Here is a 72089-nt window from a genome sequence, read left to right as displayed (position 1 = left end):
CACTCTTCCTGGTTAAGACTTTAGCTGAGAAACACGTGTGTGCAAACCATATGGCCTCAGGTGTTGTGCTGTGAAAACACAGCACATGCTGTATGTGTTTGTTTAAAGCATGGAAATCGAGTTAGTCCCTCTCCCAGCTGTTCTAGAGGACGTTATTAACATCGCGTCAGTGCAAGGCGTCTGACTCTCTCCGTGCTCTTAGCAGAGGGCTTCTCAATATTCCATGCCTGTTCTTTTAAAATACATGTGCACAGTGCAAGATTAATTACCCCGTGGGAAAGCGTTGCTTTGAATTTTGAAATCTGCTTTAAGGCGTTTCAGCAAAACAGGCCCCCTTCATACTCCTTAACCTAACAAGTGCTTTCCAGGGCCAAAAGTAGAAATACTGCCTATTGAGTGTGTGCACTGTGTCCAGCTATAAATGTACAGAACACAAAACCATGGTGCCTTGTTTGGTTCAGAATGGACTTGAATTTGTCTACGTTTAATTGGATTCCACTTAAATGAAACCAAAGAGCAAGATTTATGTGCAATCAAAATAAAACAAATTAAAGACATCTGTTCAGCTGTGGCAAAACAGATCTTGACTGACTGACGGAGCTAACTTTGTTACCAGTGCATACTTACATCAATCAGATGACTATGAAGCTCCCTTTGCCCAACGTCTTTGTATTGCATGTCTCTCAGTTAATGTCATTCATTAACTGTCGTAATTATTCCCGGTGTCAGTTCTATGTTGTTTCTTGTCATCTCAGGGAGATGATTTTGTGAACTTTGCTCCACTTGTATACACCTCAGCTTTAATAAAACAATTAACCAGAACAACAAAGGGAACCCTTGATTTTTTACACAGCTGGTGGCTGAGGAATGAATCCTTACCTCAGGTGGAAGAGCTGAAGAGGAACTCCGTGATTGAGCCTGGAAACATTTTTGGACTTCCGTCTGGGCCTGTGTTCTGGATTAGGATCTCTCTTTTAGAGGGAGCAGGCCGCATGGACACACTAACTCGGAACGGCATGACTGGGAATCACATTAATGGTTTAATCCTCTCTGTCTCGTTATAGTCTCACCTGATGGAACAGGTGGGGTAAAATGCCATCACCACTAGGCAGAGCCGGAGTGGCTAATCAGGAGATTCGGGAGGATTCCTGTTGGGCCGGCTCATGTCAATCTCTAGTTTGGGCCGATTTGGAGGGAAAAATTATTTTGGGCAAGATTTGGGCATGAAACTCCCAGGCTGAAAAAGGGGCCCACTCCGGCCCTGCCACTAGGGTTCGATTCCCAAGTGTACTTACTGTTTTACTGGTCATTATGGAAATTACCTGGATAAAGGTGTCTGACAAAAGTACATGCGGACAGGTTTGCCAACTACATTTTCATAGATGATCAGAATCTCCATCACCTCATCTTTAAAAATGTTAACCCGCATTTGGACTTGAGACATTTGAATGCCTTTTGTAATGAAACATATATTTTATTACATTTAACCAAGGGTAAACTTTTAGAAACATCTTTGAAAATCACTTCCTGTCCTACGCAATTTTTGGTTCGGCTGGAAAGTGTCAGTTTAGATGTGAAGCTCTGGAAGTTGCTCAAGTAATCTAAAACAAAGTTTTTTTTTCTTCTCAGGTTGACAGGTTAAATGGAGTTGCTGTGACATCCAGATAATCAATTTTCACTTTTAAGGTACAAACCATTTGTGTTGATACTTCATTTATCTTGCTGCATTTCTTTCTTGTGACAGTAAAACCTGTTCTTGACCCACCTCCATCCCCCCAAAAAAGAAAATATATATAAAAAATCAACCTATGAAATCGAGTGAGCACTTCAAAAAGTGCCCACAAAATGGTATTGATGGCCCAGCCATTGCAGCATATGAATTTTTAAAGACGCTACTAAAGTACTGAAGTGCTAACTGTAGGCGAGAGAACTGATGGCTTCGTGCTTACCGCAGTCCCACAGGCTAGGTAGCTGCACAGAGAGTCCTCGCGGTCGTCATTACCAGCTCGGCTGCTCACTTTACTGGATCTTTACCGGATCTTTACTGGATCCTCTGCCGCTGGGAGCTCGGTTCTCGAGCATGACCGCTCGAAAAAGCAACATTTTCTCCATCTCGCTGCTGAGTCTGACTTGTGACTTTACAGCAACAGAAAATCCCCCTTGAGCGGAACCATAAAAGGCCACGTTCACTTCTAAACTCTCCTAATTAAAAAACAAATATCTTGGATCATGAGATGCCCGAACGCTCCCTCAGCTTATTCAAGTAGTTCATTATGAACGCAGTTGTTTTGTTATTGTTTAATTTGAAAGCGCATCAGAAATCTTAAGAGGGATTCGTGCGAGATGGATTAAATGAAATGAGAACGGAACTAAGTGATGGAGTCCTGTGGTGTTTCACACACTGAGGGCCAAACTGCAACCATCTTCATAAAATGGATGAACACTGAGATTCGTTCAAATATTATTTTAGAGCAAAGGCTGACTCGGTATTTGATCTATTTAATTTAGTCAAACTAAACATATATATGCTCAGACATTATAAATAAGCCACAAAACCTGTCTAGGTTGTTCCTTCTAAATGGAATATCTCTGTGACCTTGACAGCTGATCACTCAAAAGACAGCCGTGACCTCACGTGACGCTTAAGATTGGTTGAGCTTGGCAAAGCCTGAAGCCTGAAGTGCATGGGTGGTGTATGAGTGGTGTATGAGTGGTCTATGGGTGGTGTATGAGTGGTGAGTGGTCTACGGGTGGTGTATGAGTGGTCTACGGGTGGTGTATGAGTGGTGCATGGGTGGTGTATGAGTGGTGCATGGGTGGTGTATGCGTGCTGTAGGAGTCTTCTGACTGGGCCTCAGGATCTCAGGTAATGGCATCCTCGGCAGAAAGCTGGGGGAGAATTCCTGCCAGGCCTTCCCATCCTCAGACAGGGTGCCTGCTGTGTTCCTGGCCTTGTACCCATCAGAGGACGATCATGCGGGATTCACCCCCCCCCTCCCCCCCACACCCCACCCCAGCTGCCTCGGCCGCCTGAGAAGAGAGAGGAAGGCTGATTAAAACAGAAAAGCTAAGTGAGGCATGTAGCAGCAGGCTCGCCTCTCTCCGCTATAAACAATGTACAAGTGACGTAGGAGCCTGACTTGTTCCAGGCTTGGGTGGGGTGGGGAAGGGGTAATGTAGTTTCTCCTTGGGTGGGGTAGGGTAGGGGTAATGTAGTTTCTCCTTGGGTGGGGTAGGGTAGGGTAGGGGTAGGGTAGTTTCTCCTTGGGTTGGGTAGGGTAGGAGGAGGGTAGTTTCTCCTTGGGTGGGGTAGGGTAGGGGTAGGGTAGTTTCTCCTTGGGTGGGGTGGGGTAGGGGTAATGTAGTTTCTCCTTGGGTGGGGTAGGGTAGGGTAGGGGTAGGGTAGTTTCTCCTTGGGTTGGGTAGGGTAGGAGGAGGGTAGTTTCTCCTTGGGTGGGGTAGGGGTAGGGTAGTTTCTCTTTGGGTTGGGTAGGATAGGAGGAGGGTAGTTTCTCCTTGGGTTGGGTACGGTAGGGGTAATGTAGTTTCTCCTTGGGCGGGGTAGGGTAGGAGGAGGGTAGTTTCTCCTACACACATGATGCGTCATGCAGCCCGCATGCATGTGCCTCTATTCTTGGAGAGACACCCCCCCCAACACACACACATACACACACACACACACACACACCCAGGCTCGTTAGAGCCACAGCGGTTGGCCGCTTTTTGACCTGTGCCTCATCCTGAGCTTTCAGGCATGTGTGTGTGAGACATGGCAAACAAAATAAAATGTAAATTCGTGAAGTCTGTTGTATGCCGAGGTGAATTCTCACAATCCTGTTTATGGGGGCATGGTCTCTTTTCCCAAAAGATCTAGATAGTACCAGGTCATTCCTGTAGTGTACTTTAGTACTTTAAGACCATTTAAGAAAATCCATCAATAAGCATACTTATTAAGTATTCTGAAGTATAGTGGTACTTTATTACAAACACCTACACACCTGCTATCACTGGCAATTTTAGTAGGTGCACCTTTCTCAGGGAGTCATTTTACAGGTGTGAAATTGCACAGGGGACTCTAACCACCCTCTCCCTCTACAGTTCAGTTTTAGACCACAGTGCCAGAGCTGACTGGATATTATTTAGGTAGGGGGCACTTGCACAGCTCATTGTTAGCAATGACATAGTAGAGGCACGACTGTGGGTGTTCAGCCGCTATGTGTTTATCGGGCACAGCAGTGTTGCCGGCTTCTCTCTTCCAGACGCAAGAGCAGTGGCTTGCTAGGAAGAATCCCGCTAACCAAAAACAGCAGCAGGACCCCCAGAGAAAGGCTGCGAGACGGCTAACCTGACGAGCGCCGAGCTGTGGGCTAGACCGAACCTCCAGTGTTAGGACTGCTCCTTCCCAAATGCACCAGCCCCACTCCGCTCTGAATGTGGGTGTTTACACACACAAAAAAAATGCACCCCCCCCCCCCCCCCAGCGCACAGCATTAAGTGCAAAATGAATATTAATATGTGCTCTGTAGTCTTCAACATCACATAGGAGAATTGTTAAGCATGCAAATCACAATTTGTTTTATTACAAAATGTCATTCAGCGTATGAGGTAATACTTGAGTGCACATAATTAGCCTATTCCGAAGCGTTTTATTTAAAGTTAATGTTTCACTTGAAGCTCCATTCTTCTCTTGGCCCTAAGAACTGTGCTCACTTTCTGCCATTCACCTCACAGCCGTGTTGCTTCTCTCTGCATTGAAATTAATTAATGAAACACGACATCTTTCACTTGAATTCAGTTACTAACCATGGTAATGCCCGTATGCAAATCTGAGCTCAAGTCTGTCCTAGCCCTTTAACGCTCGTTCTTTCCCTATTGTTGGAAGCTTAATTAGAAAATTGCCTTTAGGGAGATTTTATTTGCAAAGCAGGTTTGAGGCCCTTTGTTCTAAAATGTGTGTAACATTCCTTTCAGTAGTGCTCCTTTTGTCCACTGTAGCAGAGAAATGAGGAACCACTATTTGAAATGAAGACATATAACCCTTCAGTGTTGAATTTATTGTACTATTAATATTCTGTTGCACTTTTGAATAAAAGAACCAAAGAAGTTTTGAGTCTGTCAGAAAAGAACTTGTTCGGCATCGAGCTTGCTTTGGTGTAACTGGATGTGTTGACAGACAAACGCTTCACTTCACAAAACGTAACGGCCTGCTCCATATGCATAAAGGAGCTTGCTGAAACTAGGTCCAAAACCTCACCGCATATCACAAGCTGCAACTGTACCATCTTGCCATTTTACGGCTGCGTTCCGCGCGCGTGAAAATACCTCGTGGCGCATTACTTGCGCCGCACCCGTTGAAAGTTGCGGGCGAGGTGTAACCTTTGAACTCGCACCTAATCCTGAAGCTTCACCCTCAGAGCAGACGGCACTCCTTTAATTCAATCACCCGTAACTCAAAATCACACGTCCTGTTTCCTCGTAAAATGCCATCCGTCTTCATCACCTCCTGGAGCTTCCGGAGACGTCCCGTCGATAGGATGACTGCGACCATGCTGACGAACATGAACTTCGTCTTCCCTCGGCCTTCCTGCAAGGAATTTATAGCGATAGGTCATCTCCCGGTGATCAATTAGAACCCGCCAGGGGCCAGCAATGAATTATTAATGGTGGGTAGTGTGCGTGGGGAGGGGGGGGGTTGGTGTGTAGGGTGGGGGGCTTGGTGGTGAAGGGGTGATAAGCAGTGCCATCATTGATTTTTGTCACTTCCTCTAGATGGATGGTGTAGATGGACTTTTCCACTGCTGTTGTCCGGAAGCTGTGAGCGTGCTCTCTCGCGGTCACAAAGGGCAGGTATGTCGGCACTTCCTGTATATGGAAGCCGAGTGAACGGCCAATCAGAAAGAGGCACTTGCACAGTGTCCCCCCAGGCCTGTTTTGTTGGACAGGCAGCAGTGCAGCCATGACTAACATGTAATGTGTGTTCAGTTGAGTCTAAGAGAGGTGCTATCTAAATGAAAACACTAGTGTCATTAAAGAATTTTCACATAAAGCTAATTTTCAACGCAAATCAAAGCAGTATATTCAAAAGAACAACAGATAATATGAGAAGTCTCTACAAGGTAATGTGAGACAGGGATGTCTAAACACAAGCACATCACAAAAACGATAGGTAGAAAATAATATAACCTAAACAAAGTAAACACGTACTCCTATTTTATTAGCCAACACAACAACCGCAGTTATGCCAGTTTACATATTAATCCTAACTAAAGTACAGACTGCAGGGATGCATCATGGGAGTTCTGGCTGTGCCCTCCCTGCCTCTTGCATTCTTTCAGGAGTGGCCCTCTGCCACAGTAATGTTGAATTATTATTGATCTATTTATTTATCATCATTAGTCTGAGTGAGAACCAGTACTAGATGCCTGCTATTGTGGAAGCACACCATGTTACCCGAAGAACAAATTAATAGGATGTACTGAGGGTACTTATTTCATGGCAGAAAGATTTACAGTGTCAGGTATGTGTTTGCACTTTTACTGGTCTTCACTGCAATCTGAAAAAATAGTAAAAAAAAGAAAAATAATCTAGTGTGTAGTATCCGAGATCATGACAATCCTACACATTACGCCCATAAAAACACAGACGAGGTTGAACCTGTCAGAAATGTAACCTTGAAGCTGCCTCCGTGTAGAAAGCCACAGTAATAATAATAGACACACTGCTCCTTTTTTGCGGGTTGTGTTTTTATAATGACGTTGGTAGAAAAATGCCGTTCTGTGCGAACGAAGGAGACACTGTTCTTGCTGAGCTAGAAGAGAAAAGTCCTTGTCATCCCTGGAAAACACCGTCATCGCGTGATGAATGAATCACCCTTGAAGAAATCAATTTCATGAGCCAAAAGCTTTTGTGAGTGAAGCCGTTCTCTGAGCACAGTGGGCGTTTGATGACTTTATTCGATGGGAGGGGAGACATGGAGAAGCTGCCACATGATATCAGGCAAAAGTCTTTTTGCTTTAAGCTCCTGCAGCCTCGTGGCAACGGCGAGCAGGCGGAGTCAGAATCTGCTGGGGGCGGAGCACTGGCGGGCGGTTTGAAGATGATTTCATGTCGCTGTCAGATTCAGTGCCGGATAGGGTGGCTGTCTCTGGCAGTCTGGTTCGCCTTTTCTTCATCCTCGGGCAAGTGTGAGGAGATTAAAGTTCCAGCAAGGGAAAATTAAAGTTCACAAGCGTCACAGTGAGATTTCAGCGAGGACACTAGAGGTCATCATCTTTTGCTCAAGAGCACGGTCTTGATTATGTTTAAAAATCAGTTGTAACATTTTAACATGTTAAGGTTTTGACGCAAGTCCACAGAGACACTGAAGGATGCAGCCAATATTGCAATACAAGTTGTGTAGTGTTGTGCAGTGTATTCTAATGCAAAGTATGCAGTGTACTTCATTTATCTGGGTCTTAAGTATTAAGTGCAATTGGCCATACTATAATTCTAATACATGTGATAAATGTTAGGATTTTTCCATTTCTTCTTAGTGCTTGAACACTTGCTGATAGATAGTGCACTTGTTTCGTTTGGAAGGGTTTAAATAGGGGTTTATAAATATGGGTTTGTTTGGAAGGGTTTAAATAGGGGTTTATAAATAAGGGTGTGTTTGGAAGCTTTTAAATTGGGGTTTATAAATATGGGTTTATAAATATGGTTATACAGTCAAATATTTTTTGTAAGTAAACATTCAAATGAGTGATCTGGAAACCATTACATTCTTGGGCATTTTAACGATGCTGCAACTTGTCTCGGTAATCTAGCTGAGGACACGATACTTCTACCTCAAACAATGTGTGTGGTTAAGTGGCTGATGAAGGCCGTGGTGGGACAGGCACCCATGGGCCAACCAGGTCATTTATGGATGTGGTGAAATAACAGGGTGCTGCAGCCAGAGCCATAATGAATTTGTAATGAAGCAAGTTTACATAGAAGGGAGGCAAAATTTGAATTTTTTTTATTATCCCCGCTAACAGTGAAATATCCCTTCTCTTCATTAAAGCGTTTCACTGGGTGGGGGGCGGTGGGCCGGGAGTGGTTAGTAGCTGGAAGACACCATTTGGAATAAAACATATAATTAAGATTACAAAGACTTTCTTTGTTTCTATTCTGAGGTTGAAGTTGCCTGTGTTTTTAATTGTTTTGACAGGTATTCTAACTAATGCATGCATGTCTACAGTGAATAAGTCCAGAAACCAGGACAGCTTTTGTTTCTGACTAATTAGAGGACAATGACTTTGAGGCAAAAAATAGAAGTTTGTCAATCTGCTCTTTCATCATGAGCACCGAACATTAGTATGCAGAACTGGAAAAAATATATTACAGAATCAAAAACAATGAGTTCTAAAACAAAAAATTATGACACTTAGTTTCAGCCTCATTAATGCAGTCCAGTGTATCTGTTTCCCAGTGCCACGTACAAGTGGTGTTTAATTAGAGAATAGTTCAGTAAATCCTACTTTAAATTCTGTGGAAAAATCTTACAGAGGTCTTTAAACTGCTTGACCTCAGAGTTTTCTAGCCCTTAAATATTCTGAACTCCTTTCAGTGAAATTAAATCTCAGATTGAGATTTATCCGACACACATATATTAAAATGTTGTTTAATACACCGGCCTGTGTTTACTAAATGCATTGCTGTGGAGAGTGCTCAGGATGACACTGTTACAATAAAGTGGTACTTGCAAAAACATTGAGCCTCATCTAAGAGTTGAGATGCTTTGGAACCATGACAAGAGGCTGGTTTCCCCAAAGTGCCATAGCACAAAGGTCACCATAGAACAAGTGGCCCTTAAACACTCTCTTTAACCTTCAATCTAACATTTCAAATGTTTTGTGGAGCTCATCTGTGTAAACATACAGGATTTGGGCATCCTTCATGTTCACATGACGACAAATGAAACGAATGCAAGCAAGTCCAATTAAGATTTTCCGAGCTCAATATTAGATTTTTCCCCAAAGTGTGAAAAGGTCAGTTCATTGAATTACTTCTTTGATTATGAGGGTTCTCATAAAGCGAACTGCGTGCCTTCGGGGGTTACATCTCATCAGGGTCATTTAATGTTCTTTTTTTTCTGGTCCACACAGATGCCTTGGAGGGTTTGTGGTTTGCAGTCGCAATGCTTTGGGTTCTGCTGAATTTAATGGTTACTCATGGGAGGAGACCCAAGTGTGATTATCACAAGAAACAGACAAGGTCGTCCAAACGTAGGACAGACACAGAGCAAGATCTAGAGACTCGGTCCATGTGAGGTGGCTTAACCCAACTGGAGACTCATCTTTCATGACACTGGATCCCAACTAGATACAACACCCACGTGAGACAACACTCACGTGAGACAACACCCATGTGAGACAACACCCACGCATGACACCGTAGCCCAACTAGAGATCCTGTCCATGTGAGACAGCATAGAGCAACCAGAGATTTATCCCATTTGAGGTCGCACAGCCTTGCTAGAAACCCACATGAGATTTTTATGTTTCTATATATTGTTTGACACAAATCCAACCACATCTTGATAGCTGCTGGCTGTTTTCCCTGTTTTGAGACATGCTCTGACTCTCATTGAATGTCACACCCATGTGTCAACATTAAGGCAGTAATAGCATGTGATCTGATGTCCATCTTCAACAAAGTATTTCTCATTAATCCTGACTATTAGAGGTGGACATTTTCTCCCACAAGGCCACCCAAAATAAAGACTAATTCAGTGTAGTCTTTCCCCACAAATGTATCTGTGTCACTTAATGCTATGTCATTGAGATTGAGATTGAACTTCTAATTTCAGGAATTCCCCAATGACAATCTGATGCAGGTGAAGTGAAAATAACAGGGAGACACCTCCCTGGAACAATCTAGAGAGCATCTCCACAGACGTGTTCACATAGGCCGTGAAGTGCACTTAGAAGACATCCCCTTTGGCAGCCAACGTGAACCTGCGGGACTGTAAGCTCTCAGTTCAAGTTCCGACGCAAAATATTCTATATTATTTTTTATGCCGTTATACGTTATAACGTCAGGCTGTGCTAGATTCCTTATTTATTTCAGTTTGTAAGCCAGATAAAGATGTATGTGGCAGGTTAGGAATTGCTTAACTCTGAACTAATGAGGCTTGTCCTAGCTCCACCCCAAGTGGCTCGAGCTGAAAAACGAAGACCCAGGTGAGCAGAATATGGATAGAGCAGAATGGATAAAGCATAAGGAGAGGGACTCGTGAACGTGGCGCAAGGTCAAGTGTCACGACTCAGCTTTGAGGAAGGTCTGTGCAGGTAAAACTAACGCTGAACTCAGACCTGTTGCATCAACAAACTTGCCATTTGTTTTAGCGCGTTACCAAAACCTGTGCCTGTGTTACTCCGAAAAGCCCCGGTTTGACTATGAGTTTCACAAGTAGGGTGATTTGCTCATTATCCTTTTAGCCAACAAAGTCTTTCTGAAGGCACTTTGCTGTGTGTGTGAAGTACTTTTAATTTTTATTAAAAACCAAGCCTCTCTGCTAGCTGAGGGCTTCAAAAGAAGGCTTGCAGCTAACATGATCAAAACAACAGAGTTTCGTAGCACAACAGAACAGAGGCAGAACTCCACATCTGCACTTTGGAAAGTGAGACTGAATTGAAAACTCGTCGAACAAAACGGGCCTGGTGCCTGGCGGTGGCGTTACCTGCTGTTCAGCCACGCGCTCGCGCTCCCCTCAGCCTTGCTTTTTGACATTTTCTGTTTTATACAGCCTCATGCATTATAAACGAGCTTATTAAAGATAACAAATGTCTGACAGGTATTTAAAATGGATCTTTTCTGTCGAGTCATGAATCAGTGTGTGTGTGTGTGTGTGTGTGCGTGTGTGTGTGTGTGTGTGTGTGTGTCTCAGCAGTAACGTGGTCTCAGACCCAGAAATCAGAGCACCAGAGAAGGGTTGTTGAGCTCAGCGAAGAGAAAAACAGAGTCATTCTTCATGTTATCAAAGAAGTGACTGTGTGTGTGTGTGTGTGTGTGTGTGTGTGTGTGTGTGTGTGTGTGTGTGTGTGTGTGTGTGTGTGTGTGTGTGTGTGTGTTAGTGTGCATGTGATGGCGAAAAGGAGTGAAAGAGACAAAGTAGTGTGTATAGGAGAGAGAGGGGCTAAAAGCTTTGTAAAATGTGTTAAATATTCCTAAAGGTGCTGGTGCTGTCAGTTCCATGCCACATGGACCTGTGAGAACAGAGGAAAGGAAGCCCTCAAGAACAAATTAGGGAGAACACGGCGGTTATCACAAATTAACAGAATGTCTGAAGTATGTTCTGTGACGTCGGGAGATTTAGAAGTCTTGTTCAAGGCTCATGCTAATCTCAAAAGAGACTAGGGCTGATATGTAGTGTCTGTTTTGTGACAAAAAAAAAAAAACCTAATTGGGGGAGTTCATGTACATTAACACCATTTCTCGGCCTTCACAGGCACATGAATGTGAACATGCTGGTCTTTCTTTCCCACTTCACTGATCAGAGAAGCATTATTGTATCATTCTCCTTCAGGCACTAGGTAATCTGTCATGATACAGTAACTACATAGCTCAATGGCATCATCGTGTGCATCATATGCAGGTGGGTGTGTGTGTGTGTGTGTGCTGTAATTTAACATGACATTATAAGATGTGCCAGCGCTTCAAGGCACACTCACACTTGAAAGTGCCGACTGGTACGTTTTCTCACAACTCTGCAGCACTCCTCTCCCTAAATCACTGGGCGGTGCACTGATGCAGTGCTGGCCAGAGCAGCGGGTCCGTGTGTGCCGGCCCTCCAGGCCCGTTTCTCATCCAGTTTGTCCACAGAGCTGACCTGGCGCTGGATTCCACACGTATAGGAGAGAAAGCCGCAGCATTTGGATACGCCGAGCCACATCGCTGCCGTTAGTAGGGTCAGATAAGTGAGCGTTTATGGCGGGAGCTCTTGGTTGTTGTGTGACCAGATGTCCCCACTGGCTCAAGAACCTTCCAGATTGGGAGGGGGGTGGGGAGTTTGTAAGCCTCTAGGCAAGCTTGTCAAGCAGGAAATTGTCCAAACCTAAACCTGATTTTTTTTTTTCCCCTCTTATGTTGTTTTATGTCTATGTTCATCAGTATCACATTTAGAAATAACTATCATATTTATCAGTATGCAGCAGCTGAACAGAGGAAATACGTTTACGCTGTGTATATCTTGATTTAATTTTAAATCTTATTCAGTTACATTATTGTCTTTATCATGGAACAGATGTTGTCTCTATGGGTACAGCCCTAATGGCAGAGCTGTTTGCAGTCCTAGGAAATTCTGCTGTAATCTCTTTGCATTTTCCTCTTTGCTGTCCGCTCCAGGGCAGCTTAGCCAAAGAATAAAAAACTTTGTAACATCATTTGCCAGCCGTATCTCAAGCACATCAAGGCCACAGTCACTACTTTTGGTTCTCAGAACCCTGCAAAGCTGCCCGGCCCCTTTGGAGGATTAAGAATCTGCTGAAATTCTGATGCTGCACCTGAATGAGGTGAGTGTACTACACTGAGATTAGCCGTTAGGGCCTGGGCCCTCAGGGACCCCCAGGAGCCCGGGTCCTTTAAGGCAGAGGTTCCGATCTGGTTTCTGAGAACTGAAGCCACATAGGCCAGATTCACGTTTCTGTTCTGTTTTAGTTGTGAGTTGGGTGGAGATACATCAGGTGTGTTAGAAGCTGTAATACAACCAAAACGTGGACTGGTTGGTCCCTGAGGTCTGAATTGGGAGCCACTCCTATAGGGCCAGACTCTAATTAACTGATGTGCTCCCGAATGTTGGAATTTTATGCACTGGATATTTGCGCTTGCTCAAGCTAGACGGCGGTTTATGGGTTTTGCATGGCTCGCAGACCTGGCAATGCAAAATGAGATGGGGTTCATGATCATGGTCTGGTTCATGAATTTGCCTAGTCACTGTAGAAAATCATTGAGTGATGTTCCACCAGCACATGGTGCCCTAATTATTCTACACAGCCTGCTGAAGACGTTGCTTCTATACGCGCTTGACACACAAGATGACAACTGTGAGAAAGTGTGAAACTCATGTCTGTGTTTAATTCAGCAAGCCATCTTTTTTTGTTTGTTTTATTCTTGTTCAAATGTTATTGTTGTGGGATATTTTCTGAAATATTGTTAGATATTATTGCTAGTTCAAGGTGTGCTGAAAAGACAAGAAAAATCTACTCAAGGCTAAACAAGTCACGGCCAGAATGCAGCCCGCATGATCAACAGTAATCATACAGTTATCTTCACAGTATCATCAAAATATATTAGATTAGAATGTAATAAGTCAGAGCGTAATAACATTTGTTCTTTCGGGGCAAGAGACCTTATTCATTTGATATCGCATCACTGGTGTCTAGTAGCAATCTTGAAATAGCGAAATGTTAAAGCGGTGTTATTAAAATAACTGTCTGTTCAACTAAGTCACTTCTTTGTCACATTATACTGTGATTATCAGCCTAGCAGTGCTTGAACGGTAGAAAAAACAGCAACGACCTCCTCCTGACCTAACTTCCTCCATCAATTACACTCACACACACCCCACACACCCAACCCACTCACGAACATGTGCGCACACATTCGCAGGCACACACAGATATGCATATGTCTCATTAAACATCGGATTATTCCGGAAGCTCACACTTATTAGCGCCTAACGCTAAATTACACTGACAGCAGAAAACAAACAAGCATATGTTGTTGGTTTCACCGCGCCTGCAGAAGTGTGAGGACGACCGCCGTCAACAACTTGAATCCCATATCCATCTGTGACCACATGTTCTCATGACACTTTAATAGTGGGTGGAGGAGTAGCTTGAGGGTGTAGCACACACTGACGAGCCCGTATATAATAATCCCACACAGCACAGTGCAGATGGCCTATGGGAAGTACACGCGGCGATTTGGCCAGTTGCAGCGCTACCTCAGCGCTATCGTAAACTCACGGTTGTCTCACGTGTCCGGTGAGCTCCACCTCTTCGGCGGTGGCGAGTCAGATCGCCATCATAAACTGTCACGTTCGGAAAGCGGTTGACGCTTCGAGGGACGTTAATTTGTGACATATCGAGGCCTGTCTGGGTGAGAGTATGATCGTGCCGGAGCAGAGCAGCTGGTGGGAGAGAAAAGCGTGAGAGCCCAGACTACGTGAGAACCCCATGCCACACCCTTGTTGCAAAGCGTCTGCCATTGTCTGCTGTCAATCTGAACGCTTGCACAATTCCTTCACAATATATCGCTTATGTAAATAAAGAGTTGTCCCCATGCTTTGATTTTTGGACCACTAAATAGCTGAGGGGCCTTGATGCTGTTCAGTTTCAAAAATGTTTATTGAATGGTATTAGACTTTTAATTTGTTTTTCTTCTATTCTTTGAAAAGCCATTTATGCAGGAGAGCCCGACTGAGACCGTAGATTCACTGCCAGTCAGTCTAGGTTTACATCACATTAGCATAAAGCACTAAACACAAGCATAACAAAAAATAAAAGCATACTGATGAAAGAGAAATGGCGCTTCTTCACTTCATGAGCTGGACACGCAAAGCTCTGAAGGGACTCTATGGCAAAAAGTGGTGGTGCCTCCGAGTTTCGAAATTAACTCCCTATCGAAAGTGTCTTGAAGATTGTATTTGTTTAACTGACTCGTATAGTGAGCAAAGGTGAGGATTAGATGGAATTAGCGCATGCTAGAAATATTAGATATTCAATAAAGCCTGAGATCAATTTCATTTCAATTTTAATTAACTATGATTTACACTGGACAAACAACAACATCGATGAAGATGAATTAGGTGTGAAAATACTCACTCCTAATCATATGTCCACATTTTCTCTACCCGGACTCCACGCTCCACACAGCACAGTCACATTCACCCAGGATAGGCTCATAGTTAAGGTGCACTCTCCTCACACACCCAACCTGGCAACACTCTCCATGGCAACACATCAAAGCTCCCCTGTGCATTACTACCACTTGGGGTCGAAGGCTGTTCCTCTCTTTCCCGTCCGCACGTCCAGAATCGAGTTAGGAAATGTGTTTCCATGAGAATGAAAAGCCTTGACATTCTGAACACCGTAGTCCCTCATGCACAGATATCTGATGTGATCCATTACATGAATGTTTTATGTGAAGGAAATGGACAATTCCTTCCCTGAATGACATTCCTTCCCGTCGGGTTATTATTTCACATTATTTTCCTTATAATAACGACACTCTAAAATCCAAGTATATTCTGCATCAGAGGTATTCAAATCACAGTTTGCAAGGCACAGCTAGGACAGGGAGGATAGAAGTGCTACGCACAGGAGAAATTCAGGAGAGAGAGAGAGAGAGAGGGATGGCAAGTTCAAAACCACGAACCAGTAACGAGGAAGCAGGCACCAGTCAAAAACCAGGTAGGGCATAGGTACAAAAATGAGATCCAAAGGCAGGTTTGAGACATAAACAGTCAAACATCAAAAAATGTTGGAAACTAGGAGAACATCCAGATAACACTCTGCACACTGGCCAAAGGGAAACAGTACATCACGAAGACAAACGGGAGCATGTGGAATATTAAGAGGGAGGCAGAAATAGGTGACAGGTGTACAGAATTGGTGTCCAGGTGAAGGTGGCCGGGATGGCCGTGGTCTGGCGATGTCTGTTCTACTTTGTTTTTCTTGGTCTTATATATTTGTCTTTTGTACATAATTGGACTATACGTTGTAGACTTGGCATATTAAACCACTAAGCTTTTTTTCTGCCTACAAAACTCAACTTATTTATTTCTTGTGTACAAAATAATGCTTGCACAGTGCATCCTACAACAATTAAACCATTTAGCATTTGTTTTCCTCTCTAAATAAATCAAGCAGATATACGTTTTCACGCTGTAAATTGCTCCACATAAATTGCTTAAACTACTGCATATAGTTGAATACCAACCCGGAGTAGAGAAGCATTCAGCATTATGTGCTGGCTTGTAGCTTCCCTGCGCTGAATCCTGCTTAGCCAGCAGTGTGTATCCCATTGTAGCACCTCCCAGCAAGATGGAGTGTTTCGAGGTCGATTAAGTTAGTGTCGACCTGATTTCCACTGCTGCTTGTACCTGAAGTGCACCTGCCTTTCCAGGTTGTGTCTACACAGCGAAAACCTCGGTTGTTGAATACCCTCTTACATTCTATCATTTGTGTACAGCTGCACAAAGCCTGCTGTAGGCTGTAATTCAACAGGGTTTCTTTTTTTTCGTTCTTGATTGTATGAATGCAACCGGTGGCCACGGTTTTGTTCAGGGGGCCGATACGGCCTATGACACTTTGCCTTTGTATTGAATCGGCCCACGGCAAGCTCCAGGAAGAAGGGTCAGAGGATTGCCACCAGCACATTTCAGCCTCTGCTTACAGGATGGTTCCTGTACATTTCTGCATATGAACTCTGGTGATCTCTGTCAACGTCTGAAAGAGCAATGAGCTGTGTACTATAAGCCAGGGGTTCTCAACTGGTCTCAGCCCGGGACCCACTTTTGGGTCGCGACCCACCAGTTGAGAATCACTGCTATAAGCCATGATGGTGATTCTGCTTTTAACAACTTCATAATAAAAAAAAATGACAGACATGCTGTATTTTTTCAAAGGTTTTAAAAGCAATTTTGGAACAAACGTTTCATGAAGCTGAACCAAAAGGGCTGGTTTCTACCTTCCGAGTTTCAGAAACAACAGCAGATGAGATGGTAGCATGAACACAAATGGACAGGAAGAAACCCCTCTTGAGTTCTCGTTTAAACTTGACATGTGAAAAACTGTGTGACGAGGCTGTGACAAGAGAAACTGTGACAACTAAGCCCAACACTAGCCCCGAGCTTGACCATTCAGAGCCACCGGAGTGTATTGTTTGTGTGAATTATTCATGCGAACATTTGTGAGGTGGTTTGTATAAATTTTGCCATCGTGCCAAAAGACCTTATTCATTGGTTCATGGGGTGACAAGAAAATAGCTAAGAGTGACATCTTAACATATCTGCATTTAAGTAGTATTTTAATATAGATTTGGTAAAGTTAATGTAATAGCATACTGATGTAATATTTCAGCAGTGTGAATTTAAATAAACTGAGTGAAAAAGGCCCTTAAACTATCCCCACTTAACTTATTTTTGCAACTTAAACCCACTCCATGGTAAGTGCACCACAAATAATTTAAGTCTGTGATCAAATGACTCAGGCAATTAGCATCCTTGAAATATTTCAGCAATCCCAGCTTTGCACCTTTTGCCAAGTGAGTAAATGTCACAGTTATTTCTGCCTTTCTGTGTTTCAGTACAAAGTGTGAATACTGCGGCTCTTAGATCCTGATGAAAATAATGAAGGAAATGTTTTGGTTACTCCTTGCGTTTTCATCTCACCCAGAGGTCACATTGACATTTGGTTTGTCAAATTCTTCTTCTGAGCTTGACAAGTGGTCAGAATGGCATTCTCTCTCTCTCTCTCTCTGTGTGTGTGTGTGTGTGTGTGTGTGTGTGTGTGTGTGTGTGTGTGTGTGTGTGTGTGTGTGTGTATGTTCGCGCGGGCTGGCGCCATTTTGTCGTGACCCAAGTGTTTCTCACAGACATGCTGATAACAGGCGTACGCAGGAGAAGCTGTAAATCTGACTTGCTGAACGGTTTTGACTGTTAGCTGCTCTTTTCCCAGCCTGTCACAAACAATGAAAAATAAAAACCCAGTACTGGTCAGTTTCCCATATGCAGACGCCTTGTGAAAAATATGTATCTAGTCATATCCGCACACCCTCACTCCCATCTCCGCTCGCGCGCCCCAAGCTCGTTTTCGATGCTTGACTCATTACTTCAATTCATTCAAGCCAGACAACTGGATTTGCTATCGAAGTTATTTTTACAGGAATAGTCCATCCAACAGGTGAGGCTGGAACATCTGCCAACTTGAGTGTCAGGATGTGCGGGAAGGCGAAGGGTGCGGCGTTTTGAAGCGAGAGACAAGGTGAAGGAAAAACAACGCCTACCTGTTACGAGGCATGCGCGATGGGCAGGGAGGAGGACGCCCTCGCTTTTGGCCACTTCGAATAGACAACGCGACTGAGAATTTTTTTTACTTTAGCAATTATTAGTTAGACATAAGAAGTTTGCATTAGTAACCCCAGAAGTGAAAGAGTTGAATTATGCCTGTGATATATTACCATGTAGCCTATGTGCAACGTGTAATGCTAGCTAAGCTAAGCTACCTGTATATCCTCGAGACATTTTCTTGGTCTTTATTCTGATTTGTTGGTTTGTGCATTTTTTGTTACGTTTGTAAGCACTCACTTGTGGAAACAAAATGATTTTAAAATAGCCATTCATTTAACCCTTAATTTACCTTCAAAACATCAAAATTCTGAATATTACTTCAACCCACATGCACAACTGGCGATAAACATGCTGATGATTCTGAGTGCATTACTGTTTAATGTTTATTCCAATATTAGCAAAGTACTACTAATAATTCTGTATTAATAATTAATTTATTGTAACTATAGCCTATATTTTATATATTAATATTTTATTAGGAGTTAGAAGTACCACTTGAAAAATGCTTAAAAAATGGTAGCCAACTTATACAGCCATACAGATACAGGTGCCTTTTTCTGATGTGTCTGAGAGAAGGGAGCAATCGTTCTTATAACACTCTGTGGGAGAACCCGTACACCCTTTCATTTTTTTCAAGAAAACTAGCACACCAACTTGTATCATCCCGTTAAAGCAGACACAAGTCCCAATTATCACTACATTTGTACCGGCACGGTGATTCGTGTCTGCGTGTGTTTCGAGCATGCCCTGCACAACAGTTTCTTTTTTCTTGAATACTGTTGCTATGATGTGCGATGTCATGGGAGCATCTTCCATTCTCATTGTCTTAAATGACTCTTCCGCACTGCAGAGTTCCATTTATTACCACAAATGGCGTCTCTCTGCACTTACAGAGCCGCACTCGCTGCACGGTGCGTACCTAATCTTCCATTACCGAATGCCTGGCTTCCTGCTGTATTGATTATGAACGTGGAATACGGCATTCTGTGGAGTTACCAGGAACAAAAGGAAAAGTCTTCAGAGTGTGGACCGGTAAAATGTCTGACCTTTCAGTCTTTCTGTAAGAAATTTCTGCTTACTTTCAACATATTCCATAATTAAAAGCAGTACGAACAACTGAAAATGTCCACTGTGTATATCTGTACCACTGTGCGGGTGATTACTAGATTCTGAGTGGCTAACAGGTGTGCATTTAAAACTGTATAATGTAGTTTTAAAACAAGAGTTTAATCTCTGTGCTAAATTGCTGTGCTAGGAACACCTAGCATCAATAAAACGTTAAAAGCAATATCAGTAGGCCGTTGGTAGAAACAAGCTATCAAACCTTGATGTCTACATCCATAGCCAGGCCACAGAGTAGCATTAAATAAGAAACCTATTCAGTAAGCAGTGGTGTTGCTAACGTGTGTGTGTGTGTGTGTACATACAGAGAGAGAGATTAAAAATTGTAGTGAAAGTGAATTAACAAAGTTTATTGAGAAACAGAAAGAGGTATATATAGATATCAATGTATTCAGTTTGACTGCAACACAAGCACAAAGAATTGCTGCCCTTCTTAATGACTAATTTCAGGAAATCCGGAAGTGTTTGTGAAATGTTAATGTCAGCTTTGTCAATTACACTCCCAAAGACTAAAGCATGCTGCTCAAAGAAACCTATACTGTACAGCAGCTGGATTTCACAGCAGGTTTGATCCTGTTTCATGTAATCTCACACCTGTCTCCTTATCTCCCCCAACAATCAGAAAATGTGAATTAGTTTCACTTGTTGGGGCGGTGCTCTTTCTACTAGTTAACCAACGGCACTGGTCCATTTCATCTGATGCTTAGTTTGCTTTGCTGACACATTGTGTCATATTATTTTTCAGATGCAGAGCCCTGTTGCTCAGATGAAGTATCTGGTTATGCTTACTAAACTCTCAATCAGATATCAGTATAATGGGCCCTTTTGTTTTTCTTTTCCTTCAGTAGCTCCAGAACCAGGATCAGGGGAAAACTGTTCTAACAGCTTTATACTTTTAGTAGACTCAAAGCAAGCATGTCACTTTCAGGTGTTGTTTCGCTAATTCCCAGTCGTCCTTTCTCCGACGCGTCACCGCTGGTGATAAACAGTGAGGAACGAGCACAGCTCAGTGTTTTTGTGCAGAGGTAGGAAGAAGCAGGAGATGGTGGCGCCTCACGCTCGCTACAATCTGCTCTTGTTTGCTTGCTTTTAGTCCCAAAATGGCTGCCACTTGAAATAATGCCCCATCTGTTGGAATTTGCAGATTGGAAGTTAAACACAGTTATGGTGCCGACGGGGAGCAAGGATTGGCGTCCACTGAAAGTGCTTGTGGTTCATTCTTGATTGTCGATTGATTCTTTTGATGTGCCGAATTTAACTTTCTTGTGACAGTTGAGTACTTGATGCTCTTGTCTCAGCATCAGGCATTGTGCACACTGGACAGTGATGAAGAAGGCAAATGAATTTGATTTTTTTTTGTCTTGAAGACTCTATCAGTGCTTGTGCAGACAGACAGATGTGTTACAATAATATTGCAATGACAAGACATCCCTACACCCCCTGCAGGCTGTCAAGGAATCTGTACAAAATAACCATGCCAGGTTCTGGAGAGCTTAGCTTCACTGCACAAGATTACTTCTGAAACTATCAGCAGCTCCAAACCATACCCTCAGGGCTTGAATCCAAACAGTGAAAAGTGAAGTAACTGTAAAAATAGTGGGAGTAAGCAAATACCAGCCTGTCCTCGACATTCCCACCGTAGAACGTCTTAAAGGGGCAAACCTCAAATTTCAGACCGTAATTAATCCAGCAGCCAAATTCACCAGGCTTTGCTGCTCAAAGTGAACCGACCGCAACAAGCCATTCTACTCGGGATATATTGTCTGGTAACACTGTTAACAAGGTAAATGAACAGAATAATTATTCATCTGTGAACAACGGAAACCTCTGATGATTCCGGAATTGTTCCGGAATTTGCCACCTGTTGCCCTCTAGTTAGTTCAATTCCACTTATAACCAGCATGAGGTTCTGACAGATTCTTCAGAGACATTCTGCATTCAGCTAAGTAAATTCCCACTTTAGGTTTGTCCCAAGTGACCATAGACACACTGAGCCCAGTATCTTTGAGGAGAAGTCAGGCTGGCTGACCAGACCTAGAAATAACCCGTGGTTGGTGGCATGGCAGTAGAAACAGTAGGCCTACTGGCTTGGAAGATTGCTTAGTAACTGTGGGGATTTCCCTGTGGAGTCAGCTCTATGGTAAAATTGTGGGAAGAGCACACCAGACACGAGGTTGAATGTCTGCATTAGAAAATACATAAACAGGATGCGCTGTGGTATTTGGGGAACCAAAAAGTTAAAAGAACTTGTAAAGGAACACAGAGGAGGGTAATGCTTTGATATTAAGAATATCAAATGATATTAAGAATAACACCTGACAAGCAGTGCTTTTAGCAATATTTGAGGTGACAGGCTTAAGGACAGTGTGTGAGGCTTGTTTTAGTTAGATATGATGCCAGGTAGTTCGGATCTGCCACTCAGTGTCTTAAGAACGACGATGGTGACATTTCTACTTTTTACTTGACAACGTCTACACTCTGAAATGAAGTAAGTGTTCTTTAAAAAGCTTGACTGGACCAGCGGGCTAATTGACAGCCTTCAAACCTCCAGCAATCTTGTTCTCAGCTAAGAATCATATTTGTGTAAGCCAGGCCTTAAATGATTACAGAGATACCGTTACTAGGTCTGTACTCTCATGTCTTTCCAGACCTTGCACATGTGTACACATTCAGTATTTAATCTTAGATGTGTTCTATTACGCGTCTATTATAAAAGATCCAACCTGTATTTATTTATTTTTATTCTCAATTCTGTGTATTCTGTGTATATCAATCAAAAGCCCAGTCATGTTTATCATGTTATAAGTGCACTCACCATGCAAAATAAAAGTCATAATAATTGGCTGGCCTTATAATGCTAATAATGCCAGAATCAGAATGTGTCACAGATTAGGCCTTCAGTATTTGTTAGGGTGCAAAACAAAACACAATAAAATAAAAGTCCCATTACAAACTTTGTTGCTGAAATACAGCCTAGAACTTAGGGCTGTCACCCTTCCCAATCATGATAACAGGTGCCATTTGTAAAGTATGAAGTACAAAGTGTACATTTATGGAACACCGTTACTATTGGTGGTCATAATCATCATCTTCATCATCATCGTCATGAAATCCCAACCTGCTTTTAACATCAACCTATTTGTATTTGTTGGATTATGTGAAAGCAGAGACCCCAGCTGGGACACAGCAGACTATGAATCCTCATCTGACTACTCGCACACGGTAAATAAATGGACAGGTATGGGCGCATTTGCATATAAAAAGGTACACAGATAAAAGAAGCACTTAACTTGGATTCCATCCATCTATTCTGGCATTTTCAGCAGGGGTGAAACGGAGGCACTTTTACCATCGCGGACGATGTCATAATATAAATGTGCTCATTTCCGGCATCGCCGGAGAAAAGACGTGGGAGCCTGCTGTTCGTTAGACGTAGGTGAGCACAGGCCTGTGAACTCTTCTGTGCCTTCGCACGGGACGCAGGTTCTCAGTTCGTCACCTTAACGAGATCTGCATAACAGCAAATGTGAGCAACAGACCTTCCGCATACGTAGCGGTTTGGAGGTTGCAGAAGTTCAATGACTCTACACAAAGCATATTGTTCTAGTGTCGTAATATTATTGATACAGTACTGTACACAAGACTGCAGCAAATCAATCGAGAAAAAAAAACTAAACAAATGCATGAACAATTAACTTTTGTGTTGATGTTTAAAACACATTGATGCCATTCACTGTTACATTAGGTCTCTCAGGAAATGTTACCTTCACTTCATTCTGACTTCGCACCGGAACTTGCATTCAGATGGCTACTTCCCCCAGGCAAATTTTCCGGAGATGATAATCTCTTAGGAATTAACAGCAACATTAGAGATGATAATCTCAATATCAGAAATTCTAATTAAGGTGGAGAATAAATATGAAATCCAGGTAGCTTAGAACAGCAAATCAATTCAATGTCAAGCATATGGATGCAGTCGAAACAATGAAAGAATAAAAATTGGCTCTGGAAAAGCATGAATACCTGTTACTTTGACCTCCTAATCATTTTAAGGAACACACAATTTAATGTCAGTGAATCCCAAATGACCTCTGCCTAGGCGTCTGTGACCAATACTATTTCAGAGTATTAGCAGTATTAGCTTCTAAATTGGTGTCAGCGTCAAACGACGCTTTGTCTTTCCATGGACAGAAGTGTCTCAAGAGACAGCAGTGTCCCCTGAAGCAGAGGGAGATTGCTCAATAGCAGAGGCCCTGTATGTAATAAAATGAATCCTTAAATTATTCATCTGTCACAATGAACACAATGTGACAAATGACGGATGATTACAGTGCTAATTAGCATAGAAATAATGTCCTTTAATGGAAAGTAGGCAGCCCGTAAGCTGAGATGGAGATGTTCAGTCCTGAAAGATGCAAATTGTGTGTTAGATCTGTTACTAGTAGAAGACTGGTAGTTTTGCTTTTCAAAGAGTGGTAGCAATGATTTATTTGTCCATTGTTAGTTTTAGAAAGCATTGTATGAATGACAGTGTAAAGTAAGTGGATGGACATTGGTAACAATGCCGTGTTGCAGTACACTGTTCTTTAGTTTTGTGGTATATATTTTAATGGCTATTTCACTGTTATCAGGTATTTGCATAAAGCAATAACAGATAACAGATACTTAAGGCAATCTGATGGAACAAGTGGAACAAATTTAGTCAGATGTTCAGTGTACACTGACTAGACAATTGGGGGTTGGCCTTTAATATTTGCAAGCAATGTCACTTAGGTGATGACCTTGTCCCCAAGGTCATGTGCATCTTCTGTCTCTCCATCTGACAGCGGAGGTGCAGGGCGGGCCTGTCTCCAGAGTGCCGTTCGTTTGAACGGAGGACCAATCAGTCAAGCCGGCCATTGATCCAAAGGTTTGATTTCCTCCCTGTAATATTCTGCTCACATTGGGCACGCCGCTGCTCAGAGGCCAAGGGTGTGTGGAGGACCGAGGTGCAGAAACTGGAGAGATCTTTAAAGGTCTGAAAGAACAGGAATGCAGACAGTCAGATCAAGGGGTGTTTGAAAAACCAAAGTGATCCTCTATTAAATGGACACCTCTAAGAGAAGCCTCCTTGTGTGCCTTTTCAGTGCTGAGTAGGGCACGGAGTGAATAACTACACTGAAATGGCAGTGTTTTTACTCTTCCATTAGATTACAGTTGTTTTTCACCTATCTGTTCTATTACAGACGTTAATTGTATTATATACCCATTGCTCCGCTCTTCCACAATCAATTACATTGCAGACTCGGTCTTGCTTGTTAAAATAGAAACCCACTCAAGGTGGAGAAAATGAATTTCAAAAGGCTGTCGGAGAAACATAAGAAAATCCTTCCTGCAAATGTATGAATAGTCTTATACACTTGTTGCCTCTTAATTACCCTAGTCAACATCTGGCCCCATCCCAGTTCCTATTATAAATAAAGACACAAGCTTACTGACACGAATGAATCTTGAAGTACAAGACAATCATCGTAAGTGTCCTGAACGACCTGGATTGCCCTCATGATGCTTTGTTGCAGGACAACCTTAATCTCTACCACAGCTTTCTTACTAACAATGAGACAGTCATCTAAAAAAAAAAAGAATCGCAAGGCAGATTGGAATCATTAAATAATAACATCATCAATCAAGATACCCAGTTGACCTACCATATCGGACAATTATAGCACTTGTGGTCTGCAGAGAGTAATTGATGGCCAAATTGTTTGCAACCCATTGTTAAGCTTCATTTATGATTAATGATTAATTTATGATTTCTGATTGTTCATCTGTCTGAACACATTTGGTCCCCTGAAAAGAGGGCACTGTAATAATATTAAAGAACCATGTTTTCACTTTGATCCATTACCATGATTGGTATTACATCATAATCCCTAATAATAAATAATACAACTTCATGGTAGAGACTCTGCCCTTTGCGAACTTTTTAATATCCACACTACTACGCAAAGTGCGTTCAGTCAGACGTATTTTAGAAGAAGAGAAAAGCAAAGAGGGAAAAGGTTGCTGAGCTAAATGTCACACTGCAGCAGTTCTCCTGCTTTGCCACCTGAAAAGCACTTGGAAATAATCACCAGCAATTTTCCTCCATTGGTGTGGCTTGCTCACAGAGAGCGAGCAGACAGCGGCAATATATTTTGTGACTTGGAACAGCCTAAATCCATTAAAAAAAATAAGAGGGCCAGACCATTATCTAAATAGTGGTTTACCCTTGCGAGAGAAGCTTACACTTGATGGTCCATTTTAAAAGCCGAAGATATGAAAGAATGGGGGAAGGTGTTGTGTGCTCTTCTTAAGTGGCCCGGCCGTACAGTGCATAGTTCTGCTCATTTTGATCTTTTTGGTATGATGCAAGCTGAAGGTACTTCTTGTTTAGTTTTCGATCTCCTTAAACATGCGCAGTGTTGCTGAAACAGTGGTTAAAGTTCCAGCCCTGTGATGATGCCACTGGACTGCCTGGATTTCAGGTGTTTCAGGTTTTAAACATGTTTAACCTCAGCAGGTTTGAGGTCTTGTTGTGACAGTTGTGATGTTTTACTTTTTATTTGGGTGTTATTTGGTTTTTTCAGGCCTCAGAGATTTCACTGATTAATTTTGTGTGTAAAGGCCCTCAATACATCTGTGCAGTAGCTAGCTGCCTAGGAATCTTAGTAGAAACAACATGGCTAACTATGAATTCAATAAAAATCAATAAACACGTTGTTGCCTATGAAAAGTGATCATCGCTCCTCCATGAATCACATGTTTAGATAAGTAGCTCTACAACATATAACTACAGTCATTATTAAGTTATGTTTTCTTTTCTGAAAGTATTTTGTGGTTTTGTGAAAGAAGTAAACCTTTTAGTTAGTTATGGCTTGCTGGTTTGTAATGTGGCATGTTGCTGAAGAAACTGATGATGATGATGATATTAGTAATAATTTGAGTATAATTGTAACGCCTGCTCATTGGTTATGATGCTCCCAATACTTCTGCAGCTGATCTCTGTGACCAATGATCTCTCAAATGCAGCAACAATCAGCTGGTCAGTTCACCATGATTATGGAAATTGGTTCCAATTATGTTTATTTATTCCTGAAAAACTGACATTTGGATCATCTGCAGTCCCTACTCCACTATTGCAGCTGATAGAAAGCTCTCTACAGGGGGCGCCGGCCTGGATGGCCACAGCAGAAACGGAGGAAGCAGACACAGGGGGAGCTGGGGGAGCTGGCAGCCCTGCAAGAGGCGGCACCCATGTGGACACGCCAGGTAATTAGCAGGCGGCAGGGGGCTGGCTCTCATCTCCGGGCCCCAGAAAAGAGGTCCAATCCTGGGGTGATTTATGCCCTTTATTACCGCATGGAGGAAAAGACCGGCCGGCGTCTTGAAGAGGGACGGTCCCGCAGACCTCTTGGGTGGCGTCATCTGACAGCATGCACAATCACATCCGTGATGAGGATGTTTCAATCTTTTTGCCTTACGGTCTTCGGCGGCTGTTGCCAGCACGCTGTGGCGATCCCCGTAAGATTGATGGCTACTAGGAAAACCCGCGCTAGAATAAACACGACAGTTCGTCGCTAGCCAGCAACCTCTCCAGTTCGAGAGTCGGGATAACACGGGCACTTCCGGTGGATGACACGGCTGGTTGCATTTGGACGCGAAGTGGGCGCCTCGGAAACAGCCAGTGAGTGGCATATGGTAATCATTTCACCCAGAATGCATCTGGGAAGGCCACGGGGAGCTGGAGGAATAATGTTGATTTTCTTTTTCGATTGTAGGTTGTGCAGTGCGGAATGGGAGTTTTGGCCTCTCTCCCTGACCTTCTCTCTTTCTTTTGTCTGCCTCTTGGACAGCGTCTGCGGTGATTTCTCTATCCCTGGCCTGACGGGCCAACACAATGAATCAGGCCCATTACAAAAGGGACTTTTCCACTTCATTAAGCCGAGGTCCCACAAGCTTGGAGGACACAGAGTAAGCAATTTATCTGCATTTACAGCTGTTTAGCATGGCGGCTGTGGCATAGAATGCAAAAGCTTTTGTGCTGCCTCACTTTCAGATCCGTGCGTTCAAGGGGCGGATGAGCTGGATTGGCATTACTCGCTTCCTCAATTCCGAAACGTCCCCCGCTGCATCGTGGGGGAAAATATCTGACATGTACAGCTATTCTGATGAGATGGGGAAAAGAGAGGATCAGTTAGGTTTTGTGTGAATGTGAGGATTTCCTGTGTTGGTGAGCTTTGCCTAGGGAAAAACATAGTTACTCCAGTAGCATTGGACAGTGTCTGTCTAATGATGTCTCTCAGAGCGGATGTGGTGATTGTCATGTCAGTGCATTGCAGAAAGTCCTACTTCAACAGACACAGCAGGCCAGCCCATCAATGGTCAGATCCAGTGTAGGAAGTAGGACTATCCAATGATGAATGCTTAGAGTTCACAGATCAAATTATAGGGGACTGAACGCAGACATTCAAATGCAATTACTCTTAGATATTGCATAGTACGTTCATAATGGCTTCAGTAAAATGAAGACAGTTTCATTAGGGGTAATAGCTTCTCTAGACTTGCTGGCTGATTATCTGATGACCAAGCATCTCATGTGAACCTAGTCAAATAGCCACGACAGAATGGCTTTCACATTCCTTCCTTTATATTATGTGAAGCATGAATCGAACATAAAATCCATGTCATTATGCTTGGACGTCTTATATCTGTCAAATAATGAGCAGAACGTGCCAACTGTATCTTCTTGAGGTCAAAACTGTCCAGTGAAGAGTGAATTCTGATTCGGTGGTTTTGGTAATGTAGTCATTAATATCCTCTTGATATCTCAAAGTTGTTTTTAGAATTGATCTCTTAGCTTTCGGCTCGGCTGAACGACATGACGGCTGTCGGTGTTCGCTATGAGCTGCCGAAGAAATGGAAGCATGGTTCACACTTTGAGACCTTTCCAGACCTTTCCAGACCTTCCCTTATCATCAGCACATTCCCAAGAATTCCTCCTGCTTGCTTTGGCGTGTCTTCCCGGTGGTACGGCGAAAGTTCCCACACTTACCCAGAACCTCATGACAAAAATAGACAAGCTGCGCATTTCATTTCAGGCAACCATTTCATTAAAACAAAAAACATGGAAATTTAAGAAGCCTCTGGAGTTTGTATGCTAATAAAGTTCAGCGTGCTCAGAAGTGGTTGGAGATCGATGGGTTTGGAGGAGGAACGCCCTCGTGGTTTGGGGGGTTTCCTCTGAGGCCCGGTTTATGCCTACAAGAAAACACAAGCATTCGGTTAACAATTTAGGGCGTGGGTCAGAAAAGGGACTACTGCAATTTTGTGATTTTTAATTAGCAGTGTAGACTAAGTAATAGAGTTTAACATCTTAATGAAAAGAAACTCAGTCAGTTCGTATTTATATCTCGTAAACAGTGAACCTGAGGAAATGGTATCAAAGGTTGGACATTTAAGTTTCGCTTCAGATCCTTTCTTTGTCAGACTGAACCTATTATATATGAAGAAAGCTAGTCCACCATATTGTTTTGGTGGACATATTTGGGTTTGTTCATTATGAGAGCAGCCTGCTTATCCCAGGTCAGCAATTCCTTGATATTTCATGCTCTTTGATTCATTTATAATTAAGTGGATTTGCTGCCTCAAATACCAAAACATTTGGAATACAATCACATTCAAGTTATTATTTCAAACTGTATTTCACTGACAAAAGGGTTTATGACAAGGTGAGGTTCAAGTTTGTTTATTTCTATAGCACTTTTAAAACAACCAGCTTAACCAAAGTTCCAAATAGCTAATATAAAAGAGCTAATAGTAAAGCAGAGCAAAACGAATTAATATGTAATTAAAAGAAATAAATCCTTTCTGTCTCATCAGAAATGTTCATATGGAGAGAGAAGAAAGAAAACGTGATTGAATGAATTAATAAATGTGTTGTATAGGATTGTATAAATAGCATAGAGCTCTGAATATACTGGTTGCAGTCACTTTCATTTGTACAATATGTCACCATATGCAGGCCGCCTCTAGACTTCACCAGCACAATAGTGCTGATTGGCTAGATTGCTTAATGGCGTGAAATGAAACACACTACAACACTTTGTATTGCTTGTGTTTCTATAGTGCAATTTTCATCAATATCAAACCAGGCTCTCTGTGCTAAAAGAATGATCCATTTACTTCATTAGAAACTTTTATTAATTAGAAACGCCTAGCAGGCATACAGTTCTACCTGTTGCCATGCATAGTTTGTGTTAGCCGTTTTCCATCCTCTTCATGATTGGTCTGTTCCTGACCCCAGGACTGCTATTGGCTGGAGACTCTTGAGTGGCTGACCACTCACAAGTTCCTAGTTCCTAATAAAGTAGCCAGTGAGCATAGGTCCCAGACGGGTGTTTCTAATAAAGTGGCCGGGGAGTGTGCTCAAACGGAGGGCAGCTGTGTGAGCTTCCTCTCACAAGGTCAGAATGAATTGGGTTCACACTCTCTGGGTTTAAACCAGAATCTGGAGAGCTTGGAATCTCAATGAGCAATAAGCCCTTTGAGGGGTCAGTTAATTTTTCGAACTTGAGATTTACATTGTGAAGATGGGCAAGAGGGGGTTTTAAGACTAAGAAGGGCAGAGAAGTTGTACAGATATGCCTCTGGGCACATATGGTCACCTAAGTACTCTGCTGTCCAGGCCCAAGCTGCTGTCCTTGGCTAAAAGTTCTGAAGTAACAGCCATTTCTTTCTTTTTATTAGACAAGAACACAGTCATTAACGCAGAGCAACCCTACATAGCGCCCCCTTGTGAAAAGTTGTAAACAGAGCGAGTGAATTCATTAATTGCAGATGTGCTTTGCATCTACAAAATTAACACTCTTCTCACAAGCATCCTCTGTAAAGTCTACATTTGGCAACACCAGATGGAAATCTCTGCTGAATGCATTAGAAACGTTTCATTAACACAGATGCACAGCTGGTGATGCACTAGGTACAGAAGAAGAAGCTAAAATAATGCGTGTGGTGCAATTTGTGCTACTTGTGATGTTTATAACATTAAAAGATGTGCAGGAGTCATCTGTTATATCAGTCAAGTACAATGTGATGAAAACCCCCAGATGCAGAATGCAAATAAATTGCAACCTTGAGGTCATGGCAGATCCAGAAGAAGGCTCTTGGCAATTCTGCCCTCTGTGGATTTCTGCTACATGGTTCCTGATTAGCAACCAGACAGTCATGCTGTAATCTATCGGCCAGCCTTATTTAACAGGAACCCTAGCGATCAGGAGCTCTGCTGAGCAAAGATGTGGAATGCAATAAGATGATTTCTGCACAGAAGATGAGAATAAATGCCAGGCCCATAGTGGAACAGGGCCGTCTCTATTGATTCCTCCCCCCTCCTCTACTCGGACACATAGTAAAAGACATTTGTCTTGTAATAAGAGTGAAAAAAATACCCACAGAAGTATGTACCAAAAAGGAAAAAAGAAATAGTGTTTTTGTCTAGTACTATCATATTTTCCATCATATCTCTTAAATGACATTAATTATGAGGATAATTGTATAATTATGCTTATTTAAATGTATTCATATTTATAACTATCTGGTTGGCACTAAAATTATCTCCCAATTATTTCTAATCAAGACATATTTGCATGTTATCTGTGAATTTCCATTTTAATTTTGCTTGCACTTGGATTTTGCTTACACCGGGACAGAGACATTTTTCACGTGTTTACCAAAAGCTGGAAAACAATTTAGGTGGCCGATTTCATCGAAGTTTTGGCAGAATGAAAACAGGAGGGCTATTGGCACATGTTATTTAGAGACAACAGCCATTCAGACACTCTTAACTCTTGCAGGCGCCGTCCAGGCGGCCGCAGGGTCCTAAATGCCCGGCAGATTAAGCTCACCGGCAGTGTTTCCACTGACAGATGCTGAGACGTCAGCTGATAAGGACTCGTTCTTTTTCCACTTCGGAATCAAAGAGGAGACAGATGTTTGCATATGAACTGAAATGGAAAATAAGCTCACTGCTTGCACAGGGTGTGTGAACACTGCAGCTCATGCACTCACGTTGTTATGTGACATTTCTTGCTCTATTTAGGAAGCCTGACTCTAACCCAGGTTGTCACATTCCTTATACTGTTTACTAGTGAAACAAGTTGAGAAGTTAAAGCACATTAGAGATCAGAGTCCATCACTCATCGTGTGTATCTCTGAGTAGGAGGCAATTAGCAACCTAGCAGACCGTCAGGAAATCAACCAATGGCATTATTCTCTGCTCCATCAACTGTGTGTGTATATGACTCCACACTTTACCAAAAAAGCACAAAAATGTTTATTGTTAGGGAGAGAACACATTCTTATGGGCTTAGATCCACACATGCATATTAATATATTTTATTTTGTAGGATTACTCGAGATTATACTTCTACGAGAGTGCTACGTTCTTCACGGAGCCCTTAATAACAGTGGTTTAATTTCATTTGTTTAAAATTAACATCTGGATTAAGGAAACATATTTGCTGTAGTTACTGGGCATTAGTGAACATCAAAGTGCGCAATCACAACACTACGTCAAAAAAAGTCTCAATTTTTTATTTGCACTGCGCACTAAACCAGAGCCTAAGCCACTATGCTGGGTCACGATGCGCTTATAATGCACTAATGAACAGTAGGGTGAAAGGATCTAAGGTAAACATCTTGTTGAAGTTCTACTGTACCATCTATGCATTAGGGTTACGTTAGGGTTAGGTCTCTCCTGACCCTCTATGACCCCTCCTGCATCACCACCAATTCTCACCAAGTCGTCAAGCATCCACAGCGCTTTCGTTCACGTACCTCTGCAGCACCTGCAAGCCCACGTGACCCGCCCGTGACCTACACTGTGTCCTTAAGCATGGCGAGATGGCTGACGTGTGCCGGCATCGGCTGCTTTGCATGCGGTCACGTTTGCGGTCACGTTCTGTCTGAAGTCACCTTATTGCTTTGCAATAATGTAAGACATAAAAAGACTATAAAACCATTGTGCCTTTATACTAATTGGCAAGCTTATTGTTATTATTAATATGTTTCATTATATTGTATTATACTATATTATATTATATTGCTAAGCTGCATATCTGTGTCCTCTGTTGGATAAGGCGATCTGCTTAGTGAGCACAATTGTGCACTACTGTGCCTTTAGTGTTGAGCATCCAGAGTGTTTGGCTGGACACAAGTGAAGACAGACCAGTGGTGCAAACTGGGAAATGTGCTGTGAAGAGAACAGAGAAGCTATTTGCGAGTTTTAGGTTTTACGTAACTAATCGACTTCGGAATTGTTGTGCTTAGCTAGCTCGCATTTTAAACCCTGAATGAGGGGGACTGTGCGGTAACGTCGGTAGCTACTCCACCTTGTTCATGGAGACTTTGTGCAGGTGCTACCTTAAATAAAATAAAAAAAACAGTCACATTGCCAGAGTTTCAAGCTCGTGGAATGACTGCTGCCTGGGATTTAGCAATGCCTAGTCTTGCAACAATAAATCAATAAAACAAACGAATTATGACGTGACATACCTGCAACCCCTCCGCCTGTCGCAGGGCTCTGAATATCGGGAAGCATTACACGTCCTGAATGTAGCACTCTCCACAGCTCCGTAGCAGGACTACATGTTTAACTGCTTGCAATGACTGCTGAATGACGAGCCATTTGTCACGACCAACACACATCCGCCACACTGTTTGGCACTGACCACAGCAACAGTGCATACAGCAAAAAGGGGGACACGCAGTATTTCAAGTAATGAGCAAGGGATTCCGTGCCAACCAGCCAATCACAGGCTATCACCCCACCTCCACCACCACAAGCATAGACGTGGCAGCACAAACATACTGATTAACCATACAGGCACAAGGGGGCCTCCTTCACCCCAATACACCCCACCCCCAACTGCGGGTTCGTTTCAGGTCACACGCAGTGGGCGCTGCAGGCTGTGGGAATGACCCGCCATGAGAGAGGAGAGGTTACTGTACTGAAGTGGCCTTGCCCAGGGAAGGCCATGCCTGCAAAAAGAGCTTTTCAAGGGGGGGTAAAACATAGCGTGAGAGACGGGCCCCCCCAGGGTGGGAGGAGCACCGTCTCTGTGGAGATGAAAAGGTGCATGGGAGAATGACTCTCCGCCTTTGCAAGCAGCTTGGAGCACGGGAGAAGAGGTGGAGGGGTGGGGGGGATGGAGAGGGTGGGGGTGGAGAGGGTGGGGGTGGGGGGGGGGGGGGGGTTTAAGTCTGTGTCTGAGTGAGCTCACTGCAAGATCACAAGCAACTTTGTAGATTTGTTTCAATAGCTGCTTCTGAAGCCTTTTTTGTCCTGCCTTCTCATTGCTGTAGTACCATAGATGTTAACACTATCTTTTTCACTTAAGGGGAGGGGTGAAAAAAAGCGCATAGCATGTAGACAGTTTCCAAATCACAGTCTGTCTCTGTTGTTTTTGCGCTATGAATGCAAATGTGACGAGACCGCTCTCGAGTGGGCCTCCTCGAGAGAGAGTGAAAGAGTGTGTACGGAGGCTAATCTTGGTCAGCGACTTTCACCAAAGTCTTCTTGGGCCCCTTTAGCCGGCTCATCCGGTCCCGTGGCGTACATTCGCACCTTCGACGGACGAATGCCATCAACAGGACCGGCGTGATAACGAATACATCCACTGTGTAATCATTCTAATAGGAGTCAAGAAGGCAGCGGGCCACTCAAAGCGAGTCGGATCGTCAACACACAGTTGAAATGGTGGCTCAGAGATGAACAGTAAGGGCCCTACTGCGACCCACTCAACTCTGAGCTCAGGAACATCCTGGCCCCTCTGGTCTATGCGCCATCATAACCCTTAGTTAATTCAGCCACGATGCCGCGCTGTCGAACGAAAGTAAAGGGAGAAAACGGGCCGTTCCAATTTCCACCACGCCCTGCTGAGAGTCCGACATCTTCCCTGAATGCAAGCAGTGCCAGCGTCTCCCATCTTTACCTGGTCCGGGATCACATGGCAAAGGCTGTGATGTACAGAGATAGACAAAGAACCACTGTAGAAAGGAACAGCCAACATGCCCCCTTCAGAGCCGAGCAGACACAAAGCAATCCCTCTCGTTTGAAAATGCACCAGAGATTTTCTTTTCTCTCCAAAAAAGAGTAAGTTTCTCTTAGTTGCAGCTGCTAGCCTTGAGTCAGTACAGAACCTTAATCTGTGGAGAACACATTTCAAAAGTAAACTCCCCAATTTTGGAACGGATGGCTTTTGAAGAGGCCTGACAGGTTGGGTGTTATTTACGTGAATGGTTGTCACCAGTTAGCTATCAAAGGCGTAATTCGCAGGCACTTAGTTGGCAAACTGTCCTTTGTCAAGAGCATGATAGCTGACACGTGGAAAACGTGAGCTGACTGGATGACTCATTTCATTAGCAGCAGCTAAATAAAACCTAATTGGCATTTAAAAAGTTCTTGGGCCTTTCAGACATAAAGTTTATCACATAAATTTTCATATGTGCTTCCACGAATATTTAAAAAGAGAAGATCACGACATCAACAGGAGCAGAATATTTATAGCTGCTTTACTGCTCTTTTGTACATCTATGTGAATTTGAGAACTCTAGCTTGATATGGATACCAGCAGGTCATTCGAAGAGTCACCAGCATACTAGAATAACTTAAAAGTGTTCGTGAGAGAGCCAACCCAGTGTCCTTTACCGAGAGAACCCAGAGAAGAGTCAGTGTGAAGAAGAAGTGATCGCAGGTACTGAAACAAGTTACTCAGATGGCATGCATAAGATATTCATGTAGCGGTTATTGAAATGGGTTACAGCAGAAATATCTTGAAACTTGTATGCAAACAACAAAGTAAAAAAGTTTGCCACAGACTAGGTGTTGAGAATTTCTACTAGGAATGTTTTAATGGAATCTTACAAAAAGTCAATATTACCCAGCAGCAGCAGGTGTGACAGCTGAAAAAAAGATAATGAAGAAAAGAGAAACCTCAGACAGATCAGGAATGGGGCAAGGCTTTCACGCCATAGTGTACCACTTCTTTTGATTTTGGGATATTGCCTGTTTTTATGATTATGCATTTGTTCTCCGTATATATATTCGCACATTTAAAAAAATAATAAAAAGACTTAACCACACAGGACAGACACAGTAGCGCGTTTGCAGAAGGAGATGCTGATGCCAACAACACCATGATTCTTCAGTAATCTGTCTCTAAGCTGCAGCCTCACAGCGAATGGTTTGAGGGGATAAGGTAACGCAGTGGGAGGGGAAGCTGGATAAGACACAGTGAGTGTTTAATCAGCGAGAAAAGGCCAGTGATAATACCCAAAGCTGTTGTTTCGGTGTAAACTGCAGTGCATAAGTAATTGGACGGTTTGGGGCGTTTTGGCTTTGCGCTCCATTACACTGGATCTTACAACGAAGCAATAAACATAAACTACAGCAGGACATTTCATTGAAATGGTTAAAGGACAAAGGTTTAATTCAAGGTTTTTATGTCTGTATTAGATGAATCGCTTAGGAGGCACAACCATTTTTATACATAATCCCCTACTTCAGGGCAGTACATGAGCAAGTGAATGTTTGTGGAGTACAGAGCCAGTATGGTAAAAACTGTGGCACTGTCCAATTACTTATGACTTGAGCTGTGTCTGATAGATTTTCCATATTCATTCAAGCCAATTGGTTCAGTCAATTTAACTCTCGTTCACGACGTTTAGGTGGTCTCAACCTCATATCGCCCCAACATCAGTTCAGTATCTGTCCGGGGGCTCACAGACCAAAATAAATATGATCAACATCGATTCATATCTTAAAAACATGGCTTTAGGAATAGGCTGAATATGTCTCAAAGTTGGCCCCTAAGTGGTCTAGTTATTATTATTAAAATCCTGCCTTAAAATAGAAGGACTTGAGGTTCCTCATCATGACACATACGCACTGCTGTGTGTTTGGTCTGCTGTAAGCTAACGTCTCATCACATTTTCTTTTCTGCATACAGGAGAATCATTTGTGACTTCACGCTGTGCACAGAAACTGTACAAAATAGAGCTTATTCTCCCTGCCCTCATGAGGAAACAGTAATTTATTATGCCACTCCTACACCACTACTACCCCTCTACTACGCTTCTACTGCGCCACTACTATACCACTACTACGCCTCTACTACGCCACTATTACGCCTCTACTACACCACTATTACACCTCTACTACACCTCTACTATGCCTCTACTACCCCTCTACTATGCCTCTACTACACCACTACTACACCACTACTATGCACCTCTACTACACCACTATTGCACCTCTACTATGCCACTACGCACCTCTACTACGCACCTCCTACGCCTCTACTACGCACCTCTCCTACACCACTACTACACCACTACTATGCACCTCTACTATGCCACTACGCACCTCTACTACGCACCTCCTACGCCTCTACTACGCACCTCTCCTACGCCACTACTACACCTCTACAATGCCACTACATCTCTACTACACCTCTACTTCGCCTCTACTACGCCTCTACTACGCATCCTTACTATGCTTCTACTACACCTCTACAACGTCACTACTATGTCTCTACTCCGCCACTACTACACCTCTACTATGCCACTACTACGCCTCTACTACGCATCTACTATGCCAGTGTCACATTGGCGACCATTCGTGTATGGCAAGAGACGGACTGTGCACCTGCACACGCATATCTAAGGCAGATGGACTTCATAAGTTCCAGTGGATTCCAGCATGAATTCCTAATGAAGTGTTTGCTGAATGCTAGGATGACAGTGTAAACAGACGGGAATGTAGTGTACATGCAAATAACATTGTCCAACCACTTTCGTATTGCATTATCCACAAATTCCAAAATAACTTGTCCACCTTTCTTTAAACATTTATGAATAACTTGAAGTCCCTTGGCAGCCCTTCATTGGGGTTGTTCTAATACATCATATAGATGTGTAGAATATAGATGTCGACTGTTATCTCTTTCCTGCCAGTGTCTCCTGAATCACACGGAATAAAAGGATGAAGGTTGAAGCTTTTGCAAATGGGGCTGGCTGTTGAGACTCGGTACTGGGTAGATTAAGGATGTTCAAAGTACAGAGCAGCTCCTGCCTTACGTGTACGAAAACACACCGTTCAGTATAAACAACCAATCTGGACCCGTCCCAGATATAATAATAAAATAAACTATTAATATGCATTCACACCCTTTAGCAGTAAAGATCTGACATAATTTCCAGAGCTGTACTACAGACTGCTGTCTAGACTGCTGAGTAAAACATAAACAAGCTCTCCATAAGTCGAAGTATGGCCTTTTTTTTTTTTACTGTATACTCAGTGTCATGGAGTCTCAACCATAGGAAGCTCCACTCTGGCTCCTCTGTTCCTGATTGGTCATCTGTTCTTCTAGCCTGTGCCTTATTAAGATTTCCTTTGTTTGTTTATATTTCCCCCCAGTTTGTTACATTATCTTGTTAGTTTATTTACATTAACTGAGCTGTGTTCCTAGCGTTCTGCAGTTATGGCTGTCGCTGTGTGTTTTATGATTGTGGCTTTTAATTTAAATACCCGGGGCCCTATTTTGTGGAGGCACAAGAATAGTTTCGAGGCGTAATGTCTGCGCTTCGCCAAGTGGTTTGGGCCCAGGCCCACTGTTGAGACCGTTGCCCATTTTTGTCCCGTTACAGTTTTTATAGTCAAAAAGAAAGGTGCCTCCATTGATGTGGCTGCAGTGCCATGGTTGGAGGTGTGGCCTTCGAAAGCTACTGACGCTGTGGTATTTTCAAACACACTTCCTTCACAAACTGCTCAGCACAGATGCCGGTCCAGACCGGACTTCTGACAGACGGCAGCTATATCAGTGCATCAGAATTTCCTCTTAATCCTATTTGTGGGTGCTTACTTCAAATAAACAACTTTTAACTAAATACCAATGACAGTTTTATCCATATCAAATTCATATAAAATGTTACCTATATCAAATCTGTTTTGGTTAATGAATCAGACATTATTACCAGACACACAGAACATTGCATAATGAACAGAATTTATAGACAATTTAATAAGCCAAACCATTATTCATTAAATGTATTAATATTACTGACACATGGCAATAATGTCATGTGCTATTGTTTATATACATGTGAATGAGCAAACAGAACAATCCACAATAGCACATGACTGAAAGCTCATGTATTAGTTATGTCCGTCAGTGCCATAGTTGGAGGTGTGGCATTCAAAAGCCACTGACGCAGTGGTATTTTCAAACACACTTTCTTCACAAACTGCTCAGCACAGATGTCAGTCCAGACTGGACTTCTGACTGCTGACAGATGACAGCTATATCAGTGCATCAAAATTTTCTTTTACCCCTCTTTGTGGATGTTTACTTCAAATGTTAGTTTACAAAAAGTTAGTTCACACAACTACTAACTAAATACTAAAGTTTTGTCCATATCAAATCCACATTAAACAAGTATGTGCAACCAAGAAGATGATGGATTTTCTAATTTATTTATTTATTTATTATATATATATATATATATATATATATATATATATATATATATATATATATATATATATATATATAGAAGTAATGGAATACATTTATTTTCAGCAAAGGTGCATACTGGCACTGTAGTGGTCTCTTTAATCCATCGACTCTGCGGACACAAAGCTATAAATGCGCTAAGCTATCGGCACACAGGTTTCAAAGGGAATGAGAGGAGCTGATTTAATTGGTGTGTGGGTCTTTCTGCAGCTGTGGTTTCAAGTGCGCTGTAGAAAACGGGCTGCTGTGATTTTGACCATTCTGTCCCGTTCATCTCCGCATGCTGCCGCCCCCGATGCCCTGAAGCTGAAGAAGACTTTGTCATGCGTAGACGAGCCTGGGGCGTCAGATGTTCCACCGGCTTTCATGGCTCGAAGGACAGAATGCTGGGAGAAACACCAGGAGCAGATGGCTTCTCCGGGGAACGTGGTGGAGAACATAACCCACCAGTTACAACAACTGACCACTGCACGGGACATGCCAACCACTATTTGCTGTTATTTTCCGGATTCGCCTTTCCGTGTGAACCTGTTCCGTGTTCCAACTTCTGAATGGCATTCCCAGAATTTAATGATTCTGTGGAGAATCATGAAGGTTTTTCCCACCAGTGTCCACTGGATGGAAATGGCTAGTCACTACAGCTGGATCAGCTGAGACCAGCTCAATAGACTGGATGATAAGGGAGACACACCAGTGTTCCACTCATAAACACACACACACACAAACACAACCTTCCAAAAGGCTAAACCATACTCTAGCAATTACAAAATTACAATATCACTTTCAACTTTTTAAAACAATTACTTTGAACTACATTCTTAGTAGAGTTCTTACTTTGTGAATGTCGTTTAACCTCTGTGCATTTAAACTCTCCTTATACATTTTCAGCCTTGATAGCTTGAACCTGACCTCATCCAGTCAATCTTGGCCAAGATACAGATCTCTAATTCAGATATTTTCTGACCATAGGCTTTAAGAGCCTTTAATGTTTTATGTTTAATCTGTTTTGCATAATGCGCTTTGATATTCTGGAACTAAGTCCTATAAAATTACTATTACTACAACTACTACTACTTCTACTAAAATAAATAAATAACTGCTATACTATAGCCTGTATCACACAAGCATCAGTATCATAGCTCTTGATATCAATCTTTTACCCCCTAGAGAGCTGGCATTCATAGTATTAGCAGTCCGAGGCAGTGTGTATGCAGCCTCATCTCTTGTCAGAACTGCCCTAGATTAATTTGCCCCTTGTTCAGAATTGCTCTGGATTCATTTACCCTTCATCTGCATCTCACAACGTTTCCAGCACCTTGGAACTTCAGCTTCACACATCCAGAGGTGCCTGATCTTTATGTGTGGGTCTCAATCATGGAAGAATGAGGTCAATGTATTTCAAAATACCTTTTGACCTTTGTTGACTTTTTATGTCTTATTGCTTTTTTTGAATAGCAGCATTTTCTATGTCCAGTACCCCCCATTTGAAGTACTGTGTACAATCACAATTATGTCCGTCTGCGTTCATCAATAGTGCATGTGGACAGGTCAAGATGGCAATTAGTGTGAACGAAAATCATTCTAACTCATCATGATATATTTGTTAAATTAATACAGTTAACACATTAATCAAATGCCAGTCAGATAGCTGCCATGTGAACTCACAATGATTAATCTGGCCTCATTGGAAGGGGTTCCAAAATTGCTTTTCAAGATGCAATTCACCAAATTGCCATGTCAAAGTCTTCATAATAATGCTCTCTGCTCATGTCGTGGTTGTTGGTCTTGTTCGGCTTGCCTGGCACATCGCTAGATAAGACTCTCACAGTGATTAATGGAACTATTCATATTGGTTCTGTCTGGAGGGATCGGGTTTGTGCGACCGTACCTGGTCTCACTGGAACGCTTGCTGTTGCGGTGGCTCCGAATTTCATGCACAACAAAGTTCACATGTGGGTGAAATAGCGCTACAGCTGCTGCCTTCGCGTTTTTTGTAAAAAAAATAATAATAAAATAAAGAAATAAATAAACAGAAAGGGAAAAAAGAAAAAATAGAGAGAACAGGTTATTATATAGTATGGGTTATGGCACCGAAGGCAGCACAACTAAATCTTCCTCAGATGTATTCAAACAGCAGCCGTCCCTCCTCCCTGACAATATCATTATGTGCAGCCATTGTGTTTTATGATTGGAATAACAACTCTCCAGATAGGGAAAGTGTAGCAATGAGCAGCAAAGCCAATTACCATAGCCTGGCAGCTAGTTTTGTCCCTCTAATTTATTGTCAGAGTGTTCTGTGCCTTTGTGCATGTGTGAAAACCATATAGAGGCGATATTTGATTTATTAGAGCATCGCAGTAGTCAAATTATAAAGCTTGCCGCTTTCATTTATGTTTACTCCTCTGGCTTCCCCCCTCCTCTACTCTCTATTCTGTCCGAGCTTTGGCCGCGTGTTTATCTCGCGGTATACAGCAAGAATGGAATAAAGAGATGACTCAATCATGCCCTGATGTACTGCACTTTAAGCCTACTTACAGCTAAGTGCCTAATTATGTCCTGCTTCTGAATGACATGAACTACACCTGGCCCCATCGTTTGTTTGCTCGAGCCCGGTACTGAAAGTGCAGAGCAGACATTTCCAGCACAGCAGCCCTGGGTGTGTGTGTGTATGAGTGAGCGAGTGCGGGGGGCGTGTCTTCAATGCAACCAATAGCGAAGAAGAAGGGATTAAAGGGAGGCGTGAGCGTGTCCGGTGGAATGCATGCCCTCCGACTTCTTCATGCAATTATATGCTGGCCCTGCGTTAAGCTGCTGTTAATGCCTGTGGGATGGCTGTCTGAACCAGGGTCCTGCAGCATCGGGGATCTCCTCGAGGAATGTCACGTTCTCCACTCTCCCATCAGCAGCTGCTCCAACAGCTGCAGCACCCACCAAATCTGTAGGAATTCGGCCCTATAAAACAGGCCAGAGGGGACACAGTGGTCCCTGTGCTGTAATAGATTTCATATACTGACGGAGGCTGTGGAATTTATGTTAGAGACAGTGGAATGTGGCCCATGTAGTTACACTAGTATTTAGAGGCAGTAATGTCTACCATTAATCAGCAGGCGTTGTTCCACTATAAGATGTTGTCTAATTTATTGCACAACAAGACTCTAATAAAGTCATTCGGCATTTGCAAGTGGAATGCAATAATGATTGGAAACGCCTTCACAATGTATTGAAATGAGGATAATTCATTTTGACAACTGCACAATGGCTTAAGGAGAGCGGAGTGTGCAATACACAGAGCAGCGCAGAATTAACTGCTGTAGTTTATGCTGCAAATGATGTTGTGCTGAGCTCGTGTAGAAACGGGGGGGGGGGGGGGGGGGGGGGCAAATGAGAACCGGTAGACATTGAGAACATTGTAAGTTTATAGTGACTAGGTGTCTAAGGGTTTCAAATCCACATAATCACCTTTGTTAACTGGCTTGTTCCGTTCTAGCCAGCCCCCAATTTGCATAAAATCCATCTTATGTTGGAGTAAACTGCATAATGTGTGCTCTTTGTCAACCTTACTAGGATCAGGGTGTGTAAATAAAGGAGACTGGCACGGTGCTTCATGAACAGCTCACATGTTCCAGCGCGTCCGGCGTGCCAAGCTGCTCCGAAAACTCCACCGGTCCCGGCCACATCCTTCTCCGTCCTTTACTTTGGCCGTGAGGGGGTGGTTTCATAACCGCGGTACGGTGGAGAGACGGAGCAGAGCGGGCCAACCGTGCGCTGGTTATGAATGCCGCTTTGATCCGAGTTATATTGCAGAGATTTGGGATTAGAGTAAGAACAATGGGGACTTTCATGGACGGGGTAGGTGCATATTGTGAGAGCGGACAGGCGATCACCCTCCCCGTGAGGTCTTAGGGGTGAAAAACCCAAGCATGAGGCTTTTCTCCATCGACTAATGTGAAGTGGCATGGAACATGTTGCTACAGTGCAGTCAAGTCAAGAAAAGGGGCCTGGTGACATTCATTTCCCCTAGACCTCCTGTCACTGCTGGGAGCAAGGAGTCCTTTTAAGGAATACTTCCAATAATATGTAATGAAGGGTCAAGATGGAGTCTCCCTATGGAGTCATCCGAAAGTCTAGAACACTTGCTGAGATTCAGTGTTTCTTAAATGATGTTTCAAATTATCATAGTTGTACAGATACTTCCAATGTATTTGTTTGAGTTAATCGTTCGTGCCCATAACGCTATCTTTGCCTGTTAAACTGTCAGAACCTGCGTGCTTTAATACGCGAGCGCGGTTTGCATTATTCATGGTGGATAAGTAGTATAATTAGCGATGTTAAATTAGTGAAGCATTAAGTTCAGCGTTTCATCGGACCGCATCTGATAACGTGAAAGAAAACAATTGATTTTTTTAAACTGGATAGGATACGTTTCGCCCGACATTATTTCAACTCAATTTCTCTCAGCTGGATTGCTTCCTTGCTTCTCGTAGCTATTTAATGAGGCTCACACGCATTTGGCTCGCCGCGTTTAGTTGTCCGCGTGTGCTAAAGATACTCGCGGTCCTGCTCCCTGTCAAAAGTGAAATCGTTATGCCTTCGCCAGTGCCTTAACCGCTAATTTCTCCATCTCACAAACTAATACAGCCCTTATCCTTAGGTCTTGTTTTGATATGATTTGTCATGCTCCATTTGCTCTGTAAAAATATATCAATTAGTAGTTTGTGGCGTTTCCAGAAGAGCCATGCTGGATCTACAACGTACGAGTAAAGACAGCCTCAAAAAAGTGTTTCATACGTCACATACCTAAGGAACCAATCAAATCACATTGCTGGTGTGGAACTTTCCATATTATTAGCATAATGCCACGTGTATCAGAGGAGAAGCCAGCTGTACGTATGGTATTTGTGTATAGGCTGAAGCCAAGTTTCATTAGTGTCAAAAAGGTGGCAGAGGTGTGTTCTGTTTTCGGTTGCAAAGTTGCAAAAAGAGCCTTCATGTATTTCCAAAGGATCTGAAAATCATAGAAATAGGTGCAGCTTGTTTGGAAAAATATGACAGGCCAAACTTCCTGAGGAAAACACAGGGAGCACTGTTTGATTTTTTTTTTTTTTTACTCAAAACAGGTGTGTTTTTAGAAATTACTTCTAAAAATGTAACTTTGATGAACAGGTATGCGTTTTTAGTGGTTTATCCAATGCCAGCAAAGGGAAGTTTAATTTATGTCTCTTTGTCACATTTGCATCTTATGGCCACTTTTCAACCACACAGACATCAATCACTGTTTCAAATGTATTCAAATTTATACGCAGAAAATGTGATTCAGTTCGATTCAGGCTGATTTTACAAAGCCAGTGTACTTTTGGCAGCCCTGTACAACAGAACACAAGTTGTTACATCATTACATCTGATAACCATGGCTTCTGAGTTCCTGTGTTCATACGCCATCTTGTCTGTCGCTTACAGGCGTGCGTACTCAGATTTGCGCTCCGTCCCTTTGGCCAATGACAGGCAGGAGCCATTTCCGTCATGCAGTCCTTTCTTATTCAGGCCCATGTCCAGTTACAACTCCTTCATTGAGAAATCAGACAGGTGTGGCCCTTGGCCACAGTTCCACTGCACTGGTATTCAACATTATCTACATAAGCTTCGGGAAGAGAGAACCGGCACACACCAGGCTTTTTAAGTGAGGCTTGGCTTGATAGGAATCCAAGTTTGGGATTTGTAAGCTTGGAGAAAGAACTTTAACTTCTGGGCTTGTCATGATTGAGGAAGCACATGGATTGCTCTCTGAGGTTCATCTGTTATGGAACATGCATTTTAAAAAACAGACATACCGGCAGCCATCTTCTTGCGAAGAAGTTGTACAGATAATGCATTTTAAACTAGTTCCAGCTTTAGCTTTAATTATAACTTTTCAACCATCCGTTCCTGTGGCATTTGGAGCTGGTGAGATGTAAGCAGAGGTTCATTGCAAGCGTACACTTGATCTGCGTTTGAAAATAAAGCACCCGAAGGTGGCACACATTTAACGATGAAAGGGTTTTACCTGCAGGCCAAATTGCCAGCACATTCATCTGTTGATTTCCTTTCAATGTAGAACCATACCTCTAAGCTGCCAACATTTATGCTGGAGTTTTACAGCAAACCAGCAGCAAATCTATACGGTGTTACAGGGGATGACAGAGGAATGCCGAGTTTTGATAGAGGTGGACAACAACAAAGAAAACGTCTATTTTTGTGACAAAGATAGATGATCAAGGATAAATGTAAATTAATATGTTCTAGATATACTGGATTTATACCTCACGGTTTCTGTAGGTCAAAGAATGCAGTGAAGGACTCCCAGTGAAGGCACTACAACAATATATTCTAAATACAATTTGAATAAGTCCATTACACTCAGACACAAATAGGCATATGCACAGATGCTTTAAATATTTCTCTGTGCATGAGCACTAACCATGTACTCCCTGAACACTCAAAATACAAGCAAAAGGAACAGCAGTGACTAAGATGCTCTATATAAAAAGAACTGTAATGGAAGCGGTTTCCAGTCAGGTCTTGTCACAAATTTAACTGTAGTTCAGGAGTTCGGTGAGCTAGCAAGCTAGCTTCCATATTAGCAAAAGCAAGAAGCCCCAGGGGCTTGAATGGAGCCAGAGTGTTCATCACTTACAGTAGCTAATTCTAAACAAGGGTATGTTAACAGCCATGGCGTCATTGCGGAATCCAATCCTGAGCTTTGCACAGAAAAGGGCGACTGCCTTCGTGCCCATCTCCAGGGGCGGCTCAGTATGCAACTCTATTGCACGGCTTGTAATCTGAGTGGAAAGAGTGCACAAAGGGAGCCAGTGGCACGTCTAGAGTTCTTACGACTGACACAACATGAATGATAAATAATGGGTTTTCATATCATCATCTAATGCCCAATGAAATTTGCATTTTATTTCGAAAGGCTGGTGAGGAGGAGTGGCAGACTGGGTAAAGACCCGCCCAGTGCCACCTTGAAGATCGAACCACATTTCTCCCACCACCCCCCAGGGGAACGTATATCTGAGCCCGTCCCTCAAGCTCTCTGGTAGATGTTTGTCTTCATGCGTCATCGTCACCATTTCTGTCTGCACCCGTTAACTCCCACTTGTTCTCGGGCCGGTCCACTCGCACCTTCCTGAGATTATTTTGTTTCATACATCGACGGGCGATTATGGGCCGCCTCTATTCCGACGCGCTCGTTTTTTAAAAGACACGTGCACATCAAACGGTCTCTGCGTTGTCAGACGCTGGATGACATCACCCAGGGCGTCGCCTTGCTCCAGGCCCACACCCGAGTGCAATACGAGCGTGTGCAGTAGGCCTCCATCGGAAGAACAGCGTCAGGGTTATGGCTGAGCGCTGCGAGCTAGCAGCGCTCCCTCCACTAACTGAAATTACTGGACCTTTTTTTTTTCCTTCGAGAGCTGCCGAACGCCCTCACGCAAGCGTCCTCTTTAGCATGAGGATCGAATTACAGCAGCGCGGCGAAGACTGCAGCGCCGTGATTGTTATAGTCAATGATGTGTTGAAAATGGGGTTAGAAACCTCCTTTACTCGCCTGCTGCAGTAAAGGATGGGTGCCTTTTTAAGCACTAAGGTGTCCAGCAGTCACACTGAGCCTACAGAGGACATAGTTTATTAAAAATTTTCACTAACCTTTAATGCTGTACTTAACCTCTTACATACTAAGGACCTACAAAAGCATCCCTCCTCACATTTCAGACTCCAATAAGAACCTGACATTTGTTTCAGTGCAGGTAATGAATAATTCATGATAGGCCTACCTAGTAAACTGTTGCTATAGATTATCAACTAACTAATGAACATGGTTGAAAGGTTTTTAAAATGGCATTTTCTGAGGAGCAGAACTTCTCAATGTCTAGCATTGTCCAAAAGCAGTCCCCTGTATGGCCACCCAGTAGATGCTCCACACTCACCCCCTCCCAGACACTTCCTGTGCGGTTTTCCCAGCAGCCTGTCCACGTGGCTCCCCTCTCTCTACGCTGCCAAACTGCCTCTCGTCCACTCAGATTGAGATGTACGACCCCGAGAGCCGGCCTCGACTGAAGCTTCACGCGCTGCAGGGTCTCAGGTGTCAGTGGCCATTTCGCCGCCCAAGGTCCTCGGAACGAGATTAAATCCATTTATCTGTTTCCAGATTGCCGGAAAGCCATTTGCGCTGCCGTTTACCCACCGCGCCTCTGTTTTGTCACGTCAACGGGCGCGATTATCTCAACCTCCGCATCTGTATTCGCTCGCCGGTTAATACACTGATGCGCCGCCAAGACTGGCAAAACACACAAAGAGATGCACAGGGTTTCAGGCGGTGGACATGCTACTAATCGGGAGATATCGATAAACCCACCAAAAATTTGTTATGGTGAGGCCACAGAAGAGGTCCTGCAGTTGGGCATGTTCATTTTATTAAATCCACCCTGGTGCGGTCAGTCAGTGTTCACCTGAAGGAATGGAAGTCTGTGATTTATAGCTCACTGATATAAATGGAGAGACCGACATTGCTCAGCATGTGGACATGAAGAAAACAGGAATGTGGATAGATACGTTTTTCTTGTGATATTCTTGATTTGTTTGTGAATCCCAGGGTTACGGGGCCATTACGCTTGGCGATGTGTCACCCATGGTGGACAGCCTGAAACAGGGGTCAGCAGAAGACCAGAAGAAGTTGTCTTGAATATAGGAGAGGCGTAAAGATGGAGTATCTCAGTGAGGGATTCAGGTGCAAAACCACAAAGAGCTTTCGAAGTTGTGAGAAGGGTTGTGAGAAGAAGCTAATGTAGTTTTTTTAGTTGTGGTGATGTGATTGGAACATTGTAAGTAGATGGTGAGTTCTGCTGCTGATTTTTGTCTATACAGATATTTTAACATAATGAGAAGTAAAGCAATTAAAGGGGGTGCTGTGGTAAACCAGGTGTGAAATGATAAATGTGTGAACAGCAGCCTCTTCCCTGTTGAGTATGGGTCAAACGCATGAAATGCGAAGGTGATAAAAGGAAACTTTCATGAGTCCAAAAACTAACAGATGTGTCAAAAATGCCACCAAGATGGCAGACAACTGGGGAATGTCTGACTTTCCAGAGTTTTATAAGAAACTTATATAATGTAATGTCATGTCATGAAATGCAAGTTATTAATGAGCAGAGAGTCATCAACATAAATTAAGACTACGATAGCAAATGATTTGTCATACATGAAAGCATGTATGTGCTAAAAAGAAGAAAGCCAAGAACAGATCCCTGAGGGACACCATGAGCTACAAAAGCAGCGCATGCCTGGTGTGGTAGGGGAATTGATGATTAACACATCTTCTTTAACACTGAAATGTGATATTCTCTTTTCTTTTCTCTGAAAGCAGACACAGATCAAAACTCCTATAGAAGAACTGAAAGTTAAAAACCAGCTCAACACAAATGGTAAAGTCACTACTATGGGTGTAGTAATGCAGTTTAAAATGAGATTTCATGTAAACATGGTGTCTATTGTTTTGTGCATCTAGTTTGTTTATGCTTTTTACAACAAAATTGGTCTTGATGTTAGGAGTGATTTCATGTTGTTTCAATACTGGGTAAATGTGTCAATGCTAAGAGTCACTCTTTGATTAGGCAGACAGCACATCGATTATCTTTGCATGCTTTGCAAGTTTCATCTGGGAGAATCAGGAATTATTTCCTAAAGTGGCAATTATCGCCCCCAAAAGACTTCCGCATTTAAACAGCACACAAAGCCAATCGAAAAATGTGTCCGTTACCGTGGAGACAAAAGCATCACAGAAAAATCCAATCAACACCGGACGGTCTCATGGAGCAACGAGTGACCGAGCATAGCGGGTCAGGGCAGGTAATGGTGCCGGAGGCACCTGCGATGTCATCAACAGCTGGTGACCTCGCACCCTGACTCCGCCTCTGCTGTTCCTCGAGCCAGCGCCCGCACCATTGTTCCACACCTACGCGTCTCGCTGCCCGTGACCGACGTAATGAGGACATTTATTCTCATCGAGGGTTAATGACAGACCAGTGGTGTGTCTGTCTCCTAGCACCCTGCAAAATCAGCCAGGCAATTTCACAGTGACTTCCCCCTTTTTCTAGACATGGGAGGGGAGTCCATTCATGGTCTGAATGACTCAGGTAAATCCAATTCCAAAAAGCAATGGAATCTGAGATGAAGACCAAATTACGACCAGGGGTGGCAGCAGTGAAGTTGCCCAAGACCCCTCTCTTTAAGAAAGGCCTTTGGCCAACACAGTGGAGGACGGTGTTCTCATCGTCTATATTAAGTACGTTCTTATAATCGATTCGTTTATTGGCACAAAGGAGCAGCCATGAAAAGCCTGTCAGCAATGGATCTTTGTATGACCACCTGATGAGGTTATTCCCTCCAGGGCACCTGTCTTGATCTCCGTGCCCTAGGACATAGTCCAGCCAAACAAGAGATAGGATGACACACACACTTACATGAGGTATACAAAAATGTCATTGTTGACATAGAATATGGGATTCAAAATTAAAGACTTTCATAGAGACAGACATTTGAGGGGTCTTTATTGCATTTACAACACTGTAAATCACTTTGAGATTGACTTTTGAGATTCAATAACATCATTGTCACCTTCAGAATACCACTCCTTTGTTTGGGTCAAAACTCCATCGAAACTTCTTTTGTGCTTTGAGGACAAATATTATAGCCTGTTTTTTTTTTCTTCACATCTCTGACAAAGGCTTGCAGAACTGAAACAAAGAGAACTGATTTCTCATATTTGTGAAGAAAAATGAAGCATTTCCTTAGCCCTCAGTGACTTCCCAGGCAGAAGTTCTCTTTCTCAAACTTTCTGCCGATCCCACCATCAGTCACACAAATGTAAAATAACATTTGCAAATTTGAGTTGGGTTTCTCCCATCGCTGCAGGGGCCAAATCTCTGAACCTTAATGGACTGAGCTAGAAACTATTTAATTCTGTACTGGAAAGCAAAGAAACCAGGAAGAGGTTCTACACAACTTTCTTTTCTCCCATGTCCATTCAGGAGAGGTTTAATTCAGCATGGTGTCTCTACTTGGCCAAGCTTCTCATTAGAAGACTGGGTAGAGAAAAGCAGAGGTAAGCCTGCCCTCCATCCACACACACACACACACACACACATGCAAATTCAGAGATGGCTGATTCTGTTTGACACACCACATCATTTATTTCAGTAAGTAGGAGCAAATGGACATTGGGGCTACAAAAATAACTTTTCATGGACTCTCATGGACCAAAACGCGAGACAAGCCGGGAACCACATTGGCACCAAAGGAGTGCTGGTGTCATGCTGTTCACTTTCACTTTGCTCTATTCGCTTTGCACTGGTCCCTTTGCTAAATTCACTTTGTGCTGTCCACATCGTGCTTTTTGGTTTTGATTCTTTAGCTTCATTATTTGCTTCGTGCTGTTCGCTCTGTTCACTTTCCATGGCCCTTCAAGCTTCAGCTAATAGCCAGCACACACTATGCTTCGGCTAATAGCTAGCACTATGCTTCAGCTAATAGCTAGCACACACTACGCTTCAGCTAAGAGGGTAGGGGGGAAACGGTGGCCTAGCTTGAATCGCAACCCAAAGATTTATTTCAACAGGTTTTGGTTACGATTTTCGCAAACCCAGCCTACAGTTCATACTGTAACGTTTAAATAGTAGTTAACAAGGCTGCTGAGGTGGTGGATGGGTGTTTTACTTTACTTTAGGTGTTTGCTTGTTGAAATTGCTTTGAAAAGCACAGCACTGGCACATAAAGGGTATGATAATGGATGGCGGCATCGTCCGCTCAGTAAAATATTTGATTTTACTTCTTTTTGTTTTCTGAATGCAGAAATGCAATCTGGTGCATACTTGTATCAGATCACAGCCCTAACTTTGCCCGGTTATGAACTTTGACCTGAGTGCACATCTAGTTGTGAATTTTCTATGCAACGTTAACTACCTTCATAAATGGAACACCCTCCACGTAGCTGTAGTGTTTAACAATTCACCTGTCAGAGTGACTGATATGAGTTACATCAGCGTTCCTTGAAGCCATTTGTCACTGCGGCTACATTTAGACAGCTGGCTGCAATGCTGAAATAAGACTTTCCTTTCTTCTTTTCTCTGACATAGTTTTGTGTGTTAGACAAGCTATCAGCATGTGATCACTGGTTGAAATGTCTGCATCAGATTGTGAATGCAGTTTGAGCTAGAACTCTGGTCCCATGTTTTTAGTTTTTTTTTTATCCTCTCCATTTGGACTTCAAGGAGAAGATCAGATGCCTACCTTACGAGATGTGGCACATGGAGGGGGTAGGAATATCGGGTTTGACGGGATGTCTAAACAGAGCTTTTGTAATTTCTTCAGCTTTGTTCTTTGCAGCTTGTTGCTTCGTTTGAGCGTCTTTCAAAGGGTGCAATCGCAGTCGTGCCGGGTGAGAGAGAGGGGGACCGGAGCGAGAGTGGGCAAGGTGGGCTGGCGAAAGTCACGGTCTGTCTTCCAGAGCGGTGGGGTGGATGTGGTGTTGGTGAGGTGTGGGTGGGGGTGTGCTCCGCAACCCAAACCAATGCTTCTCAGGCTCCATGTGAGGTTTCCCAGCTGGGCAGATGAGGACCGATCCTGGAGGAGGTTGGAAGGCACATGCGGCTCCTGCTTCTTACAGAGATCCAGGGGAAAGTCTTTAACAAGTGCCATTTTCACGAGCCGGTATGTTCTCACAGATGAGAGACGGAAAGTAGCGGACCCGTTCTCGTCCTCAAGTGGCCAATATGAAGCGAGGATGCGGAGCGTCACGTGTGGCCCCTTCAGAATCGGCGCTGTCAAACAGATGATTAACATTTTACGCCACTTTCCCCCTCCTTTGCCGAGAAATCGTCTTCCTCGTCAGAGTGTGATGAATTACAAGGCCCGCTCCTCGTAACGGTAATCACAGAGGCCTTACGAGCTTTTCCATTGCGCTACCTCATAGCCGCACTCGCAATCACCTGACAATTCGCTTTCCGATTCTAATCAGGGCCCTTTAAAAGGTGTAGCGGGCGAGAAAAAGACCAAAACCATGCCCGTACGATGGAAGGCACAATGCGAGACAGCTTCATTTGAATAGTAATGTACCGGTCTAGGCAGAGGGCCAGCAGATCCCGTGGCCCGAAGGCGTGACAAAGCAATTGTACAATTGCAACAATTTCCGTTCCTAAATAGCTGCTCGACAGATTGAGGTCAGACGTTTGGGGCATCCAGTTAGGAGAATCACTCAAGCAAAACCCCGAAGCTGAAAGCATATTACAGCCCCGAAGAAGCAAAGTAGCATAAAAAAAAAAGAACGAAAACAAATGCTGTCTTTATGGTAAATAAAGAACTGGCATTTTAGACACACACCATGTCTGTGTGTTCACATGTGAAATATAATTTAATGTAGCACTATAGAAGAGAAGGCAGAGCCCTACAGGCCAGAGGAGCTAGTTGCTTCTTTTGTGGTTAATCCCTCTACAGATAAACCTCAAAACTGAATGCCTTCTGCTTGTAGACCTGAGGCTTTAATTGAAACCAAGAAACCAAGTTTTTTTTTTTCTTCTTTTTTTTGTGAGCTCATTGTACAAAAGCCGATTTTCAGTGTCTGTTTTCAGCCCTGCTGTGTTCCATTAGCCGACACACACCTTGACCACTTCCAGAGAGCACATCTGTGAGCCGGGCCCAGGTGACCGTTAAACTCCATTTGAACAGCGTCAGTATGTCGTTACAGCTAACCAACTCTAACAAGGCAGGATGAAATGAGAATGTATAATATCTGTGGCTGTGTTTCAGCATTTTGTCGAAACAAACGAACACTGGAGCCACCTGGAGATCAACATTTTAGCCTCGGTTTTCTGTTGCCAAGCTCTGTTTAGATCTCTAATTTATGAATTACTCCATTGGTTTGATTTCACTCAAATAGATATTAAAGTGTTTAACACTTACATAAAAACAGATACGTGTAAAACTCGTATTTCTATAGGCAAGGGTTCATGAGAAACCATTCCAGACACTAGTTTTATATACAACTTCTTCAGGGTCCTCAGGGCTGTTTGGAGAAAATGGATATCCGTTGTGCTTGGGGATTTCCCTCAGAGCAAAGGGGGACTGTCGTAGTCTTTGTTGCACTCCTCTGTGAACTAATGGATGTGTGTCACGTTTTCCTGCTTTCGATGTATGGTTTAGGAGCTGGGCTTGAGTAGTCTGGAAAGGCCCTCGGGAGTGTGTGGAGATGCGAGTGCGTGTCCTTGTGTGGGTCCGTGTGTGTGGGTCTGTGTGTGTGTGCGCTTACACGGTTGGTGGGTTTGAAAGAGAGGACGTGACATGCTGTCACATCCACTTGTTGGTTGCTTGGTGTGTTACAGGATTCCGAGGGGTTACTGAAGGGGTTTTTTTGTGTCATTTTTTACATACAAACACACAGTATGTTTTAGGAATGCTTTCATTTAGCATGAGTGCTTATATTTATATGAGTGCTTATATAATGAGGGCTTATATTTATTTTTGTTTTATTTGTCCTAGAAATGTATTCACTTGTCACAGTCTGCATGATCTACCTCCCACTGTTCCTGTTGAAGGTCATGTTGGTAGCATCATTGCTGAGGATGGTGACAATGATGATGATGATGATGAGGATGAATATGATGATGATGACTAATCCAAAACGACACCTGAAAATTTAACCACACGGGAGCATCGTTATGGGTTTTTCTTCACCAAATGCTATACTGCTTCGACACTCCATGTGACATTTCACTTCAACACTGCTCATTTACAGACAGGAAAACAGTAGGAAAAAAAGAGACATGATTTGCCATTTTACCCTCATGTAGGAATCAGCAAAATGGAGGATGTCTCCTCATTATAACATGTTTCAATCAAGGTCTGCAGAATGTAATTCCTCCCTCGTTACAGCCGATTCTCGTCAACGCATCACATGTAGTGCTCTGCCTCTTCCTCCCTCTGCCTAACCCCCCACCCACCCCCGCACCCCCTCATTTACTGCCATCTCGTTAATCACGGTAAACCTTTGATACGCGGTCCCACGGAGAGAAGGCATCGTGGAACAGGCTACGCCATGTGACGTGCCCCCTCCGTTCTGATGTATCGAGAGAAGGTGATTCTTTCATCTCACCAACATCATGCTTCAGCGGATAGGGTTTCCTGTTACCCACATATTTTACGAAAGACATTCCTCTTCTTTTCTGATCGATATTTACTTTGGTTTGAATAACAGACATTTGCTTTCCCCCCCCTGTTTGATCAATATTTACCGGCAGTCTTGCCATATTTGATGTTCTCTCCTTAGTAAATGAATATTGATCATCAACTGGCAGAAAGGTCTTCCGTCAGCACCGCACTGGTAATGACGCTATTGTGTGGCATGTGGCACAACCTTCCCTGGTTGTACCCGTTGTTCTGACAAACACCCCCCCCCCCCCACAAAAAAAAAAACCCCAAAAAAAGAATTCACCACCAGCATTGAGTCTCTGCTCAGAGCCCTGCAAGTCATGCCAAGGGACGTTCGTCTGATTCTTCATCCTTCTGGTGGAGATTTATTCCCATTAATAATTCATTATGTTACGCCGACTTCAGAGGACTCTCTCCGGTGTGCTTCTGCCTAGCCGTTTAGGTGCTGCGCGAGCCTGACAGAATCGGCATCCTTCACGTGACCGCCGAGGGATCGCACCTGCCTGCCTCCCGGAGACGTGAGGCAACGTCCCCGACGTGCGGCGTCGTGCCCCGCAGGATCCTGGTTTGATCCGCCCGCGTGGTGCGATGCCGACGATCGTGGCGTTGGGGTACATGCAGGGATGCAGCGGTTGTGCGGCTAGGGAGGGAGGGAGGTGTGGGAGTTTGAGGATGGGTTTCGGGGGAGGGGGGTTGAGGTGTTTGAGAAGGCGGGGTGTGAGGGTTGGGGTGGGGGATGTTGGGGTTTGAAAAGAGGTTTGGGAGTTGGGGAGGGGGTCGTCGGATTGAGAAAAGGTGTATGGGGGTTTGGGAGGGAGTGTGGCATTTGAGGAGAAGGTGTGGGTGTTGGGGGAGCTTGGGGAGAGGCTGAGGAGAAGTTTGTTTTGTTCATAAATTTGTTGTCTTGAGGTAAAATCAGTGGGTACTTCCAGAGTGAATGCGAGTTAATTGCATTGTTGAGGAATGGGAGGGGGCCGTAGAAATCACATGTATTGTGTGCATGTGCGTGCGTGTGTGAGGCTCCTTTAAATACCACAGAATAAATTACTTCATTGTGCATCAGTGCATCCAAACTGAAGTTTAATATCCTCTCCTCTGCTTACTGTCTTTGGGACCATTTCAAACACCCCCTGGCATCTTGACGTGTGAATAACAGTCTGTCACATCACCATTCAGCTCCTTAAAAGAAGTTCAGGAAGAAGATCTGACTTTCATTTTAAATAGATTTTTGTTGCTGTTGTTGGGGACTGAGTGTGTTTCACTCAGTCTTCATCTTGCATTTCACTTCAGCAGCAGCCGTCAGCAGTTCTGGACCCTTGTTGCGCGTGAAATACTGATTTTGAAAGCTGTTGATTGAATCTTGCGGCGGAGGTAATGACATGGCTGATGGTTCCTGGCACCGGGCCACCCGTCCTCTCCGGCTCGGCACCGGGGCGGCAAATCAATAATGCTCGCCACGTCGGTCCCTCGGCCAACCTGTGGAGGAGAGCGACACGTGTGCGCCTCCTGGGCCCCTTGTTTCAAGGTCACCGTACTTACACGGGACCCGGAATGATAGCGATGCGGTTAAAAAGCCCGGGTCGTCGCCATGACGCTTAGAGGAGTTCGCTGGGTGATGGAGGGAGGCGTGTGCTTTGTGGACGGGATCGAGGCAGCTTGTCTCGTTCCCTGGCAGCGGCGCCAGGAGACGGACCAAGACGTTCGCCATGACAACGCGCCACTCGAGCGGACTCCAACATGTTCAGCCAAGAAAGGGAACTGTGTCTTGGGCACAGCAAGTCATATTCACACCAGAGCGTAACCACAGTCAGGTCTAGGTGGGCAGAACTGTGTAGTACTATTACTACTGCAACTATAGTAAAGTACATTTAGTATTCTGGACAAAAAGCAAAGAAAAAACAGGTCATGCAGTCCTGAAAAAGATGTTTATAGCCACGTGAACACCTTGCTATTGTAATTAGTACATGTTTTGTCCGTATGGTATTTGTAGGTCTTATTTGTTCTGCTGAGCTATAATTACATAATACTATGTTATATTTGTGTATTACATAATATTACAGTGCATTTGTATGTTATGTAATGTACGTGTATGTCAGTGACGTGGCGGAGGGAGAAGCAGAACACACAATATGGGGGGTGTCCTAAATTTTAAAAAATGTTTACGTTGTTTATTTATTAATAGAGCCTCCACCCTGCCTCTTGATACACCAATGATATGTGTATCATATCATACCTCTTGATTATCTCACAGTTCAGAGGGTAAAGGAATAACGCTAAAAGTGCTGCTGCACCTGAAAACACCAGTGAACCTTAATGAAACGCACTGAAGCGAAACATTTGGATCTGAGTATGTAAGTGCACCACCAGAGGTGTAGCGAGCCTACATCACAATGAGGTAAGAAGTCTCTCGGTCAAACAGTGCTCGAGAAACAGTTCAGCACACAAAATGGGATCTCAAAGCACTCAAGTACCAGAAATAAAAATGGACCGTTTTTTTTTAAATGTGCCTGTGTGTGCACGGGGATGTTATAAAAAGAGCACATAATGGAGTTCTCTTCCCATAATGATGTGAATGCCGCTGTAGTTTATTATATAATGGTTAAAATAGTTCTTTTGCTCACTCTCACTATATGCCCAGGAAGTATCTGTACACTCACAGTGAAACAAACTCTCAAGCCCAGACGTCTTATGCACCCGGGAGGCAAAGGAAACACAGCTTCATGTGCAAATATGGCCGTAGAGGCAAAGTACTGTGGATGTGCTAAATAATCAGCGTCACAGGGCGTGTTTTCGTAAGGAAAATGACATTAACATTTACATCTCTGTTGGATTTATTATTCTTTGGTGATTTGTGAAACACTTCAGTTGGTCAGAAATCCCCACCAATCAGGTCATCTACCACTGTAGCAAAAAACTCCACATGAAATATAGGAATGTGGACCTGTGGTACAGGACATGTTCACAGCATCAACACGTTACAGCAACCCATTATACCTGCTGCGCTGTCCATCAACCAGGTAGCCTTGCACCGTGGTCCAAACCATGTAGGTTTATACCAACTGCAAAGAAACCTAGGAAATATTAACGTTCGACCTTTCATGTGAGATATATAGAGCAAAGCTCCATGGAGTAACTCCGCCCACCAACAGGGCATACTGGAGTTTAAAATGGAGGGTTTAGGTGTACAGTATTCCTAAGACACAAGTGTGTAACTGTAGATATTGCACTTTGCCACCTGTTGGAAGGGGATAAATGCCGTGCCTTGACAAGCTCCTAGCAGAGGTTTTCCTATATATTGAGACAGTGTGGACACCAAGGACATCTCTCCATAACACGTGGGTGTCAAATACACAGCAGGCCAACATTTTAAAAGTCGCGGGCCAACATTGGTATTTATTGAAGAAAAATCCTTCCTCCAGAAATAACAATGAACCTTTTCATATGGACCCAAACATATGGTCCAGACCGAACACACATATGGTCTTTTACATATGTAAACAGATACTCCACCTCCCACCTGTGCGGAAAAACTCCTGTTTTCTGCCTATCTTGGCGCCATGTTTGGGATGGGTAGCGCAGTGCCAGTAGTAACGGTGCCAGTAGTAGCATGAGGTTGCTATGACTACTGTCAACAGAGTAGAGGGTGTTGATGGGTCCTGTCCTGATTGACACACCAAAACACCAGCACAGCGGCCAGCTCTAGTCATTTAGTATAGTCTCGCGGGCCAAATATTATTACACTGTGGGCCGAATTTGGTCCACGGGCCAGAGTTTGACACCTCAGAGAAGCGGCGAGGGCCTGAAATGGAACGCAAGGGGCGCAGAAAGTGCCACCCTCAGCTGAAAAACGAGGGGGGCGGGGGTGTTAGGGGGTGTGTTATTAATATCGCCACATTCAAATGAGCCTGTTGGCCGCCCAACTCGGTCCCCTCGGAGGTGCGGGAAGGGTGATTAACTCCTCGAAGTGACAAATCTCACCCCATTTGGCGCGCGGCCTTGTTTCACTTTTTCGATGAAGCTTCCAGAAGACAGCATGAGGTGGTTACACGTGCGACTGCTCGCACGTCTGCGAACCTCAGAGTTTGTGTTTGGTTGTAACTTTTGGGTGGCAGCATCCTTCCTTCCAGTCAAATCACAAAAATGCCCGTGATTAGAAAATGAACAAAAATGACTTGGTATTCGCTATAATTAATAGGTTCATATGAAAATGTATGTACACATAACCAGGTAAAATCCAGGTATTGTATGTTTAGAATCATGACAGGCTTGATCTGTATTTGGCAAAATGTTCAAAAGAAAAACAATTACAAGTTTGTAAAAACAAAATCAAAATGCCTCACCTAATTTTTAACTATGCATAGAAGCATCTTATCCGTTTGTGTGTTTTAACTCAAAAACTTCATGCATGGTCCCAACATGCATTGCGATCCTGCCTCGCTACAGAATTGGATCTGTCTTTCAACCTGTGCTCATCTCCCTGGATATGGCCCCATTCTGAGCTAGCTGCCCCTGTCACACACACGGCGGGATGCCTGGGTACACCGCACTGCCGTTGGCACACACTGGGAAGGTAAGTGGTACTGTGCTGCAGACACGCTGTGCCCTGGCACGAGTTGTGCTCCGGAACTGCATATCGATCTGTTTGCCTGAAAATAGTACAATGGAATGATCGATTAGCAGCGACCGAGCTGAAGTTGTGCGACTGTGCACCTTAGGCGGTCGTGGGGGAGTGGTAGAGAGAGAGACACGATGGGGGTGCTGGATACATCATTAGCAGTCTTGTCCTTGACAAGACAACTTCACCTATTCTCCACCAGGATGTGTCAGACTTCAGCTCGTTGGTCGGCAGAAAACAGTTCGTTTCAGCCCGTCGTCCGCGGGGCAGCAGACACGCTTGTGCGCTCCTCCCGACCTTTCTCGCCGCACTCAGCTGACATGAAAATTTACTGCCAATATTTATTTTGCAAAGTTTTTCTGAACCCGAAATGTCTGGATCGATTCCTGTAGGCTCTATTCTGAATTTTTTATTACATTTTTTGTTAAAGCAGCTCCCACGTGACTCCTTTGGGACGTCAGATGTTACGGGACGTTACAGGACATTACAGGACGTTACAGGTCGCGAGTCCTGGCCTGTGGTGATAACAAGAACATGACGAAGCCCGACTTTGTTCAAACACACCTGCTATTTCTTCACTCTTCCTGTGTTTTGTCTCTGACCTACCAATTTAATGGACCTCTTTGAATAACATCAATGCATCTCTCTCTCTCTCTCTCCCTCTCTCTCTCATTCTTTGTCTTACTCTCTCCTTCATCCCCCCCTCTCTCTCTTTCTCTGTATTTGCAAGGCATATTAGGATTCCAGGATGCCTCTGTCCTCTCTCGAGCAGGGGGAGAAGGCTGTCAGACAGCAGTTGGCTGTAATGAACAGCAGGTTGGCCCGCCGCGCTGAAATCCAAATGAGCGATGATGGTGTGGTTCTGCCTACCGTCGGCGGACCTGCTTTAAGCGGACTTTGCGGTGCCTCACGGACCCGTTTCCTCGCCATGGCCACCGTGTAACGAACGTCTGGCTGATCGGCCACGAGTGAAACGAAAGACCGAGCGGCGTGTGAGGAGGGGAGAAGACCACAGCAGCGCAGCGTGGAACTGATGACCTCGCAGTTAGAGCGGGGTGTGAAAAGATGGACGTGCTTGTGTGTGTGTGTGTGTGTGTGTGTGTGTGTGTGTGTGTGTGTGTGTGTGTGTGTGTGTGAGCGAACTTCTTTCTGTTAGTGCTGGAGTGTATAGAGAGAATATGAGGCGCGTAAGGCACTTTTACATGAATCACTGTCACAGTAGATGAACTAAGCTTTGCTAAAAGTCACTTTTAATAAAACCTCAGCTCACCAAATCCCACCTGTTTGTGTCTAGAGCATGTCATCACTCAGACGATCAATATTCCCACTGCAGGTCTTCACAGAGTGTACAGTCTTTACATGGTGCTCATTTTACAATGATCAGCATCTGTGAGAAGATAATTAGACGCGTGTCCACCCACAAACGTAACTTAGATCAAGCTTAGATCCTCCACCGGGGTTTCACATAAATTCAGTGAAAGCACCAAGTGATCTAAAAGACTGGAGGAACTCGAGGGGCACATGATCTCCACATGGATTCAGATAACAAACCAACCAATCAGCAGAACCTGAAGAATCTGTCAATGGAGCCAATCAGTGAAGAGTCACCAGTCTTCATAATCAGTGAAGAGTCACCAGTCTTCATATTTGCTTTGTTCATAATCAGTGAATTCATGACATCAAGCATTTTGGCTCTGGTGAGGTACCTCAATGAGGTCGTTCTGTTTGCTATTTTTTCCCTTTCATTCAGAGGTCGTTCTGAGGTCGGAGGTCATCGTGTTTTCCATTGTGTGTTTCTTGAAAGCGGTTGTATAGACGAAATTTTTGGTACAGCATTCCATGCTGGTAGACTTGTACTTGCACTTTATGATTATATTATTAGAAACGTTGCTTAATGAGAAATGTCTTTTGATTGGAAATGTGTTGCTATGCGTGTTGTTGCCACGCGCAGCGGTTGGTTTGGGTGTCGGATCACTGGAAGCCTTGCTGTGACACTGATGTGTGTAAAAACTCCAGCTGTACCACTGCGACTGACACTCACACCAGCGCAACAAGCGCTAGCACACGGCCGCCATGATGAAGAGGACATGCCCGGGGTGCATGCCCGCCCCCTTCCACTCAAACATATCTGCTAAGCCCCATCATTAACTAATGAGCTGAATCAGGTGGTTTAGAACAGGGAAATCACAGTTGTCTTGGCGTTTGGGTGCTTCAGTGCTTTGGGTAGGAAGCAGAGAGACTGTAGTAAACGGTGACTGAGTGAGCCTGTCAGATGGGTTGCAGTCTGTGAAACAGATTCAGTTAACAAAGCAGCCCGTGAGTGGAGGTGCAACATATAGCTTTGTAATATTAATAATATTAATAATAATTATTATAACAACAATAGTTAAACAACAAATCAATCAGTTAAACACACAAACAATCAGTTAAACAACAAATAAATAGCCTTAAAATCTTATTTTGGCCTTAAAATATTTTCCTTTTCCAAGGTGTGTTAATTGGGCCTTTCTGGATGAGCAGCGATTATAATGATTCTTCCCCAAAGCTCGTTTTATTATCTTCCCTTTTGCAACCATGGCCACCGGGCTTAGACACCACCTAAAGAAGTTCATCTGATTCCAGCTTCTCTTCACTGCTCCATTCAGCCATTTATAATAATAGCCTTCCCTCCCATTATTATACCACAGCGTCGGCCCATTAACGCTGCAGCCTTGCGGACTCACTATTCCAGTACCGTTTCCTTAACACAGACAAACGTCCAACATCTCGCAGCCTCGTGGGGTGAGTGACAGTACGCCTGTGCGCCATTGTTTGGTTGTTTTTGTCTTTTTCTATTCATCATCAGGCCACTGAACAGCCCTCGCTCTCTTCCCTGAGGTGGACGAAAGGGTTTAGAGATGCAGGGGCCGTGTGACATGCGTCCCTGAGGAGCCGGACCGCTCCTCACGGTCAAGGACGTGGCGCCGGCGGAGACGTGAAGGACGCTTGAACTTTTGTCCCCACTGCGCTCGGTCGCCATCGCCGAGGACGAAGCAGGAAGTTCTCGCTGCCGGCGCGCTCCAGAAATAAAGTCCTATCCACTCCATTAACATGGATTAATAGATTCATCCTGTTTCCAGTGATAGACTCATGACTTCATTAATTCGTGGCAACATGGTGACGTAGTCGGTTATCCACTTCATGGAGGGTGATCTCATATGGGATTATGAGTGGTATCCTAATTAACAGATGTGTTTGGTGTTTTGATTAAGCTTTTTTTTTTTACATGTTTTAAACAATTTTTAAACAATTTTATTTTTTGTGTTTAAACAGTCACACTAATTTTTTTTTCTAGCATGTCAAATATACATTATTATTGGTTTCAAGCAATACAAATACAAAACCATGTGTTTCTAAGATAAATATAAATACTTAATGTTGATGGCCTATATATGATTTTTTCCCCCAAATAATGTATACAGTATATAATTAAAATAATAATGACATTAGAAATGAAAAAAATCATAAATCTTGTTCCTCATCCTTCAAGTGCTCAGCATACATGAGATTATGTTCAGGCCATCATAAGTGCTCAGCATACATGAGAATGTGTTCAGGCCATCATAGGTGCTCAGCATACATGAGAATGTGTTCAGGCCATCATAGGTGCTCAGCGTACATGAGAATGTGTTCAGGCCATCATAGGTGCTCAGCGTACATGAGAATGTGTTCAGGCCATCATAGGTGCTCAGCGTACATGAGAATGTGTTCAGGACATCATAGGTGCTCAGCGTACATGAGAATGTGCTCAGGGCATCATAGGTGCTCAGCGTACATGAGAATGTGTAGAGGGCATCATAGGTGCTCAGCGTACATGAGAATGTGCTCAGGGCATCATAGGTGCTCAGCATACATGAGAATGTGTTCAAGGCATCATAGGTGCTCAGCATACATGAGAATGTGTTCAGGCCATCATAGGTGCTCAGCGTACATGAGAATGTGTTCAGGCCATCATAGGTGCTCAGCGTACATGAGAATGTGTTCAGGACATCATAGGTGCTCAGCGTACATGAGAATGTGCTCAGGGCATCATAGGTGCTCAGCGTACATGAGAATGTGTTCAGGACATCATAGGTGCTCAGCGTACATGAGAATGTGCTCAGGGCATCATAGGTGCTCAGCATACATGAGAATGTGTTCAAGGCATCATAGGTGCTCAGCATACATGAGAATGTGTTCAGGGCATCATAGGTGCTCAGTGTACATGAGAATGTGTTCAGGGCATCATAGGTGCTCAGCATACACGAGAATGTGTTCAGGGCATCATAGGTGCTCAGTGTACATGAGAATGTGTTCAGGGCATCATGGGTGCTCAGTGTACATGAGAATGTGTTCAGGGCATCATAGGTGGTGCCTCATGAAGCTGGTTAAGAACACCAAGAGCATCCACAGCATCATCCCAAACTGCCCAGGAACGTGTGGCTCTGAAGAACTTTACATCTATTAAACCATCTACAGTATTTACTGATCTGTAATAGTGCAATATTGGCATGTATACAGTACAGTGCATTCATATAGGACCTCGGTCCTGCTCCACATGACACTGTAGCTTCCTGCCCTGCTCTGAGATCTCACCAGCCCTTCCAGATTGTCCTGTTTGTAGGGAATACTGAAGCGGATTGGTTGGTAGTACACACCCCAGGAGGCATTGCAGCGGGGTGATTGGCTTGGTGTTGCCCCCGATTCCCCTCAAGTCAAGACTATTTTTCCAGGTAGTCAGGCCACTCCGTGTTTAACAGGTAATCATCCTTCCCTGCCATTCTGGCCAGATCAGAGAATAGTGTAGGTAAAATCAGCAGACCTTAAGGATGGCGTTTGATTGTCCTGCTGATTGTTCTGTCTCAATTCTGCAAAATTGTCCTGTCTAAATTCCGCAAATTTAGTCAGGACAATCAGTTGCCGGATCTATTATTCGTCCTGCGCAATGTTCGGAGTTGTTTAAATGTAAGAATCCACTGTATGTTCAGGGGAAGCTTGAGTCGTCTTGTTTTGTCTAACTGTCCTGGACGTCACGTCTTAACCCCCCCCCCCCCCCCCACCTCCCCCGCCCCCCCCAACCACCCATTTGTCGCTATCACCTGGATTGCGCGTGACGGTACAGACGGGTCTTATTAAAACACCAGGGCTCCTTCCTCCTCTGTCAGTGATGACCCTTCACAGACTCTCTGACGGGGATGAAGGCTGAGCCGGGCTGGCCATTGCGGGGCCTTCTGGTCAGGCAGACTAGCCAGGGCTGCTGCTGCCCACAGAGAGCCTGCTGTCCCTGGATTGCTCTCACTGTCCCAGACGCAGCCGTTCTGGCAAATGAAATTTCCGCTTGCATACACAGGATTTTTGCCCTTCCCTTCATTTCCTCATTTCCTGGCCACTAGAGTTCAGACGAGTTCAGATGATGGTCTCAAGTGCTGGACCCACGAGGGTAAATAGTGTAATGTACAAAAATATAAATGTAAATGTAAATAGTGAGAACCACCGACAGACGTGGTAGGGTAGCATTAGAGAGAGTGATTTTGGGTTAATTGAGACTTTTTGAAAGTGCTTGTGTGTGTGTTTGTGTGTGTGTTTGTATAATAAACCTTGGACTGCAGTGACCATAACAAACATCAAATATGGCAGGAAATATCACCTTAAGACCTGCAGACACAATTACATTATGGAGCAAGGGCAGCTTATGTCGCTGTGCGTGTCATTTAGCTCTGTTTGGGGACGTAATGTTGATGTGGGGACATTGTGTGTGTGTGTGTGTGTGTGTGTGTGAGACGCAATGTCAAACCAATTTATGGCTTTACGTTTCTTTTAAAGCAATAAAAACGTAAAGTTAACCGATTACACCACTGGTGTAAGTTTGCATGATAATTCACATGCCCCACCACGAAAGCCCCTCTTTGTTGTAAAATTTCATTTACGAAAATCAACAGAGCAGAGCACACATGCTTTATAGAGTCAGGCATTTTCCCTGAGTCATATTCTAAAACAGAGTGCTTTTTTCAGCACGTTTGCCATGGGTTCACTGATTCAGTCCACTGGTTTTCAGTGTCTAGCTGGTGAGAGGGACATACAGGCGTTCCCAAAAGAGGCGTCTGTAGAAAGCCCTGGTGATTCATGGGTTATACCACCAAATAACATAAAGGCACCTCAGAGCAAATATAGGGGCACAGAACACCTGCTTGAAGATCTCAGACTTAAGCAGCCTGCTTGGAGACCAAGGTCATTTTCACCCAAACATCGTGTCTGGAGGTGAAGGTGACCGTTTGCATCACCTAATCTCTCATCATTTCACCTTTGGAGTTCCTTAAATGGAAATGTAGAATGTCAGTGGATCTGCCAGATGGTAGGGGCTGGGGCAGGGGGTTTTTGAAGAGGAAGCCACATCCTGGTGGACTGTGGTAATAAAGATGAGGCGTCTCTGTCAGGGGTGTGCCAAGGTGTCAGCCCTAGCGGGATGAGCTGGCTTGTTTTCCGAGCCACCCTCTGCTCTTTCACACCTCAGCGTGCAACCAAGCAAGCCAACGAGCAGTCCTTCTGCAAACACCAGGAAAGAGAATGAGAGAGAGAGAGGGAAAGAGCGAAAGAGAGAGGGGGAGGGAGGGAGAGAGGGAGGGAGGGAGAGAGGGAGAGAGGGAGAGAGAGAGATAGAGATAGATAGAGAGGGAGGGAGAGAGAGAGAGGGAGAGAGAGGGAAAGAGAGAGGGAGATACAGAAGGAGATAGATAGAGAGAGGGAAAAAGAGAGAGAGAGAGAGAAACCTTTCCTTTTAATTAGTCCCTGCCTCTGTTCTGGAACAAGCACAGAGGTCAACAGTAATTGGACTTTTCATATAGAGATGTGGGCAACTGCATTTGGAGATGGGGCACTACAGAAGGTTTTTTTTTTACAAAAGCCCTCTCCCTATCCTTTCTCTGCCTCTTTTCTTTTTATGTGAACACACACACACACACACACACACAATCTCTCTCCCTCCCATTCTTTCGATCTGGCTTGCACCACACGTGTTGGCAAGCTAACATGGAGAATGGAACCACAACACCACCCCCTCCACCCAGCCTTGCCAACCGCTCTCTCCCACAGACCCAGGGCGGAGCAGCCTTCTGTGTGGAGGGATTCATTTTGTTTTAAAAAAAATATATTGAACCAGAAAGCACACAGGCACTTGTTCCTGGGTCCAGCTAAACCCCAGGGACTCGGGGAACAGCCAGACCACTGAAAAGGCTGTCTGTGGACTTTATTGGAGGTTCTTTTATTATGGAAGTGTGTATGAAATAATCCAAACATGAAATTCTGTACGTGTGAGGAATTATCTATCAACAGTCAAATCCATTGTTTCCTATTCTAAATTCATTCATGGTTTTAATTATCCATGAGATTAAGTGTAAACACTTGAAAAGCAATTGCCTGAGAATTTATCTGAATGGACTCAGCATTTTGTCACTTTTTGTTTCACATTTTGTTTTACACACTCCATTGTCTTTAAGTGAACCATAACATTCATCTGTGTATTTTCTCAACTCTAATACACTAACGCACATTATCAAACCATGTCATGTTCTTTATCATTCTTAGGTTGTTCGAACCACTTTCAGGAAAGAAAAACTCTGTTCCTATGGAAACGGCTCGGCAACGTGAACCAAGTTGCAAGTGAATCCGTTATAATCTAGTCCCTTGAAAGAACCCCAGCTGGCAAAAGATGGTCAGTGTTCTTACAAAAAGAGCCTTATGAGGAGAATTAGGTGGTTTTCAGCTACAAATGGCTGTTTTGCTTCAGATTGAGACCCATGTTTATAGATCCTGAGCTTTTTGCCATAAGGACAAAGCCAAATCAAGAGCTTTAGGTCTATATTGTATGGGACACGTTTGGCTAAGAATGAGTGTTATGGGCCGTAGTGGTGCGGGATTGTTCTGTCGTTTGTGGATTATGCTACTCTGTTTCCTCATAATTTAGCACTGTGTATTGAGAGGCTACAGTGCTTTAACTAAAACTGATGTTTAATCCACATTGCTGTGCAATAATAATCCAATTCTAATATTATAGTTATCATATATTGAACTTGATCAGAATAAAGACTGTTAGTGTTTTCAGCGGACTTCTGATTGAGAAATAATCGAGACATAAGTATCACTTTGTCTTCTTTGTAAGGTGATGATGGGCCACGCCACCACGGTATTGACAGCAAGAGCTTTTACAGAACTTTGGAAGCCATTTGGCCTGTGAGCTGTCAAGAGTTCTAATTCATGACCTCAAAAATTGAATAATATGTTTTTAATGCCTCTAACACTATACATTATTCACACCCAGTAGTCATGTGAACACTGTATGTACATAGCACAGGAAATAGATGCTTGTCTTTATTGTCTTTATAACCAAATCAGGTCATCCATAGGAGGATGGAGAGATGAAATGTATTATTTATATTATTATATATTATAGATATAGATTACATTATTGTATGTATTATATTACATGTAAGAAAACTCAAAAGCAGAACAAACGCAAGGGGTTTTAATTAGATTTGTATTCAGGCATGTGGGATTCTGGGTAGTGGAGTCCATGGGGGGGTAAGTCATCAGCTGTTTTGAGGCTTGCCAAAAAAAGTTTAAAAATTCAGGGAGGTATAAAGTTTTTCTATGGCAGGATGGACAGAGATGAATGAATGAAACAGTAAAACAGATAAGTATGGTCAGTATGAAGCACAGATATTTGGACTGAGAAGCTGAATCTGTATAGCAGATTTTAAATATAAAAACTGAAGGAGTTTCAAAATCATTGGTTTCCTATGGGAGGAAGGAGGGTTGGACGAAATGTGTAGATAAACAGGTGTCATTAGTATAAAATGTAGTTTATCTCTTGGGGTGAGCCATTAAGTCTTTTTACTAAATGGCCCCAGCTTGTAAGTTGATGGAGTATTAAAATGAATGGATGTCTATGGGAGGACAGAGGAATGAAAGAAAGAAGGAGTAGATAGATGAGTGCTGTCAGGATGAAATGCAGTTTGGTGCTTGGGGTCAGCTGCTTTCTTACCAAGTTTGATTGCTATAGCTTGAAAATCCAGGGAGGTATAAAATAAGTGGTTTCCTTCGGGAGGATGGAGGGATGAATGAAAGGATAGGAGGAGTAAATAAATGAGTGCCATTGGTAGAAAAAAAGCAATTTGGTTTTGGGGGTCAGTTGTTGAGTATTTCTATCAGGTTTAGTGATTGTAGCATTAAGTTTCAGTGAGTATCAAAATCAATGGGTTCCTATGAGAGGATGGTGGAATGAATACAATGCCATAGAGAGCCTATAGACAAGTGGCATCAGTATTCAGTGCAGTTTGGCGCTTGGGCCTAGTAATTAAATCAGTATAGATGATTTGGTTTATCTAGCTTGGAAAAAGAAGTAGTATTAAAATCGATGGTTTCCTAGGTGGGGTTGAAGGAATGAGAAAAGAAAGAATAAAAGATTAGCGAAGGAAAGAAATTTAGATTTACACACACACACACACACACGCACATTTCAGAGTTTTTTGCGTAATGGTATCCTTAGACTCTGACCTAATATAGAAGAGAAAAGATTTCTTCAGTGGAGCCAATAAAGCACTAGTCTAAGTCACAAGAGCATCTGCTAAACGTTATGAATGTAAAAGAAATGGATGTGTAGTTAAATTAGGCTAGCCTTACTAAGCATACTCATTTTGGTGGTTATAGCTTGTACAGCAAAGGAGTTACAAGGCAGTAAAAAATTAAATTAAAAGCAAGGGAAGGATAAAACACAGATCGAGGTGTGAGATGTAGGTGAATCATTTCTATCATATCCTTCACAGCAAGTTTGGTGGTTTAAGCTTGAAATTTGACAAAATGGGAGCAGTTTGAAAAATTGGCCCATGTAAGTCTATGGGAAAAGGGGGTTGGAGCAGTGACAAAGTACAAGAATGCACATAGAAAGAAAGACTTCTGGCGAGTCTGCTGGCCCTGGCTTATAAGCTGTTCAAGTGTTTAAAAGTTTGAAAAATAGGAAACTTACAATGTACACATGCATGGGCGTGGTAGTGGGGGGAAAAGTGGACCTGACTACCCAGGGCCCGAGTAGGGAGAGGGGCCCATTTTGCTCATGTTCCTCTTTTACTGGCATTTTTAGGGGCCCACTGACATTGAGAGTGTACAGGGCCCAGAATTTGCTGCCAAGGTCTTATACACATGACATGAGTCTTGAACAAAATATAACACAAACGAGGCAGCAAACAACATTTCAGTACATTTCACAAAGTACATACTCACAGGCAGTGACAGAGCCAAAGGGGGGGGCAGGGGTGGCAGTTGCCACCCCCAACAGAGCCCCTGCCACCCCTACTGCCACCCCACTGGAAATGGTCATTTTAAGAGAAAATATGTGTTTCCTTTCATTCATCATTTGTATATGGACCCCTCTGATAAAACCTTGGTCACCGTTTGGCCACCCCTTGAAAAAAAGTCTAGCTCCACCACTGCTCACAGGTCATACATAAACCAAAAAATAATGTTCAATAATAGCTGTCAGGTGTTTATGCCCCCCCCCTCCATTTTTTTCAGAAGAACTATGTAAAACAAATAAATAAATACAGCCAACTACTTGAATCACTATGTAAATATGATTATGTATGATATGAATCACTATTTAAATAACTGGCAAGATACTAAAATGTGTAGTTAACTTCTAATGCAAGTGTAATTTAAAGTGGTTCACTATTCCATTGCTTTGACCAGCCATCTTAATTACACATATGGCACTCTAGACCCCTTCATTTAGTCACCCTGAGCAGAACCACCAGAAGCTGAAAAATTGAGAGTATGTAGTCATCTGGAGCTGGAGATGTGTGAGAAGTTTCTGAAGTTTGGAGAACGGTCGCTGAACCTCTTCCGTGGAACACGCCTTCGTTTATCTATAAAGCGACGGTTTAAGATGACAGCGAGTCATCTGAACCGGGGGGTTGCCACCATTTTACGCGAACATCAGTGAGCCATCTCCTGTGAAGCTCTGAGTCACGCGTCGCTGTGCTCCGAAAGTGTCTTAAACTGCGCTGATGTGAAGTAACGAGTTTTTTTAACTCACGTAGGTTAGACATCTCCGAATCGTATTACTTACTTGAGATATTATTGGCACATTGGTGTGACATTTGAGTTCAGTCGTTTGGTAGGCCATCGTCAAATGCACATTGACATACACAGCAGAGTCCTTCATTTTCCAGCAGTTTTCAAAACTGGAAACGCCGTCGTTGAGAAATGAGTTACTCTGATATTTTCTCAGAATGCTAATATTAGCATTGCTGTTTTGATGAAGAGCTCTTCTGCTATTTTCACTGTTCTATGTTCTTTTTCAGACCTTGTTCCTGTTTTTAAAAGACAACTTGCTGTTATGACATTGAACATTTGTGTTGGATCAATAGCTAAGGAGATACAACGGCAACTTACTTTTCTCATGAACTGCTGCAGAGAGGCACTACAGATTAACTCTTGTTTAGCTGACTTACTGAGTTTAACCCACTTTTTATGAGTTTTTAAAAAGCATTTTCCCTTTCATTTTTATTTGTTTGTTTTTCTTAATTTCATTTTTTAGCACACATTTTAACACATCTGGCTGAATTAAAACGTCCCCACTCTTGGCAGCAGCCATGTGCAGGCCTAATCATTTCATTAAGCTGCCTTAATTTATCTTGTACTGCTGACCAGTGTTGTCCTGCAATTTGCTGGGCTTAGAAATTGTGATTGATGAAGAAGTGCTGACTGTCATTAGTTCTTCTCTTCTAACACCGAGACATTACTCAGCCTAGCTTTTGAACTCAGTACAGATGCTGTGAGGCAATCGGCATTGGCGTGTGTGTGTGTGTGTGTGTGTGTGTGTGTGTGTGTGTGTGTGTGTGTGTGTGTATGCGTGTATATATATATGCTGCTAGAGTTACGGGTGTCAAGCAGATGTCAAACACAGCAGCCTCAGCCGTCAGCTCTGGCTTTAGCTGCTGCCAGAAGATTAATCTGAGATACCCCACCTAACGTCTGCCGTTTGCTCGCAGTCTCATCTGTTTGTCCAAGAGTTCATCATTGTGGTTCGAGTATGTTCTTGTATGTTCTTGCACCCCAGGAGCAGCCTGCCCTGAATTTATATAGTGTCATGACTGATCTGATTTGTTGTTTAAAGATTTTGTGTCAATTAAAGGCGAAAATACAGAATGAAATGAAAAAAGCAATTATCTAGAATATGTTTGTGTTTGCCTGACCTAAACCAGAGAAGGAGGGACATTTTCAGTGTTTATTTTTTTTCAGTCTTTTTTTTCACAATTTAGGTCTTTGTGCAGCACACTGTTCTCCTCTGATGGGATACGTGCTGTTTTTCTCCGACAGGACACGTGCTGTTCTCCTCTGACGGGACATGTGCTGATCTCCTCTGATGGGATACGTGCTGTTTTTCTCCGATCAGACACGTGCTGTTCTGCTATGACGGGACACGTGCTGTTCTGCTCTGACGGGACACGTGCTGTTCTCCTCTAACGGGACACGTGCTGTTCTCCTCTGACGGGACACGTGCTGTTCTCCTCTGACGGGACACGTGCTGTTCTCCTCTGACGGGACATGTGTTGTTCTGCTCTGACGGGACACGTGCTGTTCTCCTCTGACGGGACACGTGCTGTTCTCCTCTAACGGGACATGTGCTGTTCTCCTCTGACGGGACACGTGCTGTTCTCCTCTGACGGGACATGTGCTGTTCTCCTCTGACGGGACACGTGCTGTTCTCCTCTAACGGGACACGTGCTGTTCTCCTCTAACGGGACACGTGCTGTTCTCCTCTGACGGGACACGTGCTGTTCTCCTCTGACGGGACACGTGCTGTTCTCCTCTGACGGGACATGTGCTGTTCTCCTCTGATGGGACATGTGCTGTTCTCCTCTAACGGGACATGTGCTGTTCTCCTCTGACGGGACACGTGCTGTTCTCCTCTGACGGGACACGTGCTGTTCTCCTCTAACGGGACACGTGCTGTTCTCCTCTGACGGGACATGTGCTGTTCTCCTCTGACGGGACATGTGCTGTTCTCCTCTGATGGGACATGTGCTGTTCTCCTCTAACGGGACATGTGCTGTTCTCCTCTGACGGGACACGTGCTGTTCTCCTCTTACGGGACACATGCTGTTCTCCTCTGATGGGAAGCACAGTCAGTCTCTCCTCAGTATGCCAGGGAATAGTCCAAGCTCATCAATACTTCATCTTGGGAATGGGATATCAGTACCCAGCTCTGTTCTCCTCAGTCAAGCAACTATAGAGAGGTCCTGCTGAGAAGACCTCCAAAAACTGTCCTTAGACAAAGTCCAGCAACTGGTTCCATGACGGTCCCATTAATAATTCAGCATGGTTTTTTTTTCAGAGATACATTAGTATCACCCAGCTGGTG

At 43.6% G+C, this 72089-nt stretch overlaps 2 long non-coding RNA genes across 5 annotated transcripts; one reads left to right on the top strand and one right to left on the bottom strand.

Moving 5' to 3' along the window:
* The first annotated feature begins 12468 nt into the window (after positions 1-12468).
* On the top strand, positions 12469-59997 carry LOC143483191 (uncharacterized). The gene is made up of 3 exons (XR_013122439.1): positions 12469-12536; positions 49872-49945; positions 58486-59997. It is a non-coding gene; the product is annotated as an uncharacterized LOC143483191 (long non-coding RNA).
* On the bottom strand, positions 19618-33064 carry LOC143483138 (uncharacterized). 4 transcript variants are annotated; one of them, XR_013122408.1, is made up of 3 exons: positions 32789-33064; positions 24694-28498; positions 19618-24236 (listed from the first exon to the last, which is right to left on the bottom strand). It is a non-coding gene; the product is annotated as an uncharacterized LOC143483138 (long non-coding RNA). The 4 variants fall into 4 exon arrangements; XR_013122409.1 differs by having other exon boundaries at positions 24698-28498; XR_013122410.1 differs by having other exon boundaries at positions 25487-28498; positions 32789-33061.
* Positions 59998-72089: the final 12092 nt, after the last annotated feature.

The sequence above is a fragment of the Brachyhypopomus gauderio genome, chromosome 19 (genome assembly GCF_052324685.1).
Source record: "Brachyhypopomus gauderio isolate BG-103 chromosome 19, BGAUD_0.2, whole genome shotgun sequence".
Classification (NCBI taxonomy): Eukaryota; Metazoa; Chordata; class Actinopteri; order Gymnotiformes; family Hypopomidae; genus Brachyhypopomus; species Brachyhypopomus gauderio.
Note: the sequence above shows the minus strand (reverse complement) of the source record. Positions and strands in the feature narration are given on the sequence as shown.